This window comes from Panthera uncia, chromosome A2 (genome assembly GCF_023721935.1).
Source record: "Panthera uncia isolate 11264 chromosome A2, Puncia_PCG_1.0, whole genome shotgun sequence".
Taxonomy (NCBI): domain Eukaryota; kingdom Metazoa; phylum Chordata; class Mammalia; order Carnivora; family Felidae; genus Panthera; species Panthera uncia.
In genome coordinates, this window is record NC_064816.1 from 67845628 (window position 1) to 67917488 (window position 71861).

Here is a 71861-nt window from a genome sequence, read left to right on the forward strand (position 1 = left end):
ACTGTTAAGTAAAAATGACCAGTGAGGTGTGGTTAACAAACTGAATGCAAGGCAAAAAAAGATTTCGGGGATGGGGCAGTTTTTGATGTAAAAAAGGGGAAATCACAATAATGATCTAGACCTGTAAGTCACAGATGAAATAAAGACTGAATCATAGAATTAAGGGTACCTTTATATTTAAAGAATAGACAAAATTTATTGTCTTATCCTAATATAGAAGTTGTTATTTACTTGATATTCTTAAGAGAAAAATGGTATTAAACTAATGGTTTAAAGCATGATTTCTAACATCTGTACTTCAAGAGAGAAAAAAATGACACATAGCCTATACCAGATAGAAAACAAATTGCACAGCAAAGAAGAAAAAGGAGGAAACAATGCTTTAATATGCTTTAGTAGGCATCAGACATTGCGGTACCTGGATCCTTCAGTCAGTTAAGTGTCTAACTTCAGCTCAGGTCATAATTTCACGGCTTGTGAGTTCAAGCCCTGTGTCAGGCTCTGTGCTGACAGCTCAGAGCCTACAGCCTGCTTTGGAGTCTGTGTCTCCCTCTCTCTCTCTCTCTCTCTCTCTCTTTCAAAAATAAATAAGCATTAAACTTTTTCTTTTAAATAGGCATCAGATGTATAGAAAACCTAATCATTTGACTAAGTGCGAGTTAATCAACACTATTAAAATGCAAAAATATCAGATGAGGCTAAAAATGCTAGTCGAAAGGAAAATGAAATATTGTAACACAGAAAAGTTAAAAAAATAAATACACTAGCAAAAATGTAAAATGTAAAATGATTTGTACACAGGGTTGTTCACCATGAGGTTAATAATACCAAAGGAATACAAACACCCAATGTCTACCACTGTGACACCTGTTGGGTGATCTGTGCCACATCCGCACAGCATAGAACTGTGTGCCCTTCAGGCCTTTGATGGTATATGGAAGGTCTCTCTATCCTGCCATGGAGATGCTGCCAGGACACACGGCTGTAGTAGTCATTTAGGTGTTCTCTCTCTCCAGACAATGGCGGGAACGCACTTCCATGCCCACTTGGATTTGCTTTTGCCAATTCAATGTCAGCAGAAGCATCGTGCCTCACCCCTGTGTGGAGCTGTTGCCCGGCACGGTGTGACTAGCCTTTCTTTCCTTTCCGCTGAGCCCATACAATGTTCCAGATGGTGGTTGCTCCTTTAGCTTGGGTCCCAAAGTCAGGATGACAGTGACACAAAATAGGGTTCCTAGCTGGAATGGCAAGGGGCATGTAACATGAGTGAGACATAGATCTTTGTTGCATAAAACCACTGAGATTTTTGTGTTAGGGTGTTGCTGCAGCTTACCACAGTATCTTGACAGATAGATCAACTTGTAACCAGAAGTAGGGTGCTATGGTTAAAAAAAAAGTGGGAGGTGATACTGTCTTAAGGTTCAGCTGTAAAGGGTTTGGAAACTGAGTAGAAGCTGGAAGGAGGGGGATCCATACTATGCAGTGGTAAAATGCCTGGTCACATTTGGACCAAGAAGATAATGGGTAGAGAAATGTCTTCCAGAGGTTAAAGTCAAAGAGTCATAAAAACAATGGAGCCCCAGAACAGTCCTACTCAAGAAACAGCCCCAGAGTAGAGGTCCTCAGACAACTGCCCGGTGGTATCCCAGAGTTGCTGTAAAGATTGCTGTTCGTCCCACTGGTCTACTTCCCAAATGGGAATGTCCACCAGGACAATCTTACTCCATCCTGTCGGGGTGTGCTGTTGCTGTGTGTGGACAGATGGTCAGATGACTTGTTAAGTCTCTGGATCCAGGAAATGCATCAAATGTGAATAGATAACAACCACTTTCAAGAACTATTTAATACGTAAATATAAGCATGATATGAACCATTAAAAATGAAATATATTCCTATTCCGTAACCCAGCAATTTCACTCCTATATAAAAAACATAAGCTGGCATATAACCACCAAAAGATATGTACAAAAATGTGGATAGCATCTTTATCCATGATAATCCAAAATAAGAAAACAGTCCAAATGCTCATCAATAGAATGAATAAACAAATTGTGGTATTTATACAATAGAATGGTATTTAACAATATACTACCTAACAACACACTGTTGAATGAAAGGAGCCAAACATAAAAGATTATATACTATAGGATTCTATCTATACGAAGTTCAAGAACAGACAAACTATATTGATAGAAATCAGAATAATAGCTATCTCTGTGTTGGGAAAGGGGCACAAAGAAACCTTTCAGGGTTCTGGAAGTGTTCTGTTATATCTCAAGAACAAAATTTCAAATAAAATAAAATATGAACACACACTCTCCCTCTCTCTCAAAAATAAATAAACATTAAAAACAATTGTTAAAGGGGCGCCTGGGTGGCTTAGCCCATTAAGCAACTGACCTCAGTTCATGTCATGATCTCATGGTTCATGGGTTCGAGCCCCACGGTCAGGCTGTGTGCTGACAGTTCAGAGCCTGGAGCCTGCTTCAGAATCTGTGTCTCCCTCTCGCTCTGTCCCTCCCCCATTCATGCTCTGTCTCTCTCTCAAAAATAAACATTTATATATCTATATATATAATATATACATTATATATTATATAATATATACATATGATATATATAATATACATATATACATATGATATACATATGATATATATATGATATATATGATATATCATATATATATATATATATATATATGCCACATCTGGATCCAGTGTAGAGACACACACCTGACCCTTAGTGTAGGGCTACCACCAATCATCCCAAAGAGTCTGACTTGGAGATGAATGCCAGGAATGCGCTAGCATTCTTAGGTTAGACAAGCATATTTGTATGCAGGGAAGAATTGGAACCAAGTACTTACTGCCAAGAAAAGTGGACTGTGATAGTTATTATGGCTGTTCACAGGTGTGCTGGCTTTCTCTCTTCCCCAGCATATAATAAAAGCGCACTTCTCTGAAATCAGCTATGGCCACAATTTCAACAGCCAATGAAGTGTGTGGTAGTGAGTCCTCTGAAAACCAGTGTGGGCTCTGCCACGTTCCCTTCCCTCCGCAACAGTCCAGGGAGAGCTGCTCTCTCAGCTTAGGCCGGAGGGAGCCCACGATGGCAGCAGAGCCCCAGCCCCCCGAGGGGGACACGGACTGTGAGATGCAAAGTGAACTGTGTTTCAAACCACTGAGGTGTCAGTGCTGTACCCAAACCTACACATAGACCCCAGCCTATCCTGGTAGGTAACAATTGTTAGGTACGAAAAGCAAGTGGTAGGCAAACTGCTTTTCTTCTGTATCTTTATATGAAAGAAAGGGAAGGAATAGGAATAGATACATATATTTGCTGATATTTTCAGAAAGAAAACAGTGGAAGAATACCAATTTTTAAGAAATCACTCATAATGAAAAGGAGGAAAGAGGTAAGAAGACATGGAGAGAAGCCAGACTCCTTTGACTGTACCTTAGTATACAGTTCTCACTTTTGAATCATGTAATTATCTTCTGTATTCAAAATATAGAAGTAAATCATGAGAAGGGGCCCTTGTGGTGATGGAACTGTTCAGTATCTTGATGGTGACAAAATTATTTAGAGCTAAACACACACACACACACACACACACACACACACAAGTGCAAGGAAAACTGGCAGAAGCCGAACAAGATCCGTGGATTGGATCAATGTTGATATTCTGGCTGTGATATTATACTATGGTTTTGCAAATGTTACTGTTGGGGGACACTGAGTAAAGTGTACGCATGATCTCTCTGTACTATTTCTTACAACTGCATGCAAATCTATGACTATTTCATTAAATATCAAAATACATCAAGAAGAATAAAAAACATTCCCTGACTATGAAATTCTATCAAATGATTCAATTGTATCTCAAGTTAGTGACATAATCATATAAAGAACAATATTATTTCAAATAACTTTAGAACAAATATTTTGATTGCATATTGTTAGTGAAACGTATCATAAGGGCAAATTAAGCTATGAAGAAATCTTTTTTTTAAGGTTTTATTTTTAAGTAATCTCTACACCCAGTGTGGGGTTAAAACTCACAACCCCGATATCAAGAGTCACATGCTCTGCCAATCGAGCCAGCCAGGTGCTCCAGCTATGAAAAAATCATAACTTCATTCAGTAATGTTACTATCATTATAAAGTGGTACGGCTATAGCTAAATTGTAAGCTAAAGCAAATAAGTAGCTATATTAATACTGTTAGGAACTAAGATTCTCAGCATTCTGCAACAGAGTTGCAAGTATAAAATTAAAGAAATAAAAGTCCTGTAACACTGCATTCAAAATGAAAATAACACTATAAAGTCATTAGTATTTTCCTTTTAAAAGCAGTACATTTCTTAGTTTTTTTCCATTTAAAAATCCTGAAGGCAGTGACAAGTTGGGAGCAATGAGCACCCCAAGTAAACAGATCAGGACCTCTAAATGCCATTCGCTCTGGGGATAGACTGCAGTAACGTCACAGCTTCCCCTGGTATTCGCAAGCTTGAGTGTTTCCCTTTGAGTCTAGGCTTGGCCATGTGACTTGCTTTCATGGATGGGACACTGGAAGGTGATGCAAGCGGAGGCTGCAAAGCACGTTCTCCTTAAGATTTACTCTCTTGCTGCTCTTGAGAACTCTGTGACCACCAGCATATGAAGAAGCCCCCCACAAACTGACTGGATGAAAGAAATATGGTCTGTCTGCTCCTGGTGTCCTAGCCTAGTGCCACCAAAGGCCTACCATGGGAGCAGAACCAGCTACATAAATTTCAGGGTTAGAAAAAAGTGAAAATGTGGGGCCCTTTCTTTAAAACATTAATTTCAAAACTGCCACAGCAGATCTCTGGGGCCAAGTATGAGGCCCTTCAGAGCATGGGGCTCTGTGTGCCTGAATAGGTCACAAACCCAGCCCTACATGCGAATAAGGCCATCCTCGATCCTCTAATTACCTGCGTTGTTTACGACAGATGTATGAGAGGGCTCAGCAGAGACAACATGAGCAGTCCCACACAACCCACAGAATCATGAGCTAAAAAATTGGTTGGTTTCCGCCACTTGGTTTTGGAATGGTTAATTGCACAGCAGAAGCTACATGGCCTAAACACCAATGTCTAAAATATTATGAACTAATGTCTAAAGAACATTAAAAAAAAAAAAACCACTATAATTAATACTGAAATCTAGTTAATATTATCCACAATGAAGTGTTTAAGGGAAGTTTATGATATCTGCAACTTACTCTGAAATCCATTAGAAAAATAGCAAGGATTGATGGATAGATGGATACATGAGAAAAAACAAGTATACTGAAATGTTAATAACCAGTTGAATCCAGTAGGTGGGTATAGATGTTCACTGTACAATTCTTCCAAACTGTCTTTATGTTTAAAAATTCTCAAAACAGGGTGCCTGAGTGGCTCGGTTGGTTAAGTGTCCGACTCTTCATTTCAGCTCAGGTCATGATCTCCCGGTTCATGTGCTCGAGCCCCGTGTGGGGCTCTGCACTAATAGTGGGGAGCCTGCTTGGGATTGTGTCTCTCCCCCTCTGTCTGCCTCTCCCCTGCTTATGTGCACGAGCATGCACTCTCTTTCTCTCAAAATAAATAAACATTTAAAAAACAAAATCCTGAATAAGAAAGGACACAAGAGTCAAACAATGATTGAAAAACATATTAAACATTTAAAACACTGTGTAGTTATCCTGATATTCAAGTAATTATTTAAGTCTGGTCACCATTATTGATAACTAGGGCACCAACTCCATGTTCTAAAAAATGGCCAATAAAGGGGGGGGGGATTCCACATCTCCCCTGATTTTCCTGTATGACCAATGTTTATCTTCATTGATAAGGGAAAGTTTATTTACAGGATAATTCCAACTGCTAAGAATGAGTAGATCATAGTTAGAAATCCATCATTTTGCAAGTCCTAATAAAATAATTGATTCAGGCGAAGATCCACCAATAGATGAAACCCTTAGATGATAAGTTAATGGGGAACTTGACAGTGGAAAAATCAGGCTGCTGCTACCTGAACCCACTTATGGGACTTCACATCACTGAGAGCCGGTCAACCACACACCACGTGACTTCTAATGCAATATGTTAAGGACACAGAACTACCTACATATTAATTATGCCAAACACAATTGAGTCTGCATCTAATCAAGCATTAAGGCTAACTTCCTGTTCACATGGGGACAGTGGAACAGAAGGAGGGAACAGAAGGAAATGAATAACAGAAGGAAGTAAAACAAAAATTCAAAACGTGCAGGGTTCCTGGGTGGCTCAGTCGGTTAAGCCTCCAACTTTGGCTCAGGTCATGATCTCACGGTTCCTGAGTTTGAGCCCTGCGTGGGGCTCTTCTGCGGTCAGCACAGACCCTGCTTCGGATCCTGTCTCCCCCTCTCTCTGCCCCTCCCACATCCATGTGCGCACAGACCCTCTGTCTCTCTGTCTCTCTCAAAAATAAATAAACATTTTTTTAAAAATTCAAAATGTGAGGGGCGCCTGGGCGGCTCAGTCGGTAAACCATCCAACTTCGGCTGGGTCATGATCTCACGGTTCATGGGTTCAAGCCCTGCGTCGGGCTCTGTGCTGACAGCTCAGAGCCTGGAGCCTGCTTCAGATTCTGTCTCTCTCTCTCTCTCTCTCTCTCTGCCCCTCCCCCACTCTCACTCTGTCTCTCTTCCTCAAAAATAAGTAAACATTAAAAAAAAAATTTTTTTTTTAATTTAAAATGTGAGACATTCCACGGAACAACAAACCAAGGCATGACAGAGATGGGGGTGGGGACCACACTAGATTAGCAATATGTAAGAGACTTAATGATTGAACATAGAGTGTGGGTTTATTTGCCTCCTAATTCAGACAACCCAACCATAAAATGGTATTTATAAGGAGAGAAACTTTAGTTTGGATTGGGTACCTGAGGATAACCAGGAATTGGGACAAACCTCTCCGACACTGTGAGGTGGCATGGGCGGCTCTTCCCTGGAACCAGGGTGCACGGAGAGGGATCCTTTAAGACATCGGGTTTAAATCCCAGCCGAGCTCCAGGGAGGCACAAGAACTGGTGCAGTGGGATAAACCGCCTCGTTCGTGCCCGCAGCACTGCAAGGACGGCCTGAGCAGAGTGGTTTGGGACACTCGGTCAGGGAGGAGAGGCTGAGGTGTCACCATTTTTCTCCCCGTCGCCGACAAGGTGGGGCTTCAGGGAATGGACAGCTCTCCACAGGGGAGGCAGGACCCGCCTACACCTAGCCACGCCCCTCCGTGCCTGGTAGCCGCCTATCTACTGGAGTGAGATTGCAACTGTCGAACCAGACGGCCCCTCCTCCAGACCAGTGCTGCCACTGGTTCCAAGGCACTCAGTGGTTTTGCGTTTCCTCATTTAATTCTTGGACAATTCTTATTTTATATATACATATGTAGATGGATATAGATATAGATATAGATATAGATATAGATATAGATATAGATATTTTTTCCCTCTTCCTTTTCTCCTTATTATTTCTTCCCTCCTATAGTCTGGTTATTCTTCCCTCCTATAGTCTGGTTATTATTGATTTGTTTAAGCGGACATATTCAATCTATTCTCTTTATAGCTGGTCTATAGCTCCTTCTTTATTTTCCTCTGCCTCTCTCTGTATTAAGCCATAGAGTTCCTCTGCCTAGTCAGTTTTCTTTTATTTTTCCCCCACCCTCATCTCTCTTTCTGTATGAGATAAGCCCTCTTCCAGCAACAAGGTGGCCACCTCGTTGTTTTGCTGTAGTGCGTGTTTTTGTTTTTCCTGTTTTTTTTTGTTTGTTTGTTTTCTTTTCCAGGGCTACTTTGGAGAACAAATCAAAGCACGCCTGGTATAGGGTCCAAAACATCACTACAAGTAGGGAGATAAAGCAACCAGAGTCACAACAACAGACAACAAGTAACACACTCCAAAAAACACCTCCTGAAAGGCAAGGCCCTGGACAGTGTATGACCCCTCTTTAATATAGTAGTGCTCACAGGTGCAAGTCACATAACAAACTTTTAAAATACATAAGGGACAGAAAATCAGCCAAAATGATGAAACGGAAGAATTCTCCTCAAAAGAAATTCCAGGAAGAAATGACAGCTAAATAATTGATCAAAACCGACATAAACAATATAACTAAAAAATAATTTAGAATCATAGTCATAATATTAATTGCTGGGCTTGAAAAAAAGCAGAAGACTGCAGAGAATCTATTGCTGCAGAGATTAAGGAACTAAAAAACAGTCATGATGAATTGAAAAATGTTGTAAATGAGGTGCAAAATAAACTAGAGGTGGTGACAGTGAGGTTGAAGAGGCAGAGGGAAGAATAGGTGAAATAGAAGATAAAATTATGGAAAAAGATGAAACTGAGAAAAAGAGAGATAAAAAAATTCTGATCCACAAGGGGAGAATTAGAGAACTAAGTGATTCAATGAAATGGAATAATATCCATATCATAGGATTTCCAGAAGAAGAGAGAGAAAAAACGGGTGGAATGTACTTGAACAAATCGTAGCTGACAACTTCCCCAATCTGGGGAAGGAAACAGACACTGAAATCCAGGAGGCACAGAGAACTCCCTCCAGACAGGACATATTACAGTGAAACTAGCAAAATACAAAGATAAAGAGAATTCTGAAAGCAGCTAGGGACAAATGGGCCTTAACCTACAAGGGGAGACACATAAGGGTAGTAGCAGACCTATATACTGGAACTTGGCAGGCCAGAAAAGAGTGGCAGGAAATTTTCAATGTGCTAAATAGGAAAAATATGCAGCCAAGAATCCTTTCTCCAGCAAGCCTGCCATTCAGAATAGAAGGAGAGATAAAGGTTTTCCCCAAAAACTGAAGGAACTCTTCACCACTAAACCTACAAGAGATCCTAAGGGGGACTCTGTGAGGGAAATGTTGCAAAGGCCACAAAGGACCAGAGACATCACTACCGGCAAGAAACCTACAGATAAGACAATGATGCTAAATGCATATCTTTCAATAACAACACTGAATGTAAATGGACTAAATGCTTCAATCAAAAGACATAGGGCATCAGAATGGATTAAAAAAAGAAAAAACAAGACTCATCTATTTGCTGTCTACAAGAGACTCATTTTATTTTATTTTATTTAAAAAAAAATTTTTAATATATGAAATTTATTGTCAAATTGGTTTCCATACAACACTCAGTGCTCATCTCAACAGGTTCCCTCCTCAATACCCATCACCCACCCTCCCCTCCCTCCCACTCCCCACCAGCTCTCAGTTTGTTCTCAGTTTTTAAGAGTCTCTTATGATTTGGCTCTCTCCCACTCTAACCTCTTTTTTTTTTTTCTTCCCCTCCCCCATGGGTTCCTGTTAAGTTTCTCAGAATCCACATAAGAGTGAAAACATATGGTATCTGTCTTTCCAAGAGACCCATTTTAGACCTGAGGACACCTTCAGATTAAAAGTGAGGGGATGGAGATCTATCATGCTACTGGAAGTCAAAAGAAAGCTGAAGTAGCCATACTTATATCAGACAAACTAGATTTTAAACTAAAGGCTGTAACAAGAGATGAAGGGCATTATATCATAATTATGGGGTCGGTCCTTCAAGAAGAGCTAACAATTGTTAATGTTTATGCACCAAATTTGGAAGCACCCAAATATATAAAACAATTAATAATAAACATAAGCAATCTTATTGGTAAGAATGTGGTAACTGCAGGGGACTTCAATACTCCACTTCCAACAATGGACAGATCATCCAGACAGAAAATCAATAAAGAAACAATGGCCCTGAATGATACATTGGACCTGATGGACTTGACAGACATATTCAGAGCTTCTCATCCTAAAGCAGCAGAATACACATTCTTCTCGAGTGCACACAGAACATTCTCCAAGATAGATCACATACTGGGTCACAAAACAGCCCTCAATAAATATAAAAGAATTGAGATCATACCATGCACATTTCAGATCACAATACTATGAAATTTGAAAGCAACCACAGGAAAAAGTTTGGAAAACCTCCAAATGAATGGAGGTTAAAGAACATCCTGCTAAAGAATAAACGGGTCAACCACACAATTAAAGAAGAAATTTAAAAATATGTGGAAACAAATGAAAATGAAAACACAATAGTCCAAACCCTTTGGGATGCTGCAAAGGCAGTCCTAGGAGGAAAATACATTGCAATCCAGGCCTATCTCAAGAAATAAGAAAAATCCCAAATACAAACTCTAACAGCACACCTAAAGAAACTAGAAGCAGGGGCGCCTGGGTGGCGCAGTCGGTTAAGCGTCCGACTTCAGCCAGGTCACGATCTTGCGGTCCGTGAGTTCGAGCCCCGCGTCAGGCTCTGGGCTGATGGCTCGGAGCCTGGAGCCTGTTTCCGATTCTGTGTTTCCCTCTCTCTCTGCCCCTCCCCCATTCATGCTCTGTCTCTCTCTGTCCCAAAAATAAATTAAAAATGTTGAAAAATTTAAAAAAAAAAGAAACTAGAAGCAGAACAACAAAGAAACCCCAAGGGCAGTAGAAGAAGAGAAATAATAAAGATCCGAGCAGAAATAAACAATATAGAATCCAAAAAACAGAACAGATCAATGAAACTAAGGGTTCGTTTTTTGAAAAAATTAAACAAAATGATAAACCCCTATCCAGACTTCTCAGAAAGAAAACAGAGGACCCAAATAGATAAAATCACAAAATGCAAATGGATTTATCAAAACCAATCCCTCAGAAATACAAGCAATTATCAGAGAATACTATGAAAAATTATATGCCAACAAACTGGACAACCTGGAAGCAATGGACAAATTCCTAGACACCCATACAATACCAAAACTCAAATGGGAAGAAATAGAAAATTTGAACAGATCCATAAGTAGTGAAGAAATTGAATCAGTTGTCAAAAATCTCCCAACAAATAAGAGTCCTGGGCCAGATGGCTTCCCAGGGAAATTCTATCAGACATTTAAAGCAGAGTTAATACCTATCCTTCTCAAGCTGTTCCAAAAAATAGAAATGGAAGGAAAACTTCTGGACTCATTCTATGAAGCCAGCATTACCTTGATTCCCAAGCCAGAAAGAGACCTCATTAGAAAGAAGAATTACAGGTCAATGTCCCTGATGAACATGCATGCAAAAATTCTCCACAAGATACTAGCAAATCAAATTCTACAGCATATAAAAAGAATTATCCACAATGATCAAGTGGGATTCATTCCTGGCCTGCAGAACTGGTTCAATATTTGCAAATCAATCAATGTGATACATCACATTAATAAAAGAAAGGATAAGAACCATGTGATCCTGTCAATGCATGCAGAAAAAAAAACATCTGACAAAATTCAGCATCCTTTTTTAATACAAACCCTCAAGAAAGTCAGGAAAGAAGGAACATATCTAAACATCATGAAAGCCATATATGAGAAGCCCACAGGTAATATCATCCTTAATGGGAAAAAATTGAGAGCTTTCCTCCTGAGATCAGGAACATGACAGGGATGTCCACTCTCACTGCTGTTGTTTAACATAGTGTTGGAAGTCTTGGCATCAGCAATCAGACAAGAAAACGAAATAAAAGTCATCAAAATTGGCAAAGAGGAAGTCAACCTTTCACTTTTCACAGATGACATGATACTCTACATGGAAAATCCAAAAGACCCCACCAAAAGTCTGCTAGAACTGATACATGAATTCAGCAAAGTCACAGGGTACAAAATCAATGTACAGAAATTGGTTGCATTTCTATACACCAATAATGAAGCAACAGAAAAAGAAATCAAGAAATTGATCCCACTTATAATTGCACCAAGAACCATAAAACACCTAGGAATAAACCTAACAAAGATATACAAGATCTGTATGTTGAAAACTACAGAAAACTTATGAGGGAAATTGAAGAAGACACAAAGAAATGGAAAAACATTCCATGCTCATGGATTGGAAGAATAAATATTGTTAAAATGTCAATAATACCCAAAGCAATGTACACATTCAATACAATCCCAATCAGCATTCTTCTCAAACTTAGAACAAACAATCCTAAAATCTGTATGGAACCCCAAATAGCCAAGTGAGAAAGAAAACGAAAGCGGGAGGTATCACAATCCCAGACTTTAGCCTCTATTACAAAGCTGTAATCATCAAGACAGTATGGTACTGGCACAAAAACAGACACATAGACCAATGGACTAGAATAGAAAACCCAGAATTGGACCCACAAATGTATGGCTAACTAATCTTTGACAAAGCAGGAGAGAGTATCCAATGGAATAAAATCAGTCTCTTTAGCAAATGGTGCTGGGAGAACTGGACAGCAACATGAAGAAGAATGAAATTAAACCACTTTCTTAGACCATACACACACAAAAAAACTCAAAATGGATGAAAGATCTAAATGTGAGACAGGAAACCATCAAAACCCTAGAGGAGAAAGCAGGCAACAATCTCTTTGACCTCAGATGCAGTAATTTCTGGCTCGACACATCTCCAAAGGCAAGGGAATTAAAAGCAAAAATGAACTATTGGGACCTCATCAAGATGAAAAGCTTCTGCACTACAAAGGAAACAACAAAACTAAAAGGCAACCAATGGAATGGGAAAAGATATTTGCAAATGACATATCAGATAAAGGATCAGTATCCAAAATCTATAAAGAACTTAACGAAACTCAACACCTGAAAAACAAATAATCCAGTGAAGAAATGGGCAGAAGACATGAATAGAAACTTTTCCAAAGAAGACATCCAGATGGCCAATAGAAACATGAAAAGATGCTCAATGTCACTCATCATCAGGGAAATACAAATCAAAACCACACTGAGATACCACTTCACACTGGTCAGATTGGCTAAAATTAACAGCTCAGTAAACAACAGATGCTCCACAACAGTGGAGAAAAGGGAACCCTCTTGCACTGTTGGTGGGAATGCAAACTGGTGCAGTTGCTCTGGAAAACAGTGTGGCGGTTCCTCAAAAAATTAAAAAGAGAACAACCTTAGAACCCAGCAATAGCACTACTAGGAATTTATCCAAAGGATACAGGGCACATGTACCCCAATGTTTAAGCAGCACTTTCAAAAATAGCCAAATTATGGAAAGAGTCTAAATGACCATCAACTGATGAATGGATAAAGAAGATGTGGTTTATATATACAATGGAATACTACTTGGCAATGAGAAAGAATGAAATCATGCCATTGCAGCAACGTGGATGGAACTGGAAGGCATTATGCTGAGTGAAATGTCAGAGGACAGATATCACGTTTTCACTCATATGTGGATATTGAGAAACTTAACAGAAGACCATGGGGAAGGGAAGGGGGAAAAGAGTTACAAATAGAGAGGGAGGGAGGCAAACCATAAGAGACTCTTGAATACAGAGAACAATCTGAGGGTTGCTGGCGGCGGGTGGGGGAGAGGGGAAAATGGATGATGGGCATTGAGGAGGGCACTTGTTGGGATGAGCACTCGGTGTTGTATGTAAGCGATGAACCATGGGAATCTATCCCAAAAGCCAAGAGAACACTTTACATACTGTATGTTAGTCAATTTGATAATAAATTATATTTAAAAAAATAAACATTAAAAAGAAAAAAAAACAATTTAGAACATTAGAAAAATTTGAAAAAAAAAAAGAATATTTTAAAAGTCAAATATGGCTGGGATTATGGTCCAAATAGATAGTCCTAGACCCATCTCTAACATTCACTAGCTTTGTGATCTTGGTTAAATCTAGGGTTAAATTTCCTGAGCTCCAAAATGAAGCCATTGGACTAAATCATTTTCTTTCAAGCTCTAACAACCTATTCTACTATAAATATCTATATACCATCTGGGAGGCTCGCCAACATTTGTTCTATAGAATTAAAAAGTACAGCTTTACGATTAGCACGTGCCCAACACCAAAGATGCAATGAGGCACATGGGAGAGCCCAGGCTAGCTTCAGATACCAGCTCCCTTCCAGAAGCTCCGGGATGTGGGCAAGTTTCTGTCATGTTCACCATCTATAAACCCCAAGGCAGTCTACCATAGTAACAAAGTCACTAGGATTTAGGATTTAGAATCGGTTCAATCTCAATTCTTAGCCTCTTTGCTGGTTTGACAATGGCAAGGCTTTGCTGTGTGCCAAAGTCTACCTCACAGTGTTGCTTAGTTTCTATTGTGAGGCTCCATTCTACCAGGTGACAGACACAACCGCCAATTCAAGGTCAACAGATCCTGCTTTGCCTCACCACACATATATCTGGAAAGTCATCCTTGGTTCCTGTCTATAAGACCCTGTCAGGACCAGACATTCCATGGTTCTTCACCTCTCAGTGATACTGCAAAAGGCACTGCCTGCCTAAAAACACCACACAGACACTTGTTCCCTGGAGTCTTTCTGCCTCCCCAAGGCTATACCCACACCCACCCTTCCCCTCCCCCCCCCTCCGCCAAGAAAAAACAAAAACAAAAACAAAAAACTCCAGTCCTCCTTCCAGAGTTAGAATTTGACTGGGGACTGGGTGGGGTGGGCAGGACACAGAAAACTTCCTCAGACTCCTGCCTTCTTGTTCTCTGGCCCAGGGCTTTTTCATCTGGTCCCTCGGGCAGGGAAGCTAACCTACTACATAAATGTGTGCCTTCCCCAATCATTTTCCTTAATTCTTTGGTTTTTCCCCTAACGGCCAAGATTTTGAAGTCTTTTTTTTTTTTTTTTCTTTCTCTCTCTTTCTGCCTTTCCTTCCTTGAGAAAGTAAATAAGGTGTTCTAGTTCCCTGATTCAGATAAAGGCCAAAAGATACAGGAAGTATCACAGAAAAAAAAAAATTAAATTTTTACAGCATATATTGCTTTACAGCATATATTTAAATAGTAGTCTATATAAAACAGTCAGCACTGTGCCTCATGCATTATACACACTCAGCTGTAATTATTAGTAACGGCTCTACGATATTATTTTAAAGGTTATTTATAACATGCAAAATGCCTGACATGTTCAGTAAACATCACTCACATTGAAGAAAAATGATTTCGAGCTTATTATAAAGACTAGTATTGGTTTTTGAATGAGGACATTAACTGGAAATAATAATTTTTTAAAAGCTTTGAGAATTTGTCTTTCCTGTTGCTCATTTTTACCTCCTATAAACCATATCCTGTGCTAACTCTGAGTGTACAATTCGATGTCCCTGGCCTCCATGTTCTGGAAAATAGTATCAGCAGAAATAACCATTAAGCTTCCCAAATGATACATGACTTACAACACCAGCCATTAAATCATCAATACATTGGACTGAATAGAAGTATTTGCTTTACCTAAATCTAATGGCAGGAAAATGGGAAAAGCAAAATTATAGATTGGGCTGTGGTGAGCACAGATTCAGAGACCTAGGCATCTTAGGCATATTCCAGAAAAGTATGAAGATGAATCAGCCTTCTCAGATTTCCTCCAGCTTCTGGGATTACTTTAGAAATACTGATGTCTGATCACTATTTATTCCATGCCCGATGGAGGTGGAAGTTTCTCTGGCTAACTAGCAGGACACAGTCTCCTCTCCACTGACAGTGGTTTGGGTCAAGGGCATCGAGGTGGCCCTTGCAATGAATGTGTGGGACCTTAATTAAGGCTGGAAAATAAGATTGGGATAAATATAGAAAAATACCATGTTGCCATGTGGAAAGGCTATACCAAATCCATTAAAGTTTAGGGTTAACATCTCAAGCAAAGTCTCAATGAATACAGAACTAGACTCTGTCTGTCCTTCATCATTTCATCAAGTCTCCTCTTTTACTGGATAATTCCCATAAGCATAAACACATGTCTGAGCTGTAAGTTCATAGCGCATGTGTGTGCTACACCGGCCTCTTCCTTCCCTGTCTTCCTCCAGCTTTCCCCTCATCTCTCTACTCCCTTGCAGAGGAAGACTTTTGGAAAGAACTCTCTAGGAACACTGCTTCCCTCCTCAGTCTGTCTACTCTTCAGCCCAGTTCAATCTGGCTCCGGCCGCAAACATTCAAAGATAGCAGTTTTGCCAGGTCACAAATGAGATTTGTCCTGATCGCTGGGCCCCCTTCGATCCTCACCCCAGCCGCACTTGACAGAATAGGGAACTCCCTCTTCCTGACATGCTCTCCTCTCTTGGAATCCGTGGCTGAACAACCATCCTGATTTCCTCCTCCGTTTAGGGTTCTTTCCTCTCTCTCTTGAGTACTTGTTCTGGATAATCTCATCCGTTTCCATGGCTTTAAATGTATGGCTTTGGTAGAATCAGAAAAAAATGTCCCCTGCATTGCAGGACCTGACAGGCCATTATTTCTCTGGAGAAGAGGCAGTGCAGTTCACCTGCTGCCCCCTAGTGAGGCAGCTCGGGATGCCTGGTACGTTGTGGCACTTCCAGGGTTTGGTTTCAAGGCTGAGAACTGTCAAGCTGTTTCAGAGCTTGAGAAACAGGGTCCAGGAGACCAGATTATGCTGGTCGTCTAGCTTTCTTCCCGTCCTGGCTCCAACCTGCCTCCCTAACACTCTCTAGCCACTTACCAAACATTGAGAAGGGGGAAGGCAAAGGAGGTCAATGGGACAGGAGAGGAGCAGGGTGACACAAGGGCATGGCCATTACAGGAAGTGTTTCCAGTAAGGTAAAAAGAGCCTCTGGTGCCAGAACACGCACTCTGTTGCCCTCTGCCGTAGACAGGAATGAAGACAGCAGCTGGAAGAGACACCATTCCATTAGAAAGGCACAAGTTAAAACGCTATGCACCAATATAGGCCACAGGATGACACTGCTCCTTGTGAGCTGTGCCCAAAGGCAGAGCATCTATTTTGGTGTGCGTGCCAGGAAAAGAAACACTAATCATAGATGGTAGAGTTCCTAAGCACAGTTTTAGAAATTCTGAGGGACTAATCCTGTCCCTGAAACATAACAACTGCATATGGGAGGGTGGGGGCTCGGATGGAAGAGTTCTCCAGTTAGAAGAGTGTTAAAGTGACCCATTCCCCTACCAGGAATGGCTGAAAGCCCTCTATTTTTCGTATATATAAAAAGAAATCTTGAATTTGAAAGTCATGCCTGACAAATTATGAAGAATGATTCACATTTTTAAAAGATTTATTACAATTTCTTTAAGTGGGGGTCATCCACAGTACACCTAAATCTCAAAACTCAGTTTATCCACAGAAGGTATATATTTACGTAATGCAAAAGTCCTCACGTATGTATCCTCACGTTTCATCCAAGTTAACGTTTTGAATAAAGGAATTTGAAGAGAGGAGAGCCATGGCTTGCCCAGTTTTGAAAGGATTCTGGCTGCTGTGTTGGGGACAGACTATAGGAGACCAAGTGGTAACAGGGACACCAGTGAGAGGGATACTTTGGTATTCTAGACAAGATGATAGGGGCTTTGATTGGGATGGCAGGTGGTGGTGAGAGGTCAGATTCTAAGTATATTTTTAAATGTAGAACCGGGGGGTTTGTGGATTTGCTCAGATTGAATATGAGAGGAAGAGATGGGTAGATGGCCAATTTAAGGATGACTGGGGTGGGTTGTGGGACTGAGCAACCAGAATGGAGTTGCCATCAGCTGGGATGAAAAAGGTCTAGGGAGTAGCAGAAAGTAGACTGGGAGAGAAGGGATTCTGAACTGGAGATAGGGAGTTGAAGACATCTTCTAGACATTCGACTGGAGATGTCATGTAGGCAGTTGAGCATGGGTCTGCAGTTCAAGGGCGAGGCCCATGCCAGAAACACCACACTGGAAGGTGTCAACATATAGTTAAGGCCATTGACTGGATGAGATCACCAAGAAGGGAGCCTCGGGCACTAGAAGGTGAAAGGGCTAGGGACAAGAGGTGCAATCAGTAAGGGAGTCTGAAGGACGCTGAGGTCGGAGAGGCAGTGAGGCCAAGTGAATGCAGTGGGAGAGGAGTGAAGCCTGCTGAGAAGGTGGTCAACTAGCGGCTGCAGATGGTTGACTTCCAACAATCTGAGGGATGGGCGGCACACTACACTGCGGTAGGAGGCAGGCATGAAGACTTGGACGGACTGTGAAGATGAGGGAGGGTTTAACCAGGAGCCTGGTTCTGACCAGGGTAGTGATACAATCAGATATGGGTTTTAGAAAGCATCTAGTGGCAGTGTGACATTTAGAAGCATAGACACCAGGTGGTGTGGTAGAAGGCATAGTGGGAGAGAAATGATTCTCAACTTTTGCTTATATACTTTGCATTGTTTCATTAGCCACAATGACGTGTCACTTTTGTAATTTAAAAACTACTGAAGAAAATTAGAAATATGAGACTAGAAACTAATAATTGGGAAGCACATGGTAACAACAGCTCAGGAAGGAGGACAGGGTCAGAATGAGGACACTGGCAGGGAGATGGAATGAAGTCAGACACCTGATTTTCAGAATCCACTAAGACTCGGTTAATCTGCTAGGACCAGGTTAAACAAGAGTCAGGAAGGAGGAGGGGAGCGCCTCAAGCTCAGAGGGGGCATGCCCCAGCCTCTCCCAACCACAACTTGAACCCTTGTGGAGTTCTTCTCCAAGAGTGCCTAGCAAAATGTCTCAGCGTCTTGAGGGCAGGGGACAAGTAGGGAAGGAGTTCATTTCTAATGTTCAGAACATTAACACATCAGGTACGTGAATAATTTAATTCAAGCTCATGATGCCCTTTTTCTTCTAATACTAAAAACTGGAAGAATGAACTAATAAAATGTACTACACAGATAACTTTGAGGGGGCTTCTTAGAAAAAATGGTAATCTTTTATGACACCATTTCCTAACAAACATCTGGTTTTGACATCAAATCTGGGGATCTATTTTATAACATCCATGAATGTTTATCCATGAATAGCAAAGTGACCTGCCCACATATGCTCACCAGGTCTGTGTGTGGAGCTGCTAAATCAAGGACAGCACGTTACCTAGGGGCACACTACACAACCTGTTGTCCACGGGGAGGCTGAGTAGGCGGTGGGAAGATTCAGGCATGTACTTCACTGGCCTCAGCTTTCATGAATCACCGATTCCACCTTAAGTTCGACACACTGCACTTCTAAAGCTTATCAACATTAAGAAATAATGATCTGTAGATGACTGCCTTCATATGATTACCCGCATAATTAATTCTTCCAGACTCTTAATTTCATGCTTGGATAGAGTCAAAAGTTACTTACTGGGATTCCAGTACTTTGGAAGTTTTAAGGATTTGCTTTTACTAAATTGTACCACAATGCAGTACTGGTCTATACTGTACCTCATGAAATTGGTTCATTTCACTTCTAGGAATACTAACATGGATTACTGCATCACAGAATCCTCACTATGAAATCCCATGGGAGAAACAGCCCTCAGGTTTGAGTATGAAGAATGTGGTATATTTCTGGATCATGTGTCTTACCTTGTGAGGGTTTATCCTCGTAGGTTCTTTCAAGGAAAAAGTTCCTAGTTGAATTCCCCGCCTACTTCCAAAAAATATTCAGGCTACAGTGGCATGCATTTAAATGTATCTCTAGGTTTTATATTATTTTGCCTACTAATTTTCCATTTAATTGTAATTCCCTTATTTATCTGTGTGTTTTTGTGTTTTAATAAGTTTTCTCACTTTTTCTTTTTTTTTTGATGAGGCAGGAGACACATAAAATAGCCAACTTCAGGTTCAGGACAGACACAAGAATGGGGCACGAAGAGGGAAATTTGAAATGAATTATGTTAAAAATGCCATTGCTACAAAGAGATAAAGTGAAAAATAAACTAAAAGGACATTCTAGAAGAAAAACACAAAAGACAACATTCTTAGTACATTTTCTGCGGACTAGTGAATTTACTCACATCTTTTAAAAATCTCTTCCAGGGGCGCCTGGGTGGCTCAAGCCACGGTCCGTGAGTTTGAGCCCCGCGTCAGGCTCTGTACTGACAGCTCAGAGCCTGGAGCTTGCTTCGGATTCTGTGTCTCCCTTTCTCTGCCCCTTGACTACTTGTACTCTGTCTCTCTCTCTCTCAAAAATAAAATAAAAACATAAAAAATAAAAATAAAAAAAAAATCTCTTTCAAAACTATGAAGTACAAATCTCACGAGCTATCCAATAAATTCTGAACGTCATTTTGATTTAATGTAAAATATGAAGAGCTATCTAAATTAACATAATATACCCATATAAAGTGAGTTCCACCAAAGGAAATTCTAATTTGCTAAAACAAAACCGAACAAACCTTCTCTTACTGCCACTACCATTTGAAGAAACAATACCCAGAATTCAAATTAACCTATTTTCAGGTGTTACTTAACCAAAAGTATCTGTGTATTTTTGTGTAAGACAAATCACTAGAAAACAAAACCAGAACCAGAACACATACTTTTTTTTTTTTAATTTATTTTTATTTATTTTGAGAGAATGAGACTGAGCAGGGGAGGGGCCAAGAGCGAGGGAGACAGAATCCCAAGCAGGCCCCTTGATGTTACCACAGAATCTGATGTGGGGCCCGCCCTCATGAACCCGAGATCATGACCTGAGCTGAAATCAAGAGTCAGACACTTAACCGACTGAGCCACCCAGGCACCTCCAAAACATGTGATCTTTGCTAAGAATTTTACATTATTTTTCTGTACTAGAAATGTTAGGTTTACTCAAAACCTTACAGTGTAACAGAAATGCACATATTAATCCATTGTGCCTCTGCATAAACAAGCATTTTCAGAGTTTACTCCTGGTATATTCTTCAAATTAACCCACATAAAAGTAACTGCTTTGAGAGAATGTTTTAAACTATACTGGTGATTTTAAAACAAGCATAAAATCAACATGAAAACAAAGCATCTTCCTTTCTTCCAGGACAAGTGTTTTATATGAAGTTATCCTCCTCGAATACTTTTGGTCTTAATGCTGGGTGAACCAGGACGGTCGCTTCCTGTCTCGTTCAATGATTCTCTTACCCTGATCTTGTTCAGATGGTGCCTCTCCTGTGTACAGCACCACAGTCTCCACAGGAGGAGCCTTGAAAGGTCCCCCTTCTTGTTTCCCTATCTGTCTTCTGATTTCTGCCGTCTCCTTGCACACCTTCTCATAGCAATAGCCACAAAGGACGTGCTTCAGTTTCAGGTGACCACATTCAGGACACACGTCAATATTGTTCTTTAAAAAATCAAACAAAAAAACAACAAAATCCTGTTTTAACAAGAAGCATAATAATGCACATCAATCACAGACAGGAATGACGCTCACACTTGAACTTTCTTGGACTGTTCACGTTGCATAAGGTCATGCACCATGTAGTTCAACCTCATTTTAATAAGGAAACAGAGGACAAATGAATTTCAATTAATAGAAAAAGTGGGACTAGAACTCAGGTTTACCAAGTATGAACTTGGTACATTTTTCTTAACCATACAGGCATATTATGTAAAATGAACTCTGTTACCCCACCTTCAAATACTAAACATCTAATAAGGAGTCCTTCAACACGATGGGGAGATCCATATGGCCGGCATCTAAACGTGGCCAAGGGATATGGAACTCATTTTTTCTTTCAATTTACTGTGGGGAAAACAAGGCGACAAACATTAAAATTGGCTTCCCCTATTTATCGGTGTACCCTAAATTCCTGTATGAAACATATGGTATAATAGCATATGTATCATATATGGTATAATAGTTGGCATATGGTATAATTTTTCTTTTTAAGAATGAAGACTGTTTGTAATCCTTAACATAAAACTCTCTTGTTATGCTACAATTTGAAAGTAATTTAATGAGTTTTTATACACATTTGCCCTACTTTCATAAGGCATTTATAACCTCTATAGAAATCTCTTCAACAATGTTCTAAAGGTAGATTTGAAATAGAAAAGAAAAATTGTAAATAGAAGCATCAAAGAAATTCCAACCACTTCATGAGATTAACATATAAACGTTTGTGAGGCAAGGACAAAAACAACTTCATTTTTTGAAAGGAGCAAAGAACCCTGCAAATGACTTGCCTCGCCAATTTCTCATTTCCCACACGACACTGGACTGCATGTCTAACCAGAGGTACAGGAGCTATACGTGAAGTCGGTGCTCTCTTCCCGACCACGACAGCAGCGTAATGTACCGTGTGTGGCAGAAAACAATTTAGTGAGGAAAATGAATACACAGGGTGATATCCTTTTCCCTCAGAATAAAATCATGTCGCAGACTGGTATAGGCTCTCATTCTGAAAATCTTTGGTTCTCTCAACCAAATTGTATAAATTATTGTTGCTTTAATTAAGGACATACTTTTCAGCTCCAGACTTTAAGTCCAGTTCCAAATGTGACTCAGTAATACTTTTTGGCTTCAGTTCTAAGGGTGTGGTTTAATACTGAATGTGGAAGTTTATGCAAGTCGATTCTCTGTTCTTGAGTTTCACCTGTACTGAGCTGCTGCGGAATGTTATGGAGGAGAACCACTCAAATGATGGCTGGTAAAGCCTTAAGTGAACAAATCAAAGGTAGTAAACACTCTAATTTCTGTCTACTAGATTAATGAAGAGTGTATCTATGGGGGCAGGGAGCGGGTGTGGAGACCTGGAATTGTCTGAGGACAGGAACACACCAGAAAGTTTCAAGAGAAGAATGTGAGTTCAACAATCAGACTGCCTAGGCTCAAATCCTGGCTCTATCACTTGACAGTTTGTGACTACAGTCAAATTCTTTTTGCAGTAATGTCTTCATCCTAAAAATGAGCAAAGCTATATTTACTTTGGAGGGCTGTTGTGAGGATTCGATGAGATAATTCACATAAAGCACTTATATCCATCGTAGGTATTTAACAGATATTAGCCATTTTTATTACCTACCTAAGGATTTTCCTTCACAGCATTTTAATGATCACAGTGAAGAAAATAAATACATAAGGGCTAGTAAAACACAGGACCCAATATATCTACTGCTTCTGACTTTAATTTTAGGTTCTGCCCTAATTAAGATGTTTACCCATATATAATTCCAAATCACCAGCTCCTAACAAAAGTCACACAGGTTCTTCACAACCCAGTCCTCTGCCCAGATTCCAATCTCTCCTCAACTGTGGTCCTAATATTTAGGCTATAGGACAATTGACATACATACATACATAGCGAGAGGCCAGAGCAAAGTACACATATAAGCTCTAAGGATGATTTACTGATAGGCCATATAAGTACCAGAAGACATGCAGTGGTGGATATGAGAGAAAGCAAACCCACAAAAATCAGTGTATTACCTTAACTTTAATAAGCTTCTGAGGGTTTCTTCTCCTACAGCGGTTAACTTCAATGCTGCGTCTGTTTTTAGGAGCTGCCATCCAAAAAATACTATCCAAAAGGCTGGAGATCTCCTTACTTCCATTAGTATCATTTGCTGGTTCTGTAAATACTGCTGGACCTTGGACCGCTAATGCTGGTCCTATAAAAACAAAACATGGAAATGCAGAATGGATTTCTAGCTTCAAAATGACTGTTTACAGGTATCGTTCTCCTTAACAATCAACAGTGATGTCAATAGCCCTATATAAAGTTTAGAACATTACATTCAATAGGCATTTAACAGAAACCTTGGCTATTAAAATACACTAAAACTTATACACTATTTTTTTTTTAATTTTTTTTTTCAACGTTTTTTATTTATTTTTGGGACAGAGAGAGACAGAGCATGAACAGGGGAGGGGCAGAGAGAGAGGGAGACAAAGAATCGGAAACAGGCTCCAGGCTCCGAGCCATCAGCCCAGAGCCTGATGCGGGGCTCGAACTCACGGACCGCGAGATCGTGACCTGGCTGAAGTCGGACGCTTAACCGACTGCGCCACCCAGGCGCCCCTACAATTTTAAACAACACAAACAGAATTTTTCTTAGAGGCACCTGCTGAAATGAATCTGTGAAATTCTACCCAGACTTCTCACCTTTTGAAATACAGAACCCACGGGTTTGGTAAACATGAATAAATCACTCCAACTCCACATGCTACTTGGTAGGCAGTTCCTATTTACTTTACAAGTCAATCTAAGCTTGAGATTCCCAAAATGTACTTCCAACCTTCACTCAGTAACTGTCTATTGCCACCCTGCCCCCCGCCCTTTTTTTATATTCCAATTGAATTAGGTCCTTTGTCATATAACCTGGTAGGCCCTTTAAATCACTTAGTTCTTCATAATATTTATTATCCATTCTCTAAAGAACTCACCACTCTATATAATACTTATATGACTATCAACTACCAGGTTTTGTTTTCCTAAAAGGCTGATCAAGTCAAAAAGACTCCTTTATCCTTTTCCTGCTGTTCCTCAGACCTGGAATACTTCTTTTGGTTTTAGGAGCTCTTAAAAATATACAAAGCTAACATTTAACAACCGGTATTCCTTTTCAGTATATCTATAGAAGTATTGTTACGCATAGCTCAGTGGTTAACAGCTCGGCCCGTGTGACCTTGAGGCCCTCACGAGCCTACTTCTTCCGTTGAAAAGCAGTGGTACCTAAAGGGATGGTGTGGAGATTTCCGAGGAAGCACATGTAGGCTTTGGCATATCGGGGACTCTCGGTTCAGACTCCCGGGGTATTATGTTCGTAATACCTTAGAATTAAGGATAGATGTAAATGTCAAAGCAATGACAATTTTAACCTTCAAGATACTTCTAACTGAAATTAGTTTCCAGGGAACACACCGATATCAACAGTATTCAACTGCAGAGCTCAAACACCACAAAGGAGGGTAAATTGCTTCAGGGGTTGAGAGGCTGATAAGGAAACAGGATCCAGACAGTAGCGCCCCTGATCTAAGATGGGCTTCGGTTACATTCCTTGTGCGAAAAGGACACAGAACGTTTTCTGTTTTTCAGGGCGAAGGGAAGCAAAACCAGCTGTTTTTAGTTTCTAAGTAAGGAATTAACCCGGACAACGTCCCCACCGGCGGCAGCGGATCAAAGCGCGGGAGGAGGGCGAAATATGAGCAGCGTTCACCACGATGCTTGGGGTCCTCTCATCCAATCCCTCCTCCACGGCGGCATAGCTTACGTACCCCACGGGGAACTGGGAAAGCCTCGCCAGCTCTGCCAAAGTTTCCGTTGCAGTCGTTCCCAACAGTTCTGGAGGAGTCCCCGGGCTGCCGGCCACGGAGGAACCGCCAGGACCAGCATGGCCGACGCCATCTTCCTCGCCTGAAGACCACTCCCACCTGGCTATTGGCTCCCGGCCCCATGTCGAGCATGCGCACAGATGCAGAGTCTGACAAACCTGGCTACTGGAACTACAACGCCCAGCAGGTCCCTGGAACGGCTCTGACTCTCCTCCAATCAGAGAGAGAGAAAGGAAGGAGCGGGGAGGGGAAATGAAAAGAAACCGGCGCCAGTGCGCATGTGTGCGGATGTGCTTTGGCACTCCAGGCAAAGATGGCGGAGCGCGGTTACAGCTTTTCGCTGACTACATTCAGGTATGGAAGGGGCACCGAAAGCCCTCCGCGTAGTCGAGGTTGCAGGAACTCCCCGGCTCCTAGTTTTTTTTCCGGCCTAGTCTCTGGCTTAATGCTTCCGGGGGGCACAGTAGGAAATAGGGATGGAAACGCGAGTTTGCAAAGTCATTTGCTTGGCTCGCCCGCGGCCTGAAAACCCCGATGCCGGGAAGCCGCGGGAACGCGGTTTTGGGGATCCAGGGCGACCTTGGGGCTGAGGGAGGGTAAGGCCTTCAGTCAGGGATTTGCTTTCTCTTTGGAAACTAGAGAATAAGGCAGTTTTGGATTAGCTGTCTCCGGGTGTCCCGTTCGGAACTCGGGATTTCCTTCTTGACCCACCACGTAGGCCTGATTGGGGAGCTTCTGGAGCTTAGAATCTTGGTCAAATCTCTGAGGTCCCCTTTTCTCTTCTGAAAACCTCACCGTTATAGTTTGGTCTGAGTCTTAGTCTCCATTTGGTACTTAGAAACCTCTTCCCGCTTTCGGTTTCTTCCATGCCCCCGTTAGAAGTTTAAGGACTAAAAAGGAAAGCGCGAATCTCTCTGTGTCGCTTAGTGTTTGTGGGCCCCAAACTACTAGACTACATTTACATTTGGGGGGGGGAGGGGAATGTCTTTACTTTGCAAAAGATTGTAGGCTTTTCTGTTTTAGAACAAAGGATTAAAATAATACGTATACTTTTCAATATTGTTCACAATGTAAGAAACCGTCAGCGCAGCGAAGGGTTTAATAAATCGACCGGGTAATGATTCAGTTTTACCATTTTCTTACGGATCGGTAATCTCCCATTTAGCTGAAATGTAGTTGTATCTGGCAACCGAAGGCAAGCAGGATCCAACTTGTTGAGTACTTTATGTGTGGGTGCAACTTAACCTACTCCATTTCTTCCTCCTATCATGTGAGATAAACGTTATCTCAACATCTTACAGATGAACCAACCACAGGTTGGTCAAATTAAGTTACTTATCCAAGGTCTTAGATGAGTAGCTGAGGTCACATTCAAACTGGGTTCTTTCTGATGACAAAATTAATACATTTCCTATTACTGTTAGATGTCTTTTTAAAATAGTAAAATAGTAATATACTAAAAAGTAAAGTACTTTCCAAGTGTAAACTTCACAGTTTTCAGTGATAAATGAGGGTGTTTTAACCTTTGAATGAAATGAAATTTTGTAAATCAAAGGTCTTATATACAATGATAGAGAACAATATTTGCTAAATAGTCACTGTTCATATTTGTGAAAAAGCAAACTTGGTTCTGTATCTTTAAGAGAGTGTAATCCTTTCTTTAGAATAACCGGAGCCGAAACAATCAAATATCATCAGGAGTTAAATCCTTCTGTAATAATGTCTTTAGTAAAATAAACTTTTTTTTAACATAATGGTTCAACTCTGTTTTAGATTTTAAAAATGTGTTTCTCGCCTGTTGTAATTAGAATTAAACTCAGTGATGGAAGTGATGAGGCTGTGTTATAGGATGAAAAAGTGTTCATGTGAATTACATTCAGTTGAGGATATTGACAGTAAATGAGTAAACAAATTGGTGTCTACTAATACATTCTGAAAAACGTTTTACTCAGGAATTTTATTAAAAGAGCCTAAAAGAAGCAGCATAACTGTAGATTGGATAGTCAGGAAAAGCCAGTGCTTCAGGGTGATTTTTGAGACAAGAAGGTGAAAAAGAGCAAACTATTTGAAGATTTAGGGGTAGAGAGACTTATGGACAGAGGAAAGAGGATAAATGAAAGTCCTGAAGTTGGAAAGAGCTTGAACTCTTACAGGAATTGATAAGAAGGCCAGTGTGCTAGAGTATAGTGAGCAAAGAGTTAGTGTGGGTAGGGCCGATCTTGAAGAGCCTGGCAGGCCAGAAGAAGTTTGTATTTTAAGTGAACCAGGAAGTTATATTTAAGTGACAGGTGACCTGGTACAAAGGTAACTGACTGGTGGGATAAAAGTAAGGGTGGGAAAGAGGAAAACTAGTTAGAAGGCTGTATCGGTTATCCCAGCTAGAGGTACTGGTGCTTTGGAATGTGCTAGTTGTGTGACTGAATACACAGATGGTTGATTGCTCAGTGAGCTCACAGATGGGCGAGCTTTCATACAGGAAGATGTAACAGTAGATGTTCATGCAGGTGATTGTGGGGAACAGTGAAAAGGTAAGTTTAAGTTTACGTGAGCCTTTAAAATGTTCCCAAGTGTATTTGAGCTCGATGTTGAGCAATAATTGAAAGCCAGATGGACCTAGTGGGTCATATGATTATTGAAATAGTGACTAACAACTACAGCCTAATTTTAAAAATTTAAATACCTATTAATGTTATTCCACTCAAGTTAACTGCTTTTGTCACTTAAGAGTCTTTAAACTGTCACACTTAGGCTTATCCCTTAAATAGGTCTCCTTGTGTCTCTGTCAGCTAAATGATGCCGACTCCTGGTACTAGGTTGTACGTTAGGATACTGACCAAACAGAGCTTAGACTTTGTTGAGGAAGGCGAACATTGTATGAGTAATTTAAGCATGATGAATCTTAGCCAGAGAGGAAGTATGGGGCACCATAGGCATGAGTGTGTGGGATTCAGCCTAGTCCCTGTGGCCAGGACAGCTTCTTTAAGGACATGAATGACATTTCTACTGAAGACTGAAGGATGACCAGGAGGAAAGAGTTCACCAGACAAGGGTGAAATGCATTGCAGACAGAGGGGGTTAGCTTGTCAAAGGGGTTTTTGAATTCTAAGAGTAGGCTGTGTGTCCGGAACAAAGCTGAGGCTTGGGTGACAAAAGAGTATCCATAATTTTATGAAGATAAATGACCTTCTGAAACTCAAGTTTTATTTTCACTAGTAGACTAGAGACACGGACCAAGCTATGTCATTCTGGACAAACTACTTTCAGTCAAAAACTTTTTAACTGTGAAATCAGGTTAGTTTACGATGATTTTAACTCAACAACTGGTTCGAAATAAAGTATGATCTTAAAAGCCAGGTTAGGGCTAGAATCTGGCTACCAAACCCATGAAATCAGGTATGTTAGGTATCACCAGCTCACAGCTTCTACAAATAGCTTATATAGAAGATACTTTGTCGTGGCTGATAACCATCTAGGTCTTACATCTTAGGCCATGCCTACTTTCTAAAATGTGGAACTCCACCCATATGAAATCTATGCTGTTGTTTGGTATTTAACAGACATATACATGTTCTTAATAACACTATTTGGTATTTACTTGCTGCTGATTTTGTGCCAGGAACAAAAGGCATCCCTTTATTTAATCTTCACAACAAACTTCTGAAATGGCTGTAGTACTATTATCTCCATTTTATGGATGTGAAAACTGAGACACAGCAGGATTAAGTAACTTGCCTGAAGTCACAAGGTTGGTGAGTGATAAAAGGCAACAGTAATAATGATGGTGCTTAAAGAGTCAGACAAGAAGGAGGGGGGGAAAAAGGAAAGCTAAGTGCTTTACTATGTATATGTACAAATTGCCTGGTATCCTCAATTTCTGTATAGCTTTATAATGTGAAAGCCCAGCTATTCCTTGGTATTTGGTTAATGGATTTGACTTCTATATCTGCCCTCTCTAAGAGATTATACATATTTGAAAATATGTGAATTTAGCAAATACCTTTGTTTCTTTTTAAGCCCATCTGGTAAACTTGTCCAGATTGAATATGCTTTGGCTGCTGTAGCTGGAGGAGCCCCTTCAGTGGGAATTAAAGGTAATTAAATGTTTCATTCATTTCACATGCCTGTTAATAGTTATCTTAAAGTGCTTTTGGAATTAATTAGTGATTAATATAAATAAATAGGGCAGCATAATTTTTAATAGTTCTTTCTGTTGATTTACAGTATTTTGAAGTTTAAAGAAAAGTAATAAGCCAATGAGTACAAGAAGATGATTAGTTTTTTTTTTCAAAATAAATATAGCTCCTTTATCTTTTAGTTGTAATAACCCACAAGTAGTCTTTCCCATTGAGAAAAACTGAGCATTCTTTTCTTTTTCCACTGATAATAATCACTATTCTGTGGCAGTTTTAATCCATTCTATAATTAGAAAAATTTAATTATAAAACTTCATCTAAAGATACCGCTTTTTAAAAAAAGCCTGTATCATTGATTTTAAATTTCAAATTACAAGAACAATAGCCAAATAAGCAGAATTCTAAAAGGTACAGACTCTTCGGACTCTTCGGTGTCCTGGAATATTGGGTAATGCATTTACCTATAGGGATTCCTTAGCATAATAGAGATGACCAATGAGGGAAAAATGGATTTACCATTTAAAAAAAATTTTTTTTGATTATTTATTTTTGAGAGAGAGAGAGAGAACAAGAGAACAAGAGAACAAGAGAACAAGCAGGGGAGGGACAGAGAGAAAGGGAGACACAGAATCCAAAGCATGCTCCAGGCTCTGAGCTGTCAGCACTGAGCCGGACAGGGGGGTCAGTCCCATGAACCCTAAGATCATGACCTGAGCCGAAATCAAGAGTCAGATGTTTAACTGACTGAGCCACCCAGATGCCCTGAATTTATCATTTCTTAGGTGATTTTAATACAGAAAAAGTTTTATAAATAAGAAATAAAGGAATTTGGGTAAAATGCATCCATAATTAGAAAACTGTTGAAGCAGAATCTTTAAGTGACAAAACATTTAGCACTGTTTTTTTTTGTTTTTTTTTTAAAAAGCTGCAAATGGTGTGGTATTGGCAACCGAGAAGAAACAGAAATCCATTCTGTATGATGAGCGAAGTGTACACAAAGTGGAACCAATCACCAAGCATATAGGCTTGGTGTATAGTGGCATGGGCCCAGATTACAGGTACTTTGTACTATTTGTTTTTCCTCACTGTTTTATGAGCTGCTTGTACACTTTGAGGAGAAAAATCAAGGGATGTTTTTCCTTTAATCTCCCAACTCTTCATTTTTGTGCTTTGCTTAGCAACAGCAGCATCACGGGCAGCTGAATTTAGTCTGTCTGCATGGAATAGACCAAGGGTTGCTTTAAGGATAACTCAGTGCCACTGCATTATAAAAGAGGAGATCCAGTAATTCTCTTATCTGTTTAGTGGTTTTTCCCCTCTGATCACACCCCTTTTTTTCCATCCAAGGGCTGGGCTTCAGAGGATTTGCTGTTCTCTCATGTATTTTAAAAACCAAAGCAATACAAGTTTTAGTAAACTATATTTAAAAAAAAAAGTTACAAGGCAGCAAAAGAAAACATTGCCATCCCATTCAGAGTTATCCCCATTATATTTTTGTTCTTAGCAAAGGGACAAAATTCTCAAGGCCCCTGAAACATCAGGGTACCAGCAAGTTGAAAGAGATTGGCAACTTTGTATGTTTGCCACTTAACGAGTAAAGCAAAGGAAGTAAAGAAAGTAAAGAAAGAAAAAACAATTAACTTCATTCCTGATTTTGGGGGAACAAGACAGAGCCAAAGTTTCACTTTCATGAGTTGGAAAAAGCCACAGTTGCTGGAATGTGGTTAAGCCTCACTACAGTGGATCCCGTTGCCACTGTGTATAGAAGGGATGCTGCAGTGCACTGATGGGGTAAAGTGTGAGGACAGGACAGCGGAAGACAAACTGAGTATTACACTGGGGGTGATGGTTCACATGAGTAGTTTACGAGCAGGTAAAGGTACATCTATTTGTCTTGCTAATTTGATTATATAGAATATTCTTAATATTATTTAATACATTTGTTATTTTTTATGTTCTAAGTAGTTTCTTGCTGTTCCTTAATCTCTTAAGGGTACTCTTTGAAGTGCAGAGTAGCAAAAAGATTGAAGTAGAGTGAGAAAGATATGCCCCAAATTGTGTGTGTGTGTGTGTGTGTGTGTGTGTGTGTGTGTGTGAGTGTGAGTGATCGTGTGGGCATTTATGTGTGTTGGCTTGACTAAGATACAAAGACAGGGTGACTGCCCTCAGGAAAGGGGGCACAATCTTGAAGAAGCCATGGAGGGAGATAAGGCTCCCATTGTGTATGCTAAATCTGTTAGTACCGAGCTGACTGGTACCCCTTGTCCCTAATTTTCTTCCTTTTGCCTTGTCCTTGTCTCGTCTCCTGTGGCTCAGCTCCTCTGTGTGGCTCTGTTTTCGTGTAAGATAACTGTAACCAGATGTAAGAGCAAGACTGGCTTTGAGCTGATCGTTACTATTCCATAGAAGCATGTAAGACTTGTGCTGTAGGTATATGCCTGTAGAAGAAGAGTCGTTAAGGAGCCGAGTGTCAAGATTTTCATGAAGTCTTATTTCTTCCTTGTTTGTTAGAGTGCTTGTGCACAGAGCTCGAAAACTAGCTCAGCAGTACTATCTCGTGTACCAAGAACCCATTCCCACAGCTCAGCTGGTACAGAGAGTAGCTTCTGTGATGCAAGAATATACTCAGTCAGGGTAAGTTGATTTTATTACTTGAAATGCATCATGAATTAGAAAAAAGAAAACATTTTAGAAGAGTAGGTGTATTTAAAAAGAGGACTTACTATTCCTGTATTTATTGAACAAGTAGAGAAAATTACTATGATGAATATTTCCGATCTTAGTTGGAGCTAGAATATTTTTTAAGGAAGAGATTGGAGTGTTTTCTTGCTGTTGATCTACTAGCAAAATGCGGCTTCCACATAAAGCCCTTTTGCCAGTGACTGAAACACTTCCCTATGGGCAGGCAGTTATTTCTGCTTCCAAGTTTATCTTTCCAACTATAAATGATTATAAGCACATAATGAAAGCAATAGCTGTTGGACACATCCATAGTCATTGTAATTCTCTTGAATCTGGGTATACACGGGGATGAGATAGTATAAAAGTACTTGCTAACGTGTAAAGCTAGTGGAAAAAAACTGCATTTGTTGAAAGTTGTTCTTTGTTAAGACACAAAATGTTACTCCACACTTATTAACTCCAAAATTTGTGTCACTCCATTTACCAAAATGATTTGACTAGTGTTCCTTAGTACCATAAAGAGAATTCGTTTTTGAATTGATTTGTTCAGAAAGATACTAAATACTGTTTAAGGAACTTAAAAGTCTAATTCATTTTACCTGATGATTTGCTTTGTTAAGACTTGAAAGTGTTAATAAATTCCTACCTTAGGTTGATTTTAACACCATGAAGATGCCAAATAATTTTTGTTTCTCCTTTCTTTAGTGGTGTTCGGCCATTTGGAGTTTCTTTACTAATTTGTGGTTGGAATGAGGGGCGACCGTATTTATTTCAGTCAGATCCATCTGTAAGTATTATCAGATATACCGGAGGGATTAAAGTACTCTTTGAACAGCTAATAAAAACAAAAACCATAAAAAGTTTAAAATTTAGCAGTATTTTCTTTTTTTCTTTTTCATTTGGGCTTTAGAACATACGGAGTAGTGCATTTGTACATTTAAAATGTTGGTAATTCAGTCTTCTGATTGAAGAGGGTACATTAGGTCTGTGCTCTCTGTTCTTCTTCCTTTTTGTATTCATTAAGTTCACACAGTGGAATGATTTCTTGAAATAGTTATCAAATCTCTTTAAATCTGTGGAGTTTTATTACTTTGAGAAATATTCCGATGAAAGATTTGGGTCTCGAAGACAGTGCTGCACTCCTTGCCATCTGTTTAATCCTGGGGCCGACTTGGAGTATGACTCTAATTACACACACAGACATGACTCTTGAAGACAGTGTTGTGCAAAGTGGGTGAGTCTGTCTACTCTAAAGCAGGAGATCGGCATCTGAGTTAGAAGGCATTCAGAGGAGCTACTACTGCTCTGCAACTGTGTGAGGAAGTTTCTTCCACAAGTTTCTTCCTTGTCTGAGGAAAGCCGGAAGAAAAAACAAGTATTCTGGGAGTTCTGACAGTGTCTGTTACCCCATCTCTGAGCCTCTGAAACTAAATGACATGCCCTCTTAGCTTTCTTCCCAGTGGGTAGCAGAAGCCATCATCACTGGAATCCAGGTTTCATCTTTTGCCCTTTTCTTCCCTGCTTTATTTCAAAGGCAGTTGTTTCTTTTAAAGAATGTTTGGTGTATTTCTTTCAGTATTTTTCTTAATGTGTGTGCATATGTATTTTTTTCAACAGATGAGGCCATGTTATATACAACATATTGCTGCTTTCATTAAACATTAGATTACAAAATATCAAAATTTCAAAATATTAAAAATTTTTTTTAAGTTTTATTTATTTTTGAGAGAGACAGAGACAGTGTGAGTAAAGACAGGGAGAAAGAGAACCCCAAGCAGGCTCCGCACTGTCAGCATAGAGCCTGACACGGGGCTTGGACTCATGAAACCATGAGGTCATGATCTGAGCTGAAACTGAGAGTTGGACATTCAACTGACTGAGCCATCCAGGTGCCCCAAAACTTCAAAATATTTTTAATGAAATACTATCTCTTTTTACTTTGTTCAGCAGTGATGATAAAGACTTGATCACCATTTTTCTCACGTGTGTGTGTGTGTGTGTGTGTATGTGTATGTATATGATTCTAGAGTCCTTCAATCCTAATATGCTGAAATATTACTTTTGATTATTTGTTGTAAGTGAACCTGTTGCCTTTAACTGACTTTTTCACATAAATTGTAACCATAAATCACACATATGCAAAGTGTACAATTTGATGAGTTTTGATGGATGTAAATAGCTGAGAAAGCTGTCACCACGATCAAATTACTGAACTTCTCTATAATCTCCAGAGGTGTCTTCGTTCCTCTTTGTTATTTAGCTCTCTAATCTTTTTAGAAAGTAGCCTCTCTTGTGACATACTTCATTGTATTCCAAATATTCTGTGAACTGTTAGAGACTAATTTATAGACCTAAAAAAGAAACGGCAGAGTGATATAACTAGATTAATGATTTAAAATGTGTTTCCCTTCTCTTCCTGATTAGGGAGCTTACTTTGCGTGGAAAGCCACAGCAATGGGAAAGAACTACGTGAATGGGAAGACTTTCCTAGAGAAAAGGTAGGCTTACTGAAACTCAGTTTCTTAGCAATCTCACTTTATGGTTCTCAGTGTTTTTAAACAATTAGTATCCCGAATCTAAACACATTTATTACTTTATATTCAAACACTCATTTGTGTAGCCTAGTTACAAATAAAGTAAAAACTTCTCTTCACCCTGGCTCCCTAGTCTTCACAGTATATTAAGTGGTAATATTATCTATTTATTAAGAACTTTTATTTCTGCATTCTTTGGGTTTTTTCCTAAATTTAATTGTTTTTATTTTTTACTTCATTTTTCCTCCTACAATCTCAAAGAAAAAATAGTTGGAATTGGAGTAAAAAATTGGGGAGGAAAATTTAAGTGACGTAAGTGATAACCGTTTACCTTATGACAGTTACAGAAAAAAATGGTGAAGCTCAGTTCCTGGTATTGGCAATAGATTGTTGTATGTGCTGGATGAAAAGTGCGGTACCGTGTAAAAATCTGCTGTCACTGCTCTTATTTCCAGCTATCTTCTCAGCATTGGTCCACCGAAAAATGTCCTACACGCATTTTGAACGGCAAAAATTTATAATTAACTCTATATAACCGGCAGATGAACCTTTCAGTACATTTTTCACATAATGTTAAAAGATTATGAAAAATTTTAGACATGGGATTAATCAGTAAACAAATAATTTTAAGATCTTTCCTAAAGCACTTTCCTTTTCCTTTTACGTAATAGTCTTCAGACATTTCACATGAAGTTAAAACTTACAAGAACAAACAAAAGAAATTTTAGCAAAGGTCTGATTTCTTTATTTAAAAAAATTATAATATTCCCACCACATTCTGATTATATTAAAATATTTATACTGCTGTTAGGATTACAAGCGTCAATTTATTATTGGGGGACAGCTATCGCAATGAGTGGACTAAAAGAATTAATCTGTAGCTTAGTATTTGTAGGAGCGTTTTAGATTTTGAGAAATTCTTATGTTGCCGCTGTCATGTTTAAGTAACCATAAATAATGTAAGTTCTGCTATAAATCGTTGCCTTTTCAAAAAATTCTTTAGATATAACGAAGACCTGGAACTTGAAGATGCCATTCACACAGCCATATTAACTCTAAAGGTTAGCACAATTTCTAACAACGGGATTTATAATGAGTTTATAATTAAGTGCTTGGAAAACTGACCTTTTGCCCTTCCTCTTCAATAGGAAAGCTTTGAAGGGCAGATGACAGAAGACAACATAGAGGTTGGAATCTGCAATGAAGCCGGATTCAGGAGGCTTACTCCGACTGAAGTTAAGGATTACTTGGCTGCAATAGCATAATAATGAAGTGACTGAAAAATCCGGAATTTCAAATAATCCCTCTACTTAAACATGTTTAAAGTATGTTTTGTTTTGCAGACTTTTTGCATACTTATTTCTACATGGTTTAATGGACAGATGTTTTTAAAATGACACTTATAAATCATAATAAACTATTAAATCCAACTTCAGCTTTTTAGGAGTTAGTAAAATTTTAAAATAGTTATCTCCTGCTTTTTATCACAGTTGACTTCTGGAAACTACATTGCAGAGCAGAATGGTGACACACTCTTTAATCTTCATGCAATTTTGGTTAAGTCAAATCTTGTTAACCTCTTTACTGTCAGATGTTGTCCATGTTTCAGGAAAGCAAAATGCTCATTTTGGTAAACACTGCTTTTAGAGCTGGGAGAATCTGCAGGCTTTCATGGATTCATGAGACAAGATGGGAAGCGTGGGTGCTTTGTAGGCACCATTAGGTGTGGATCAGTGAAACTGTAGCACACTGAGATTGCACTGGAGCTGTGAAGAGTGCCAGGCCAAAGAGTCTCCTATAGGAGATACATGATGCAAGTGGATAAAAATGATGTACTGGTTCCTATTGGTTTCTCCATCACAAGTAGGTAAATGTATTTAAAAGGAGTCCCTTAGATTCTACTAGACTTTTTAAACTCGAGGATAAACATGAGTATGGAAATAAAATCCTAATACTTAAACATCAAAACTATGGCTTAAGGGTCTCCCTTATTCATGTTATCTCAGTGTAATCAGAACCTTGGCTTTAAATTAAGGCCCATACAAACAGGCAAATAACGCGATCTCTGTTTTCATCAGATGTGTAGACATTTGCTTAGTTTTTTGTTTTTTAAAGCTTCTTAGGATAAGAGAAATCATCATTAGTTTGGCTCACAGAACAGAGGTTATGGACATCATTCTTACCAACAAAGATACAGTATGTAGTTCTATGATTTAAATGTGGCTCAAAAGATCTTGATTAAGATTTAGCTGAGTGTAGGAGAAAAGAGTCTTACCTTGGACAGTTTGGTCAGGATTCCCAGTTCTGCTCCCACAATCACGACAGCACCATATCTTAGCATAGGCAGCGGCAGGATTATTATGAAAGATGGAAGATGGCAACTTGATATCCAACATCAACATGTTGGTCTTGAAGGCCTTCTCTAATCATCTGTCCTCATGTCATGGGCTCTTGGTATACTGCACACTGGAAAGAGGACATAGTGGTAAAAAGGAATGGGTTTGGGGTCAGGTCTTAATTCTCATTTACAGGCTAAGTGACTGTACAGGTAATTATCTCAGAGGGTTTTCTAAGGACAGAATTTGATGATGCCAGTGAAAGGCCTGGCAGGGTTGACGGTCAAGTACTCTAAGGTTTAGCTGCCTTTGATTTGCGTAAGCCCTCCCTTCTATCCAATATTCAAAAACCAGAGGAATGCCAAAATCCTACAAATCAAAGAAGGGAAACATAAGGCAGGCATATTAGGGACAAAAGGAAAATGTGTGTAAGATTCCCAATGGGGGCTAACAGAGTAAGTCCACAGAATAAAGGGAGGAAAAACTCACTGAAGCAGATTTATGTCCATATTCTGTTCTTGCCTCTTGCCCCGTTAAATGCAAAGCCTAGTTCAACTGAAGCTGCCTAGAACACTTTTACCTTTGTTCTCAGTTTATTCTTTTCATTAACCTTAAAATTAAGCCAATCCTTTTTGTCTCAGTTCTTGGGGAACTCAGTTCTTTGGTCTTATGACCCACTGCATCCCAGAATGCCCCACAACCCTTCAGTCATCTCTAGCTTGTGGAGTTGAGCTGCTTTTAATCCACTTATGTGTCACAGTGCTCCTCATGTGCACAGCTCCCCTCCATTCTCAGTTCATTTTGTATCCTCCCAGTCTTAAAAAGTTTGCCTCCACTTGTGCTGTCCATCCTCTTTTCTAGTTCCTCACTGAAGTTGGCAGAATAATTAGTTATGAACCATGGAAGTGTTTAAAATTCACATGTGGGGGCAGGAGGGAGTTGGAAAGGCGAGATAAGGATGAGGGGCAATACTGACCTTTATAGTTCTCGAGCACCGGTTCACTGGGCACTGACTGGATGATAAGGAGGATCAAAAGAGCTTTCACATGTTCAGGGACTGAAACCGCCAACTCAGCCCCTTAACCCCACCTCTGTCATGTAACTCCACGTGAGCGACAGCTTCCTAAGCATGAGCATATTTAAAAAGTTCGATAATTCTAACACTTCATCAAAGGCTGTGCCCCTGTGTTTCATCACTGAACTTTTCTAGGTTTTCCAGCAGGTACTGTCCTCCATATTTCACACAGTAGGCTTACCCAGTTATCTCTGGATTCCTGAAGTTGAGCCACTATATAAACTTTATATCCTGCAAGATGGGAATTCGGAACTCTCCCTCCCTTCTCTCTGCCTCAGTTTAATTAGATCATAATATTCAGTTTAAAAGTTTCTGTTACGGCTATGGAAGTATGCTGTTAACCCCGTTTCCTAAATAATCTTCCTGCAGGTAATACTGCTTCACTTCTTTGTGTTCTGTGTAGCCATCACCAACTCCCAGATTCCCGTGACAGGATCGTAAAACCTGCATACCGTTTTCCTCAGTATATCGTGTTAAGTGACCTTAATGGTTCTCTCCTCAGTCCTCCAATCCCCCACCCTGGTCCCACAACACCTCCAGAAGTTTCTGTCTTGGAACCTTCTGTCTTTCTGCCCTAATCCAGCCAGTTGCAGGTTTGAAACTATGTTCTCTCTCCATTGGCTGGTATAACTTTTTTCTCCTTTGCAGTTCTTAGGACTTTTATCTGCAGCATTTTGAAATTTCACAATGACATGTCTGTCTTTGGGTTTCTTAACTCAGGAGGCCTTTTCACTGTAGAAACTAAGATCTTTCAGTTTTGGTAAATTTCATAGTGTTTGAGAAATATTTTTTGCTAAAGTTTTCACCTGTCTTTATTGTGCATTCTAGTACAGTTTTACCCATTCTTCCTACTCTTTCATTGATATTTTAACATTGGCGATACAATTTTTAATTTTGAAAAACTCATTCTTGGGGCGCCTGGGTGATTTAGTTGGTTAAGCCTCCGACTTGTGCTTAGGTCATGATCTCATGGTTTGGTTCATGAGTCCTGCACTGGGTTCTCTGTTTTCAGTGCGGAGCCCCCTTCTGATCCTCAGTCTCCCTCTCTCTGCCCTTCCCCCACTCGCGTGCATGCTCTTTCTCGAAAATAAACATTAAAAAAAAAAAAAGAAAACTCATTCTTTGTCACCTTTCCCTTAAAAAAGTCCTCATGTTTCATGAATGGAACACCTTTTATCTGAGGATGCTAGTTATAGAATACTTTTCAAAGCCATTTGTTCTGCTTTATGTTTACTTCAAATTCCAAACAGAAGAATGTTTGGAAGCACTGTGTTTGCGAGCCCTGCGCCTACTTACTCAGGGATCCTGCTATAGGCCATCTTCTGTGGTCTTTGATTTGTTCGGCTTCTCCAGAGAAAAATAGGGAGAGGAGCGTCTGCATCCTAGGAGGGGCAGAGGAGGGACTAATAGTATTTCACATTCCATAGGAGACTGTCACTTCATAATGTGTCTCGAATCCCTCTGACTCCCTGCCTTCGACATGGTAAACTCTAGTTTTCTACCCAGGGAAGGGTGGCTAGCTGTCCAGCTTGCACTGCACCTGAGAGAGCATTTGGCTGTTTGTTCTCACAGACTGAAGCCGTGCCCATTTTCAGTCCTGCCTCACTGCTCCCCTCCCTTCTGTCTTCCAGGCACCTGCAGTTCCAAAACCTTTTTGGGCTCTGCTCTGTGAGTCACTTGCTGTAGACACTTTCTCCACTGTGCTCACTGCTCCATTTACAGAGAGGCTGCCTGGGTTAAACAACCTCTTTGTGGTGGACTACCTGTAAAATATATTTACCTTTCAGTTTGCGAAGAGGATCAAATAAGTTAATATGTGAAAAGTACTTAGAGTAACACCTGCCATATAATAAGCATTGAATGGATGTTATTATTGCTCTTGGCCTTCCAAAAATGTGTTGACATATCTCATGTGCAGTCTCATTTCTTGTTCTTTTTATTTTCGTGGGTCTGTTGCTTTTTCTTTCCTAAGACTGCCATTCAAGTAAGGCTTGGGGAAGGAGCAGGCACACATGGGATTAATATTAACTTGAAGCCCATTTTAATTTTTTAAAATTAGCTTTATCAAAAGTCCTAACCTTTTGGTTAACTTTGGACACTCTTGTTAGCCTAATATAAGTTCCTCCCTCAGAAGCCATCCGATTATTTGTCCTCTTCAGAAAGGCAGCATATCTCTGATACCACACTTTCAATGGAGAGCCCAGGATGGTGCAGTAGAAAGTGCTTTGGCTTGGAATCCAGACTCCCAGCTCCGGCACTTACCAGCTGTGACACCTTTGACAAGCTTCCTGCCTGTCTCCTCTTATATTAAAATGAGCTGAAAATCTTTCTGGAACCACCGCTGCCTGTCACTTGGTAGGAGTTTGAGCTTGACAGCAGGAGTGGGGTACTTGGGCACAACTGGGAGTTTTCTCCACCAAAATGCACGACTCCTGCCCCAGGGAAAGTCCAACCGAGCGTAAGACCTAGGGCGCGGGGTCGGCCTCATAGACTGAGTGGCCGTCGACCCACTGGGAATGATGCCCAGCCCCGCGAGCTTCGCCTCCGCTCCTTTCCTGGGCCCAACTGGCCGCGAACCCCCGGTGCCTCCCTGCTCCGTGCGTGCGAGAAGCCGGGTGCCCTCAACAAACATGGCCGCCGCGTTAGCGTCAGCCACGCTCGGTAGATCGCGCTGCCGCCTGGGACTCGCGGGCTCGGCGTCACCCGGCGCGGGGCCACGTGACGCGAGAGGCTGCCGAGGCGGAGGCGCTCGCGCGGGCTGAGCAGCTGCCGCGGCTAGAGTGGGGTGGGGTCCGCCAGACGAGGTTTCCCGGCGGGTCCCGGCCTCGCGCACGCACGTGCCCGCTTGCTCGCGCTCCCGGTCCTGGCGCTGCCGGTGAGGAGCCGGGGAGGCAGAGGGAGGGAACGGGGCGCCCCTACCGAGACCGGGAGGGGGCTGGGCCGGACGGCCTGGCGGGGGGAGGGGGCCGGCTCCGGGCCGCCGCGTCCCCCCCCCCCCCCCCCCCCCCGCGCCCCCGGAAGGCTCCGCAGACCTCCGGGTCGTCTCGGGCTGCACTCGTGGGGTCTAGTTAATCTTGGGCTTGTCCTTCCTGGTGTGAGCGGGAGCCGAGTTGGTGGGTCCCGTAGCTCTTTTAAAATATACTGTGTTGACGTCAAATGCAGGATCGGGGCAGTCTTGATTCCTCGGCGGGTGTACCGTGTGCCCGTGGCATAGCACGAGGCTGTCACGTCAAGGAGAGCGACTCACGAAGGAGGAAAAGGTTAGAAAGGCTTACAGTATGGGTTTGGACAATTTGCTATAACCGGCTAGTCATTTTTAATCTAGTCACGTTCTCTACACTTTCCCAGCCTTTTAGAAAATTGCTCTCCCACCAAACAGCAAAGCTGCTGCTGAGCGAATCCCTGATGTAGTAGATTGCGGAACAACTGCGCTTTATTCTGACCTGGGACATGCCGGATACTGCCTTCAAACTGAAAAAAAAATAAAGGTCTAAAAAGTGTGTCGAACCCGGCATACCAAAGGAAGAGTTCAGAAATACAGGTATCATCCTTAGTTGTCAGAGGAGGGAGTCACTCCCAAATCAGTCATGCCCAAGTCCAGGTTCATAGACTCAGACTCCATAAGCTTTGTTGCTAGATTGAACTTCTGTAGTCCTCAGTGAAGAATTGATTGCCATGATTTTTGAGGACTATTTCAATTTGCCTTGTCTTGTTTCTTTTCACAGGAAAGGAATAATGCTGTCAGCATGTCCGCACACTCCATGCTCTGTGAACGAATCGCCATAGCCAAGGAACTGATCAAGAGAGCGGAATCACTTTCTCGATCAAGGAAAGGTGGTATAGAAGGTGGTGCAAAGCTGTGCAGCAAATTGAAGGCAGAATTAAAATTCCTACAGAAGGTAGAAGCTGGGAAAGTAGCTATTAAGGAATCCCATTTACAGAGCACTAATCTAACACACCTAAGAGCCATTGTGGAATCAGCAGAAAACTTGGAAGAAGTTGTTAGTGTTCTTCATGTCTTTGGTTACACAGATACCTTGGGAGAAAAGCAGACCCTTGTGGTGGATGTAGTTGCAAACGGTGGTCATACGTGGGTGAAAGCCATTGGCCGCAAGGCTGAAGCTCTACACAACATTTGGCTGGGCAGGGGCCAGTATGGTGACAAGAGCATCATTGAGCAGGCTGAAGACTTCCTCCAGGCCAGTCACCAGCAGCCAGTGCAGTATAGCAATCCTCACATCATCTTTGCGTTTTACAACAGTGTCTCCAGCCCCATGGCGGAGAAGCTCCAAGAAATGGGCATATCCGTGCGAGGAGACATAGTAGCGGTTAACTCTCTGTTACATCACCCCGAAGAGCTCCAACCAAGCGAGAGTGAGTCCGATGACGAAGGCCCTGAACTTTTGCAAGTGACCAGAGTAGACCGAGAAAATATCCTAGCAAGTGTTGCGTTTCCAACAGAAATTAAGGTTGATGTGTGCAAAAGGGTAAATCTGGACATTACTACTTTAATCACATACGTATCTGCCCTCAGCTATGGAGGCTGCCACTTTATCTTCAAAGAAAAAGTGCTCACAGAACAAGCCGAGCAAGAGAGGAAAGAGCAGGTGTTACCACAGCTGGAGGCGTTTATGAAGGACAAAGAGTTGTTTGCTTGTGAATCTGCTGTCAAGGACTTTCAGTCTATTCTAGATACCTTAGGAGGACCTGGGGAGAGAGAGAGGGCCACTATGCTAATTAAACAAATTAATGTGGTGCCAGACCAGCCTTCTGAGCGTGCCTTGAGACTAGTGGCCAGTTCAAAAATCAATAGCCGCTCATTAACAATTTTTGGGACGGGAGACACTCTAAAAGCCATCACAATGACTGCCAATAGTGGTTTTGTCAGAGCTGCCAACAACCAGGGTGTTAAATTTAGTGTGTTTATCCACCAGCCCAGAGCGCTTACTGAGAGCAAAGAGGCCCTGGCCACCCCCTTACCAAAAGACGACACAACTGACAGCGAACACTAATGATATCCTTTAAATATTGTCATGGAAGTAAGTTACTTATACCAAAGGCTGGGTCTTCCCATCTTAAATGGGGAAGAAAAAAAGGTCTATAGTACACATAACATTTAGAACTCTTAAACCAGTAGAGTTGATTGTGTGTGTCATCTATAAAATATATAACCTCCTACAGCAGTAGCAAAAGCACAAGAGACAACCTTATTTATCAGACTGTCTACATGATAGCAGTTAAGAACAGAAATACATCTATATTAAAGCTTTTAGCTGTGTTGTAGTACTTTTGTTTGATTGAGTAGGGCAACAGCCCCCTAGTGGTCATCAGCATTTCATGGAATATGGCTACACTGCATCTTGCATTAAATATCTGGAGAAAACTCTGAAGCTTGTTTTCCATTATGGTGATTGATCAGTTGATGTGGGTTGAGGCTGGGAAGTAATAGTTTATGATTAGTTTTAGACTGTAAAGTTATGGCCATTATCAATGAAAAGGAACTTCCTTGGTTGCTATGTGTCAGGCATACTCTGGTGGTTAAAGAGTACATTAATGTAGAGGAAAATAAAGTGAATACTGGTCATGGGAGTCCCATGAGCCTATGGATATGCCTTTGTGAAAAGAAAGGTAAGCAGCAGTCCCACTCCTGTAAAGCTGGGACATTTAAGGCAAAATCGTAATTTGAATAAATGGTAAAAGAATTAAGCATTTAGATCACATTTTACTTTAAAGTACAAATAGTTCCCATAGTGCAAGTATTTGACTCATAAATACTGCCTTTACTGTTTCTTTTGCAAGTGGCAAGTAACAACTGCATTACTTCACTCTTGTGAAATGGTGGTAGGGAGATTCCATACTTGTTGCACGACAGAATTTGTAATTAAAAATAAATTTTTATGTCCACATTGCCCTAGGTGCTTCATTTACAGCAAAACAAAATTAGCAAAGTAGATAGGTACTGACAACATTTTAAAAAATGGGACATTATACCTTGGAGCTTAAGTGTTAATGCAAGCTAAGTGTAGGAAATGGTATTAGAACACATTGCCACAGCCTAACCTCTTTCTGTTGCGCCAACTTTTCTGTGAGAAGGGAAACTCAACTTCTAGCCACAGTGTTTGTTGGGGGCAGGGTTTTAGAATTTGGTTATAGGATGTCCGTGAACACTGAGATGAAATGAAAAAGTAAACTCGGGGGTGTTTCTCTTGGGAGAGATTCCATTATTAACTAGGAACACATTTCCTAGGGGAAAAGGCTGAGATTGGAGTTCGCATTTAGTGGGGAGAGGTGGATTTAACTTGTATTGCAACTGAAATTGTGTAGTGTTAGAAATTGGGCTTAGGCCTTTTCAAGCACTTATTAAGGTACTATTAAGGTACTATTAAGTACCAAGCATTATTATAATAGTTTGGTCTAAAAAAAAAAAATGAATTATTGGTCTTTGCACTAAGGAATTCTTATTCTGAAATGGAGCTGAACAACTGAAGTGTGATTAACTTATTGAGTGTTGTCATGTGTCAGGCACAGTATGAAGGGCTGAGCTTTCAAGGAGTAGCAGGAAGAAGATAGATTTTTATTCCTTTCTGCTATGAGTTGGCACCAAAAAACTTGAATCTTTGCCAGCCACGATGTGTACAACCACAGTACTCTTTGAAGAAATTGATTTCTGAAGTGTCCATACCTGTGCTTCTCCCATGATCATTAACCTTTTCTAGACATCCAGTTGTTAACAATTCCCAACAATCTAGTCAATGATGCAAGCACTAGATATGGACACGTGGTGGGGCACTGGATCCTAAAATATAAAGAAGTGCCTTCTCTAGAAAGACATACATGCACACTCCACCTATATATATCCTAGACCTGTTACAGCCGACCAAAGGAAAAAAAAAATTAGCAAAGGTAAAAAATTAATAAAAGAATGAGAAAAGAGAATGTTGTTAAATAGCAGTTAAAAACTGTCAAGTCCAAGGAATCCTATGGTTATAAAGGAAATGAGATGTCCAAAATGTTATGAAGAGTGGATATACATAATGTAAAAACTATGGCTACGACCAAGAATTGAACGCGGTGGGGGAAAGTAAAAGCGTGTTAAGGCCTCATCTTCTTTAGAAGGGAGTCAACAGCAACTTTGTCATTTTTGCCATTGAAAAATAGAACAATATAATTTGAGGTGTCAAACAGGAAATGTGACTGATGGTGTAAGTTAAACCAAGCTGACTGGCTTTCAAATGAGGGGTGAGGATGGAGAATAAATCTAGTCCATATAGGTAAAGACAAGCCAGAAGAACTCCCAAGGGAGCAGAAAAACCAGAAAGCATAAAATAAGACATGTAAGACCAAGAAGGATATAAAACAGCTGGGGAGAAGATAAATTAGTATAGGGAAATACACTGTATTTGTATATTGTCTGGATAAATTTGGAAATCTCAATGAAATAGAATTGAAGAAATAGAAGACCTAACTAACCAATAGCCATTGAAAAAATTACAGAGTTATTAAATAATGACCCAAAAAATGTCCAGGTCCAGTTAGCTTCATTAGATAAGTTTTTGCTTACTTTTAAATATCAAATAATGCTCTTGCTCTAAAAGTAACATGGAGCACAACACTATAAGCCCCATGGAAAATATGCAACATGGTCACTGTGGTGTTCCTTTTACTGCCCCTCTCCTGTCTGAAGAGAGCTCTGGCCTGCTCCTGCTTGAGGGCAGGGCCTCTGTGGAGGGCTGGAGCCCTTTGGCTATGTCGGAATTCATGTGACAGTAGGCTGGTCATCTCACTGTCATTACTGTATCAGGAATGTTTTCAAATTCATTTTATGGAATATAAGCATAATTCTGATACTGAAACCTGACATTGTATCCTGAAAAAAAAAAAAAAAGCTACAGCTAAGTTTCAGTTTTAAGAATATATGCACAAACATCTCAGTTAAAATGGAGCCGAGGCAGAGAACACTTCATCCCGTGGGAATATTGTTTCCCAGAGGATGAAAGGCAGAGATGAGTCCCCAACCTTAATACTGGGGGTTTGGGGATTAAGCTCCATGCTGGGGTAGAATCAGAGACATAAGGCTCACTTGAGATGAGGTTATCCCCAAGACGCCTGTGTAAAGCCAGAACCTTTGGAAATCTGTGGCCCCATGAAAGAAGATCGTGCAAACATTGCCCAGGAAGGCAGCAAGGAAATTTGACTCTAGTGGCTCTGAGCAGAAGAAAATAAGTCAGATTTGGGCTTGATTTGCCCAGCCTATGCTGTACATGGGTTTAGAGTCCAAATTCTATTAGTAGCTTCCTGAGGATGTAAAATTAGTATAAAAGTTGTCTCAGGCAAGTACTATCCCTCAGACACCTGACAGAAACGTATGTGGCATCATTCTGGGCTTGGGGACACTTCAGTTTCCCAAGTCTCACATAAGCATCACAGAGTCCAATGGAAAAACCAAACTTGGCGTGGATGAGCTTTCAGTGTGACATCCTGAAAACATGAGGAAACCCACCATCAGTGAATCAGCAACACAGAGTTCCTCAGTATTGGGGTCTTTGATGTGTTCCACATGTATGTTCTGGGGACAAAGGAATAATCCAGAATGGCAAATGGAGGCTAAAATACTATTTGCAACAAAACATTGGGTGCAGCTAAGTTGGAGGATGTGGTTTATATCTACAGAAAGAGAGCTGGGTTAGCTCAGGTAGGGTTTAGCTCAGGTAGCAGATGCTACCTACCCAGTCACAGGTTGTGCTGGCATTGTGACCGGAGAGCTTGTCCCTTGCAGAGCTGCAGAGAACACCGCATCTGTGGGAAACTTGTTTCCAAGAGGGAAAAAGAGATGAGCCAAGCATCCCATGCTGTCCTCTCAGATTTAGTGATCACATAAATGGCTCTATATTCCCACAGTGGAACAAGGCCAGGAGTGTACTGGGCGGGGGGGCAGAGAGAACCCCCCCCCCCGCCCTTCCACCATCATGGAAATCACAATAGGAAAAAGACATTTCTGTCTCCACCCAAATAAAGGATTAAGGAACATAAGTGTGCGGGCAAACAGGGCTTCTAGAAATATAAAAACTCTCACTAAAATTAATAGTTGAGAAACAAACTTTTAAAAAGTTGATTAGACAAACCTAAAGAAAAAATTCTGAGTTGAAATATAGATCTTAATAAATTTCCCAGAATTCAACAAAAAAAGTTAAGTGTTGGAAAATGTGACCGGATGACAAAGAGGACACTTAGAAATATCTAACAAGAGTCACAGCAGATATAGGCTGGCACTCTGAGCCTGGCCCCAGTTCTCACTTCCTTTGCCTGCCAGTCCTGTAGAGGCTGCAAACCCTCATCCCCCCAGTCTTATCCATAAGTGCCCAAATTCCTTGCCAATGGGACAGAAGTGGGGTTCTGTTAGTGCTGCCTCCTCTTTGTGTCTTCCTCCTGGTTAGTGTGGGTGATGGTGAGGCTCACTTATGGGAAAGTGATAGCTAAGAAGTGTAAAGGGGATGAGAAAATTGGGGAAGTCACCATTTTGTCATTCTGAATTAAATAATTTTATAAGGATGAGAGAAAGGCCAATGGAATCTTGTACACTTTGGTGCTGACCAACCTGGTTCTTCCTTCAGGATTTGTTGCCGTGTAGAAAAATAAAACCTCAATTTATTTAAGCCACCTCGGCTTTTCAGTTACATGTAGTTGAAATATTTCTAACAGGCATTAAGGTCAGGCAGGATTTCCTTTCTTTTTAATGGCTAAATAATGTTTCATTATATATCAATATATATATCAATATATCTATATCTATATCTATCTATATCTATATCTATCTATCTATCTATCTATCTATCTATCTATCTATCTATCTATAGATTCATTGCTCCATAGATGGACACTTAGATTGTTCCTATGTCTCCTCTCTTGTAAATAATGCTGCATTGAACTTGGCAGTGCAGATATATTTGTGAGTTTGTTTCTTTCTGATAAATACCCAGAAGTGAAATTGCTCGATCACATGGCAGTTCTATTTTTAATTTTTTTGAGGAACCTCCATATTGTTTTCCATCATGGCTAAGCCAGTTTACATTCCTACCAACAGTACCCAAGGGTTCCCTTTTCTCCACATCCTTGCCAACACTTGTTATACTTGTCTTCTTGATGATAGCCATTGTAACAGGTGTGAGGTGATCTCACTGTAGTTTGATTTTCATTTTCCTGATGTGTACTGATGTTGAGCACTTTTTCCTGTACCTGTTGGCTATTTGTGTATTTTCTTTGGAAAAATGTCTATTCAGTTCCTCTGCTTACTTTTTAAAATGTTTATTTGTTTTTGAGAAAGACAGCATGAGCAGGGAAGGGACAGAAAGAGGGCAACAGAGGATCCCGAAGCAGGTTCCACACTGACAGCAGTGAGCCCGTTGAGTCGCTCACAAACTGCGAGATCACGACCTGAGCAAAGTCGGATGTTTAACCAATGGAGCCACCCAGGCCCTCTTCTGTTTATTTTTTAATTGGATTTATTTTTTCTGTTGAATTGTATGAGTTCCTTATATATTTTGGATGTTAACTCCTTACTAGAGATATGATTTGCAAATATTTTCTCCCATTCTGTAGGTTACCTTTTCATTTTGTTGATGGTTTCCGTTGCTGTGTAGAGGTTTTAGTTTGATTTAGTCCCACTTGTTTAATTTTGCATTTGTCACCTTTACTTTTGGTGTCAAATCAAAATATCATTGCCAAGACCAAGGTCAATAAGCTTATTTCCTATATTTTCTTTTAGGAGTTTTATGGTTTCAGGTCTTATGTTCAAGTCTTTAATTAATTTTAATTTGATTTTTGTGCATGGTGTAAGGTGGGGTCTAGTTTCATTAATATTTGCATGTGACTTTCTAGTTTCCCCAGCACCATTTATTGAAGAAACTATTCTTTGCCCATACATATTCTTTTGGCACTTTTGTCCTTAATTAATTGACCATAAATGCATGGGCGTATTTCTGGAGTCTCTATTCTGTTCCATTGACTTATGTGTCTGTTTTTATGCCAATACCATAGTGTTTTGGTTACTCCTAGCTTTGTAATATGGTTTGAAATCAGGACGTGTGATGGCTCCAGCTTTGTCTTCTCAAGATTGCTTTGGTTCTTTGGGGTCTTTTGTGGTTCTATACAAATTTTAAGATTGCTTTGTCTACTTCTGGGAAAAATACCATTAGAATTTTGATAAGGATTGCATTGAACCTGTAGATTGGTTTGGGTGATATGGACATTTTAACAATATTAATTCTAATCCTTGAGCATGGAATATCTTTCCATTTATGTGTCTCATCTTCAATCTCTTTCATCAATGTCTTATGGTTTTCAATGTACAGATCTTTCACCTCTTTGTTTAATTTTATTACTAGGGATTTCATTCTTTTGATACAATTATAAGTGAAATTGTTTGCTTAATTTCTTTTTCTGAAGATTTGTTTTTAATGTATCAAAATACAACAGATTTCTGTGTATTGATTTTGTATTCTGCAGCTTTACTGAATATTAATTTTAGTTCCAATAGTTTTGTGTCTGTGTGTGTGTGTGGACTCTTTAGGGATTTCTATCTATAATACATCATCTGCAGATAAGTTTTTTGGAAGCTTTACTTGTTTTTTATTTATTTGAATGCCTTTTATTTCTTTTTGTGCCTGATTGTTATGGTGAGGACTTCTAATATTACATTGAAGAAAAGTGAAAAGAGTCAGCATCCTTTCCTTGTCTGTTCCTGATCTTAGAGGAAAAGTTTGTAGCTTTGAGTAGGATGTTACTTGTGGGTTTGCCTTATATGGCCTGCATTATGGTGAGGTACATTCCCTCTAACCTCAGTTTTCTGAGAGTTTTTATCACGAATGAATGTTAAAATTTGTCAAATGCTTTTTCTGTGTCTATTGGGGTAATCATATGATTTTCATTCCTCATTTTGTTAATGTGGCATATCACACTGATTGATTTATGGATGTTAGACTATCTTTGCATGCCTAGAATAAATACCACTTAATTAAGGCATATAATCCTTTTAAATTGTTGAATTTGGTTTGCTAATATTTTGTTGAATATTTTTGCACCTATGTTCATCACAGATGTTGGCTTGTAATTTTCTTTCCTTGCAGTGTTTTTGTCTGGTTTTGGTATCAGGATCATGCTGACTTCATAAAATGAGTTTGGAAGTATTTCTTCCTCTTTAATTTTTGAAAGAGTATAGGGATTGGTATTAATCCTTTTTTAAATGTTTGATAAATGTCACCAATGAAACCATCTGGTCCTGGACTTTGTTGAAAGGTTTTTGATTACTAACTCAATCACCTAATTATTAATTGATCTGTTCAGATTTTCTATTTCTTCATGAATCAGTCTTGGTAGGTTTTACGTTTTAGAAATTTTCCGTTTTTTGTAGATTGTTCAATTTGTTGGTGTGTAATTGTTATAGGAGTCTTTATGATCATATGTATTTCTGTATTATCTGTTGTAATGTCTCCTCTTTCATTTCTAATTTTATTTATTTGAGTCCTGTCATTTTTTTCATGGCAAGTCTAACTAAAGTATGTATGTTTTATTTACCTTTTCAAAAACCCAGTTTAGTCTCATTATTCTTTTCATTTATTTTCATAATGATCTTTGTTATTTCCTTCTTTCCTAACTTTGGGCTTAGTTGGTTCTTCTTTGTCTAGTTCCTTGCGGTGTAAAGTTAGATTGTTAATTTCTGGTTTCACAATTCAAGGGTGATCTCTTCTGGTGCTGTAGATGAAGTTTCTTTAAAATTATTTTTTAAATACACTGTGCCACATATGTATGTGTGTGTATGTTTGTTCTGGGTCCCTATAATTCTTCAGTGTTAACACAGTTTAGTAGGGCTGTTATCATCAGCTTCTCCCTTCCTTCCTTTGTCATCAGATTCTCTCTCCAAGGGATTCCACACCCTTGCTTTCTTCCAAACTCAGTGCCTGCTCCGTACTGCCATGTCTAGTAAGAAGTACTTTCCAAGTCTTTTCTTTTTGATTCTGGTGTTCCTAGCCCTCAGACCCTCCTGGTCTCAGATTGACTATGGAGATAGTTCCCACTTCTAGTGCTGTCCTCTACTTTTGGAAATGGAACATTTTTGTTTTCTCTCAGGTCTATTTTCCCCAGGAATCTTCCACATCTCTGCTTTTCCATGAAGTTTCTTCCAAATCTGTTGACTTTAGGTGTGCATTTCCCCATTTATTTGTAAAGTAGGAGTTTGTTTTCTTCTCTGTATTATAGTTATGCCATAGGAGTAGATTGTGGGTGTTTTATTTGCTCTCCTTTTTGTTCCATATGGTTTAGAGGAGAGCAGTAGTGAAGATGACTCTAGGTGTCTGTCATTAATTGTTTAATAGCTCCCATTGAACATATATATCATAATTTTCATGAACTACTATACAATCTATTGATGGACTTTTAGGAATTTATAGTACTTTGCTATTATAAGCAGTTCTGAAAAGAAATCTATCCATCACTAGGGCTACTGTTGTGTAATTTGTTGTCTAAACCAAGAAACTTGAAAATACAAGAAGATGCTAAGACAACAGGGCTAGCTTCTTGAACCAGCTGTCCTGGGAAAATTGGACACTCTACCTTACACAACACATAAATTCCTAACAATAGAATTAAAATATTAAGTGTTATGTGCCTATACCAATTTATTGCCAGATTGCCCTCCAATAAATTGAACCAATTTACAGTTACAGAAATGGTTTGTGAAGGCGTCTTTAACCCATATACTTAGGAATACTGAGTATCATACAAACTTTAGAAAATTTTAACAAGTATATAAAAAAGATTTCATTATCTAAAATAACATGTATTTAATTGTGAGTCAGGTTGTTGGTAGGTTTATTTGCCATTTATGTTTCCCTTGCTCTGAATCACTTTATATATATTTTTAAATTAAAAAAAATGTTTATTTATTTTTTAGAGAGAGAGTGTGAGTGGGGGAAAGGCAGAGAGAGAGGGAGACACAGAATTTGAAGCAGGCTCCAGGCTCTGAGCTGTCAGCACAGAGCCACAGAGCCCGACATAGGGCTCGAACCCACAAAGCGTGAGATCATGAGCTGAGCCGAAGTTGGTTGCTTAACAGACTGAGCCACCCAGGTGCCCCTGAATTACTTTATATCTTTTGGAGCATTCCTATTATGTTTTTCTATTTCTTTACTGATTTATAGGTGCTCTTTGTATAAGAAGGAAATTATATTTTTTATGTGTTACATATTGGCAAAATCTAGTTTGTGTGTGTGTGTGCGTGTGACTAAGAAAATTCTGTTATGTTTATCAAACCCCATTGCCCTTTTTGCCCTGAGCACACAGCTGAACCACATTTATCAGCCTCCTCTGATAAATGGGCTGACTTTTATCGGATGGGACCATGGAATATGGGTAGAAGTGAAATACACTACTTCCAGGTTTGGCTTTAAACCTTCTTGCATAATCCTTCACAGTCTTTTTCTCTTTTGTGGCCACATACAAAAGAATTAGTGGAAGACTTGGAGCCTGTGGGTTGGTGGAGGTACCAAATAAAGGGAACTGGGTTAATGGTGTCTATGGTGTTAAAAAAGAAACAACAGGCCCGAAAAGGAGTCACCTGTGCTAAGCCCCATGTCACCAAACCAAGACCTAATACCTAACCTAATTTCAGTTTCAACCTTTTCCAGGATGTACCCTTTAACCAATGAACCTGTAATTACCCATTCAGCACTAGTGAGATAATCCTCACCAAATACAGCCCTTCCATTCCCCTTAGAAGGATGACCTTGCCTAAAACAATGCATTTTTTTTTTTGCTAATAATTTCCTTTTTCTGCCCCTTTCTGCCTTTAAACACCCTTCCCTTTGTACAGCTCAGCAAAGCTCTTTCCTATTGCTAGATGGGATGCTTGCCAATTCATGAATCCTTGAATAAAACCAATTTGATCTTTACATTTACTCGGGTGAATTTTTTTTTATTTTTTAACATTGGTGAGCAAAGTCTACCTACATGAGCAGAGTCTAACACTGTCGATAATCCACTGATAAATATATGCTTTGCCTTAATTAATGGTATTTCTCTTGTCTTGGAGATGTTTTGCATTTCATGCAATCAAATTATTAGTCTCTCTTCCTGGATTCTGCATCAGTCTTGAAAAGGCTTTCTGAAAGTTCTCTTGTCAGATTGCCAGTTTCCATTTCCATAAATAATATATGGCAGTGCTTAGCTCCCTATGGCCTTACCAGGATTGGACTTTTTATATTTTTTCAGTTGGTAAAAAAAAAAAAAAAAAAAAAAAAAAAAAAAAAAAAAAAAAAAAAAAAGAAAGAAAGAAAGAAAGAAAAGAAATCTCACTTATTTGGTTACTAGTGAGTCTAAGACTCTTTATATATGTTTAATGATCATTGTATTTCTGTCATAATTTGCTTGTTAGTATCTCCTCTCTCTCAACTGAGATGTTTTACTTTTCATTGATTTATAACATCTGTTTATACAAATTAAGGATTGTATCAGTTATCTATCTAATATGACAAGCTATCCCACAATTTAGTGGCTTAACATAATCACCGTTTTGTTGCATCTCATGATTTTGTCGGTTAGGAATTCAAGCAGGACTTCCTGTGTGATTCTTCTGCTCTGAGTGGCATTGCCTGGCATTGTCACTTGGTGGTACTTAACTGGAAGCTCGCATGACCTAGAGGTTCCACAGTGGCTCTGCTCACATGGCTGTCACCTTGGCAGGGATGACTGGGAGGCTGTGCTCAGCTGGTCCCTCTCCCTCCTCATGTGGTCTCTCCAGCAGCCTCTTGCGTCAGCCAACTGCTCCAGGAGCACAACCGGTAGTGCTTCCTCTGTGCAGCCAATAGAAAGATTCCAAGTGCCCAGAAGCTAGCCAGGCATAAAAGAAGGCCAGTGCCAGGGCTCAGGGCTCAGCCTTTGGAGGTGACTGTGCTGGGCTGGCACCGGTGTGAAATAAGCAGTCTTTTCTGATTCCCCAAGGGCATGCCGCTTGTCTTTTCCTGGGAGCCGAGTATTTGCTGTAGCACCAGAAGACAGGAAGGGAAAGCATGCAGTCTCTTAAGACCCAGCTGGGCCCAGAAATCAGTACAGCATCTTCCCTACTCTAGTGGTTAAAGCAGGCCAGGGGCTCACTTCAGTGGGAGGGGACATAGGGCCCAGCACTTGATGGAAAGCCTATTATAGAATTTGTGACCATTTTTAATCCACCATGAGGATTCAAGCCTTTCCCTGTTAAATACATTGCATATTTCTGATTTTTGTTTTAGTCTTTCAATGTTAGGTTTTTTTTTTTTGTTTTTTGTTACACAGATGTGTTGAATTTTTATGTATTAAACTATGTTGGCTTTTATTCTTCATTATGGCTTCTGGATTGTGTCAAGTTGAGAAAGGCCTTCTTCATCCAAAATTACTTTTAAAAATGAAATTCCCCTATACATCTTTCTGGTGTCTATATGGTTTGATTTCAGTGTGCGCATGTTCACTATGTATGTAACGTACACACGAAGTCAGACCCTTTAAAATATTTTCCAAAATAAAATGAGCATCAGTCTTTTAGTTCTTTTTATTTAATTGTATTCTTGCTCCATGAACAAAATCTATTTTGGGCTTCCATATTATACTAATAAAATAACAATTTATATGTACCGCAACATAATTTTGAGGACCAGTCCAATATAAATGAGCTCTTCTCATAGATGCTTAAAGTTGATATTCTGCTAAACTGTTGAAAACTATTTAAAGAGCATTTTCACTGGGTGTGACAGAATTGTGCTTCCATTTTTTCTTCATAACTGGACTCCATGCAGCTTTTTGGGGTATTATCTTCACCCTTCATTGCAGTTTGAAAGGAATTCCTTGGATGTGATCTTTTCTCTCTTCCCAGAGTTTTGGCTGACTGTTTGGATCATCCTGACAAGAAAGCAATACAGATAGGACTATATGAGGTTTTCCACCTTGGATGTAGGATTAGCCCAGGAGACAAACATTTTTCCCACAAAACAGTTCATTTTAAGGAAGAGTTTTTGCATCTCCAATCAGGCATATGTAAACAGAAGGCTCATACAGAATGTCTACAGATCCAAACTAAAATTAATTTCAAATTGCACATTTTTGTTCTTTTCTTCTTTTGATGGACAACTGCATCTACCAGTGAACTACAGAGTAAAAACAACACACACCCACAATGCAGACATGCACTTATGCACATGCACACGTGTATGTGTATATGATGCGGTGTTTTCTCCCTTTAAATAAAAAAGCAAAACGAAACTTTTCTACAAAACAGTCTTCAAAAACTTTCTGCAAAAGAAAATAATTGTCCATCATTAAGAATTAAGGGTGGAATTCGTTTTGAGTGGTGAGTGTGTGTGTGTGTGTGTGTGTGTGTGTGTGTGTGTGTAGGGGGCAGTCAAGGTGGCCAGAGGGTTGTGGTTCCTAATCTCTAGCTCAGAAGAAAAAAGCAGACAGCTTTTGAGGACTCTTTTCTAGGATATTTGGCAGAGGATGAAAAAGGAATTAGCCAGTTGGAGCCCCTTAGAAGTTGAAGATGGCGATAATAACTACATATTATTAACAATAACAATACAGTGATAAGAAAAATGTCATCTCAGGGCCTAATTTAGTCACTTATAAAACAGAGGGAACTACATAAATTGTCTTTAAATTCAATTCTAGCTCCATGGTTTCCAGTTTTTCTTTTATTCACCCCCCCCCCCCAAAAAAAGTGAGTACAGAGCTGGTTTAATGATCTTACATTAATCTCTGAGGATGAACTAGTCATCTAGGAGCCCCTCTGGTGTGAAAGACAGTTCCCAGTGTGAGGAATGCAAAGACAGATGAAGTCTCGGTTCTGGTCCTCATGGAGATTTATGTATATGCTAATAATTATAGTCTCAGGATTCACATGCAAGACACCGATTAGCCTTAATATGTAATTTATAAATCCAGGCTAAATGAATTACTATCAGTTTGGCCATAAAGTCAGGATACTTAAGAATCAGTTTGCTATTTGAACATATTTCCCTATCTCTGGTGCAATGAAGGAGGCTGGGAATAAAAAGGACTTCGGGGATCATGTTTGCCCAGCCCATCTCTGAGGTGAAAACAGAGTTCAGGAGAAACGAAGAGAAACAGAACCAGAATTCCGGTTTGCTAATTACCAGCTCTTCCCACTGGGGGGCAGCACCGCAGAATGGTCAGACCTTGGAAGTCCAGCCAACTCTGGTTTGATTCCTCAGTTCGCACTCTGCGTGGGCCTTGGGCCAAGGACTTAACCTCACCGAGCTGTGGTTTCCTTGTCTGTTGAATAAGAATAGTATTTATTTTATAGGATTGTTCTGAGGCTTTAAATGAAATAAGATACTGTATGCATAGCGTTTAAAGCAGAATCTGGCACAATGACAGGGCCTAGTAACCATCAATTGTTATTTAGTTATCATACTTCCTATACCTTTTTATATGTAATTGCTCTGAATTTGTGCTAATTACAGGTGGTTGGAACCCTACTCGGCCTGTGGAAGACCTTGTGAAACTTGACATTGGCACTCCATGACCACGCACGTCCTAGAGCAGGGTCCTAACAAGTTTCAATGAGGGCTATTTTAATTTTCTGTGGTGAAGAGAATACTGGCTCAGGATACCTTTCCTGTGTGTCTTTGTGGATTTGGGGGTACAGGGGTATGGAATGCGGGGAAGGATGGGGCCTTTGTGGGCAGGTAAATTCTATGTGGAGAGAAGTTTAAATGCTGACGTCAGACTCTTCAAAGACTCCAAGATACACAAAATAGATCTTTTTGCCCAGATTCAAGACTGTTCATTTACACGTGTGCTGCGTGCTACCTGTCCAACCAATTCTGAGTTTTACCTCTACCCACCACTCTCCAGGAGCCTTCTGGCAGGCAGTGGTGGGGAAGACGCTGCCGCCCCTTCTCAGCCGTGCACACTGACGCCACCCAGAGGGAGGATGGAGAACTACGGAGGCATCAAGTTCTTAAGGTCAACTTCAGTACTGGTTCTAGTAAAAGCTCTAGGCTTTGTTTATCATTTTTCCTTCTCAACTTATAAACTGCCTTAAATCTATTTTTTTTTTACGTTTATTTATTTTTGAGACAGAGAGAGAGAGAGCATGAACGGGGAAGGGTCAGAGAGAGAGGGAGACACAGAATCTGAAACAGGCTCCAGGCTGTGAGCTGTCAGCACAGAGCCCAACGCGGGGCTCGAACTCACGGACTGTGATATCATGACCTGAGCCGAAGTCGGTCGCCCAACCGACTGAGCCACCCAGGCGCCCCTTAAATCTATTTTTTAATCAAAGTGGTGATACAAGTCATATCAGCTCCTACTAAATATTTTTGTGATTTTAATACCCGTCAATCTATTATTTAAAGACACGTATGACACAAAGAGTGAATCACACGGTGTCACCAGCAGAGCATTTTTAGATATGATGTGTGATTCTGTGTTCCGTATTTTACCATGAACATTACAAAGGGAATGAAAATATTTGTCAAATAGGCTTATTTGGGATGGAGAGAGCCGTCTCACCGTATTTATATTCTTTGTGTCATTTCCCGACTTTGTCATCAGTTCTATTTGCTCCATTATTAAATACCACCATCTGGTGAGATTCTAGCCCTCTTGGCCTTTCTTCTGTTGAAGATTCTTGTGATCTTAGTCTATAAAAGCAAAACAAATGGATAACGTGTGAGTTGGGACCAGAAAGTAAATTTGGTTCCGTCTGCTTAAAAGGGTGCTTGTGCATTCTTGGCTGTGCCCCATTCTCTTTTGATTTTGCACAATGTGTATTGAACTGAGGGGACTTACTCTTCATGCATAATTTTTAAAATAGAGAACATTGGTTCAAAAGAAAAAAAATGTGACAGTAGGAGAAGGTTACAATCCTGAAGAAAATCCTGCTGGAAGAAAATCAAATGGGAGATGCTAATAGATCCTATTCATTTCTGAATTCCTGAACACGGAGTCAGGCTATGGCTTACTACCACAGAGGGGTTGTTTTTATTTCCACATTTATCCAGGGTGATAGGATGGGAGCCAAGCAGAGTGGTGGATTATAAAAGGTGTAGAAGTGGGGTGCTTGGCATCTGACTCTTGCTTTCAGCCCACATCATGATCTCGAGGTTCACGAGATCAAGCCCCATGTGGGGTTCCAGAGCTGACAGCATGGAGCCTGCTTGGGATTCTCTCTCCGCCCCCCTGCCCCGCCCCCCAACATGCGTGGTCTCTTTGTCTCAAAATAAATAAATAAACTTTAAAAGGTGAATGAGTGAAGAGGGAAAACCCACAAAAATGGGCTAATTGAAACAAAAGCAAAATTCAAACTGGAAAGTCAACCAAGAGTCTCTGTGTAAAGTCAGGGAGCAGAGTGTCCTTACAGGCAGTGGAATCCCCAAGCAGGTCTGTTGTTGGTGCCACTGGACTCTGAGCGATTGTCACCCAAGTCGGTAAGGTGGCTCGTATCTGGCTCCTAGATTGGCTTTTGACTGGTCTCCTCAGTAGACGTGGCATGTATTCTGTCTGTGGTTGCTTTGTTTTCCACTGGCTCTGTAATCACAGACTCGTCATCCATTGAGCCTTGGCTAGGTGGAATCTTTATTTCTTCTGTGAGCATTGGACTTATGGTCTCAGGTGGCAAAGTTTAAGATAAATCTGAGGAATAACAACAATGACAACAACTGTAAGGACAGCTAATGAAATGTGGCTCTGTATTAGACTGTTTTCTTCACTCTGCTGAGTTTATCCTATTTTTAAATCAAGGCAATTAGATAATAGAAAGGGGACAATGACAAACTATTTTAGGAAAAATTTGCTTTCATTTCAAAATCATGCCTGCGTCACAACGGTCCAGGTAACGTGAGCTCTCCTCCACTCTCTTTTGCAAGGATTGTTCTTGGCCTCTAACTGTTGATACAAGTGATCAGATCACTAGGTCTGGAAAGTAATGAACTTACCAAATTTGCACCTTCTAAGGCATTTTATATGTTAAATCAGGTAATGTCTTTTTTATAAAATCTTTGTATTTGAATGTCTCCAAGGAAGGGAAATAATCTTTTCTATATGAGAAATCAATAGAAATATACAACAATCAGCCCAATGCAGTTAATTTCCCAAATAATTTCCCTTAACATCCTTGCTTTTCCTGGTTCAAATCTATTCAGACAGTGGTTTAGGTGACTGGAGTGTTCTAAGCTTAGCCATTGATGGGACTGTTCCAATCCAGCAACATGGAGAATAAACTTTTCATTCGAGAAGGAACAAAACTATATTATCTTATTAGTGAACTCCTAAACCAAAAAAGTATAGAACAATAAAATGTTCTTGACTTCAGGGACGCCTGGGCGGCTCAGTTGGTTAAGCATCCGACTTTGGCTCAGGTCATGATCTTGAGGTTTGTGAGTTGGAGCCCAGTGTCGGGCTGGAGCTCAGAGCCTGACAGCTCAGAGCCTGGAGCCTGCTTTGGAGTCTGTGTCTCCCTCTCTGTCTGTCCCACCCCCACTCACGCTCTGTCTTTCTGTCTCAAAATAAATTAAAAAATTTTTTTAATTAAAATTTTTTTCGACTACAAATTGACAAAACAAAATACAAGCCAGTAAAGAGAAATAAAGGTAATATCTACTTTGCCCCTGTTAAACCCGAAAAGTTCAAAGATGCTTCAGCATTTGTGCAAGGTTTTGAAAGTGTGAGTAGTAGAAGGAAACTGAGGCATGTTGGCAGCTAGTTGAGTCAAATTAGTCATATTTAGAGACCCTTGTTCTTTGCTATTAGTTTCTCAACCCATTTTGAAATGTTGCTGCAAACATGAATACACTTTGTAAGTAAAAGTGCAGATTCCTCCAGTCCCATCACCACAGAAAAATCTGGAAGTTTCAGTGCGCTTCCATTCAGAAGGGCCCAAGCATGAGGTATGAAGGTGTAAGAGGAGAGGAGAGCAGGCATTATTGCAGTTATGGAAGAGGCCAGGAGGTGGGGCTGGCCAGACGTCAGGGCATCCTGGCAGGTCCTATTGTTGGAGGCTGGTGGAGGCTGATGAGGGAGGCTGCCCTTCCGGAAAGTCGTCGCCAGCTTGTTGAGGTATGGACCTGTCTTGACATTTTGCCTCTGCATCTGGGAGCTGGGGGGCCTCTGCCTCGGGTGTAGGACCCGTGATGGGTGGGACATGATTCAAATATAGCAGGACACCCAGTTTTAAACTCTGTTTGTTCCTGTAACTTATGGAATCACCACAACGTTGTCTTCAGCTTTTAACCTTTGATAATGACCACAGTACCACAGTCTGGATTTCAGCTAACGTTTTGAAATGTAAAGAAAAATTACTTGCAAGTGACATGGACAGAAATAATTTCATCCCACAGGCTTCTTTCCCAAGACTTACCTGGGGGTGGCTCCTCAGGGAGGTGTCAGTGGCAAAGAGGGAGAGTTATCACGACTGTCCCCTTAGGTCTACCACCTGCAGACTCTCCCCCTGTTGCTTCTGCACATCTTAAACTCGAGAAAGAGGTGTCACATATGACAAGCCTGCATTGCTCATCTCAGGAAGGTGCGGTCTACATACAGGTCCAAAGGCAGATGTGGGACAGAGGTCCTCCCCAGAATGGAGAAGCACGTATTACCCTATTACAGGTCCAGGACAGACAATCAATAAAATTATGGTCACACCAGGGACTGAGAGCAGGTTGTTGAATAGAAGCATCTGATTTTACGTGTGAGTGTTGCAGAGGAGACAGTAATTGTTATCATGCAATTTAATATTGATTGCAATAAGTAGTTATAACTAAGTCTAATTAATAATACCCCAACCATTTAAAATTACCTGTAATTCTAAGGTGCTCATGTAGCGTTTATTGCACTGTGGAGGGGGGTGAAAACAGGTTTGCAAAGCAAATTAATAATGTTTCGGAAAGGGAAGAAAACTAACAGGATGTGCTGGGCACGTTGCCAGGCACTGATCTGTCTCATTTACTCCTGACCAAAGCTCTTGGAATTATTCCCCTCATCTGATTTTGACAGATGACCAAACTGACGCTCAGAGAGGCAACTCGCTTGCCCAACAGTGAGTGAAGCCCGAAGCCCAGGCCTTCTAAGTACAAAGCCTGTGTCTCTAATATTTTAAGACGTAAGGGCAGCCGCAGATTTCCTGTCACCGAGAAACCACTCTAACCGTGGTCTCCACTTGATAACACGGGAGGTGCTCTTTATAGTAGTTTAGAATATGGTTGAGGGGCACCTGGGTGGCTCAGCCGGTTAAGCATCTGACTTGGGCTCAGGTAATAATCTTGCAATTCATGGATTCGAGCCCCGCGTGGGAGTCTGTGCTGACAGCTCAGAACCTGGAGCCTCCTTCAGATTCTGTGTCTCCCTCTCTCTGCCCCTCCCCTGCTCACGCTCTGTCTCTGTCTCTGTCTCTCAAAAAATAAACGTTAAAAAAAAATTTAAATATGGTTGAAAGAAAGCTAAGATGTCTGGCAGCCCAAAGTCAGCTAGAGGGTGAAAGCACTACATCTGTTTAAGGACTCGAACATAAAGTCATTTGTTCTGAAAATACGAGCCTCACTAAAGGAAAGAAAAAATAAAATTCAAATTCAGTTTTGGAAGCAACCGAACTCAGGTGCTGGGCCCAGGCATCATTAAGGCCACCAAAGGTGGGTGGGAAGGATGGCTGCCTGAGTTACCAGGCCCAGCAGCTAATAATTAACACTGTGTTCCAATCACAATGTCTGTGACTTCCAGTCAGCCCAGGCAGTGATTAATCACCCACCTTTCCCTCCACCTTTCCTTGGTGGCGCACGTTGGGGGGGGGGGGGGGGGACCGCCTCCAAATGCATCCCTGGGGGAGATAGATGAGATGGATCTTTTGAGCTCTCCCTCCATTCCCGCGGCTTCTCTATGTTGGATATTTCTTCTCAGATCTAGTTAATCATTTCTCCTGCTTCAGTACTATTCCTGAGGCCACCTGGGGCCCTTTCCAGTGCTCAGAGCATTTTCTCATCTTCAACAGGGCGGCCTTCCCAGGACGTGGGCTCCCCCTTTTGTGTACCTCGCCCCTGTGCCCTTCCTGGGTCCTTGTTGGACTTGTTGCCTCTGTCACTTGAGTGACCCAATGGCCCAGGCTCAGAGGAACACCGTGCTTTAAGAAGCACAGACCAATAGGCAGAAGTCATGAGTGAGGACATTGGGGGGGGTTCAGTGTTTCAACCCCGGAAGCACTTTGAATGCCTGCTTAGGACCCTTCCCATTTTATGCCCTCCCCCTCCCGCAAACTATAGAGTTTTTCATTCTCCATGCACCACCCTCATCCTCCTCTTCCACCCTTTCTCCACACCTATCCCCCATTCTTCCTCAGCCTCAGACCCCCCACCCCCTTTCTCTATGTACTTTTCCTCTTCGTGGGACCTTCCGCAGGAACTGGTCTTGTGGGGTGGACCTTCCCCTGTTAGCCGAGAGGCATCTGGTGAGAATAGGTGCAGTGCTGGATAAGCTCATGGAATGGGGACCAGAGGCTGACAAGCACAAGACTCTCTGAGGCAGGCAAGAGTTGGGCCAACCGTGAACATCCCCTCCTCCCCACCGGTTAATGGATTCATTAACAAAGGCCTCTTGAGTGAACCTTGGTCACTGCAGGGCTGGGGACCCGAGGTGTCGGGCACACGGCCTCGCCCCCTCTGTACCTACGTACAGGGCCAAGCCTTTTCTGGGATAAGTGGTTATTGGGCAGCCTTTCTCTACTAGTTTCATTTGTGTGGGCAGATCTGTGCTTTTGATCAAAATAACCTATTTCCAGTGTCCATCCATAGAGCACCTAAAGTAAAGCCAACACCAAAGTCTTTCTGTCTCCTTTTTTGTTCTGATTACAAAAGCTTAAAAACGGAAGCTTCCCAGAAATACGTAAAATAAGATCTTGAAAGGTTTTTGTCAACCATTTGGTTACACTTCCATCCAGGCACGTTCATCTCATGTGCTACATTATCCTTATAAACAAGGGGAGTGCTATAGATATCACTTAGGAATTCACTTCCCTCCAAGCCCCCAATTAAAATGCAGTTCATTAAAACTAAAATTAAAATCTTGGGCATTAATCACATCAGTTCCAAAAACCCGTCTTCAGCCATCCCAGGGCAAAGGGCCAATTTTTGCCCAAAAAGCTTTTTGTTTTGTTTCTATAGAAATGTACCTTTTCTCTTTCTAGAGCATGTTCCTGCATTACATAAATACACTAGTTTTTGGAGGAACTCACCCTTGTGTGATGCTAACTGAAGATGCTGTGTATCTCTCTTTTCTCTCTAAGATAAAGAGGCCTGAAGAAGGATAAAATAAGCACCTTTCTAAAGAAAGCCTTTCCCTAGAACCAGGGCAGCATATTTCTGAAACTTTTATTAGTTTTCTTTTCTTGAAATTTCAGGATGCCATTAAGGATCTAGGAACATGGTGGTCCAGCCTTAAAGTAGCAATATGTTTTCCATAAAATTTACAAATATCAATCAATAGACATTAGACAGGAAAGGAGAAACCTCCAAGGGGCCTGAAGACAGGCAATGTGAAATGGCTCACCAATTAGCCATCTGGGTTAGATAGTCAGGAAATGTGAGTGAGGGCATTTGGTTTATGAGCATTTTATTTTGCCTTCGAACATCCCCTACAAGGTCTCAGTTATCAGCGGGCAGGGAGGGGGGTTGTCTTGCTCTGTAGACATAATAGCAACCTTTTAACCTTTTGATTGGAGATGTCCCTGCTCTGACAAGCCCGGTGGCTCAGATGAAAGGTTTCGCATTTCTCTTCGGTCTACGAGAAGAGAAGAAGAAGGTCCCATCCTGCACCTGGGAAAATACACACAACCTACATCCCGAAGCGTCCTGCTAACAGCTTTCTTATCACAATATTTTAGTAAGGTGTCTGAGGAACCAGGCACAGCAGCTACAGATGCTCACCTACAAGTGAACCGGAGGCTCTCACCGCATTCCACGGCCCCTCAGGCTCCCTCCCGTCTGAGTCATGGACGGGAGCTGGGCCAGACGTCTGAGCGGCCTCTTTAAGAACTTCACCAGGAAGCCTACTGGCCACTGTCTGTCCTTGCTGTGCCACACACCGTGGCCCTGCTCTAACGCATCACTGGTCTTAATGGGGACTGCTTTGGAAAATGCTATCACCTGGTTCTTTCAACTGCCCTTTGCCTTGGGGAAGGAGACAAACAAATGTCCCTCCTAGGGCACCTTCCCTTTCCCCATTCTCTCCTTTGCATCCATGTCTCGTGTGTCACATGACACTGTTACCCTCTAAGGATCTTCTTTTTAGGTGCTCTGAAGCATCCCCAAAGCTCCTTGACGGTACCATCTGCCTTCCAGGACTGTGCGCTTTCCCCTAGAATTGGCTCACTTCTCAGCAAGAGGGACACAAAAGGCCAACCACACCAGAGGTTATGGATGGTGCCCTTTGACAGGCGTGGGGCCCTCATGGCCACGTGCTGAGGTGCTCAGTACTGTCGAACCCAGTCTCCAGGTGAGGAAGCTGAGGCTCTGGGCTGCTGAGTCACCAGCCCACAGCGACAGGGTTCTTCTCACGCTGCCAGGGCGAAAAGACCAGTTCTCCTAATTCCTGTTCACTTCCGTTCCCGCTGTCCACAAATACAGCTTTGCTGGAGACTGATATAACCAGGCAAGATGGGCACAGTTGAGAAATTTTTTTTCTTTTTCAACTTTTCACTTACATTCTAGTTAGTTAACATATAGTGTAATAATGGTTTCAGGAGTAGAATTTAGCGATTCATCTCTTACGTGCAACACCCAGTGCTCATCCCAAGAGGTGCCCTCTTTAATGCCCATCACCCTTCTGGCCCACCCCCCCAGCCACCTCCCTCCATCCATCAACCCTCAGTTTGTTCTCTATCGTAAAGAGTCTCTTACGGTTTGTTTCCCTGTCTCTCTCTCTCTCTCTTTTTTCTCCCTTCCCCATATGTTTATCTGTTTTGTTTCTTAAATTCCACTTTTGAGTGAAATCCTATGGTATCTGTTTTTCTCTGACTGACTTGCTTCACTTAGCATAATACGCTCTAGTTCCATCCACATCGTTGCAAATGGCAAGGTTTCATTCCCTTTGATGGCTGAGTGATACTCCATTGTCTATATAAACCACATTTTCTTTATCCATTCATCAGTCGATGGACATTTAAAGTGTTCTCTCCATAGTTTGGCTATTGTTGATAGTGCTGCTATAAACATTGGGTTGCATATGTCACTTTGAATCTGTATTTTTGTATCCTTTGGATAAACACCTAACAGTGCAATCCCTAGGTTGTAGGGTAGTTCTATTTTTAACTTTTTAAGGAAACTCCATGCCGTTTTCCAGAGTGCACCAGTTTGCATTCCCATCAATAGTGTAAGAGTGTTCCCCTTTCTCAGCATCCTCGCCAACATTCTGTTGTTTCCTGTGTTGTTAATTTTAGCCATTCTGACAGATGTGAGGTGGTATCTCATCATGGTTTTGATTTTGAGTTAAAAACACATTTATGCTTCAGAAATGATGAAAATATACATGTGTCTTTAAATCAGAAAATCCACCAAGAATGTAAGACTTCATGAAGTGAAATGATTTTCTATTACTTGAGATATATATCCAGACAAGGGTTTGTTTTTCTAAGAATTAGCTAGATTTTGTTTCTACCACAGATAATCCTGAAAAGATAATTTTTCTTTAGTCTCTTAATTATAGGTTTCTACCACTCTGACAATTTCCAAATTTCTGTCATATGTTTTCAAAAAATTTTTAAGTCTACTTATTTTGAGAGAGAAAGTGAGCACAAGTGGGGGAGGGGCAGAGAGGGAGAGAGAGAATTCTAAGCAGGCTCCATGCCATAGGCACAGAGCCCAATGCAAGGCTCAAATTCACTAACTGTGAGATCATGACTTGAGCTGAAATCAAGAGTCGGATGCTTAATTGACTGAGACACCCAGGCACCGCTACAGTCATATTTTAAAGCGTTGTAATAGGTATTCTTGTTTTTGAAAATCCAAATTTGGAAGATTGACCTAAAAGTACCCTTGTTTCACTTGTGTTAGCCAGGTTTCATAGTTAATAGGAATTAACATATTAAAATATAGAATTATGTTTATTTTTATTTTTCCAATTCTAAAAGCAGTATTTGTTAGGAGAAGAAATTTGAGAACTATAGAAAGTAGAAAGGATTTAAAAATATCCCATAATTCTAGTATCATTGTTAAAATTTTAGTAGTTTCTGCCAGTCTGTCTTTTGTCTTTTAATATTGTATATGTATTAAAATCTATATTGTATGTAATATATTATATGTAATTTCTTATATGTAAATTTCACAGATATGAACATCACTGTGCCTATATATATATATATATATATGATAATTTGTACATTTGTAGTAGTAACATTAATAAAAATTACCCAAATGTTATTATAAAATATATATAGTAAAGACAGTTGATTTTTAAAATAAGGAATAGGGTTAAAATAATGGAGCTTGTCTTCAGATGTAACTAATTACACTGACAGACTAAAATAGCTATGTTTAATGTATGCTGGAAGACAGTTTTACTTAGTATGAAGTATAAATATACACATCCCAGAACTTAAGATGGAATTTAAATAGTGTCTATTTACAAAACATTGTGTTACAAAAGGTCATTTGTAGATTGTGCTGGGAGGTGGGACTTGGGAGCCAGAGGATACCTTCCCTGAAGAAGGGCTGGTCCTTCCATGTCCATGGTCTGGTTAAGGGTCGTGGGCTGGGCTGGGCGGGATCGGCAGGTAAAAGTGAGCAGCAGGGAGAAGGGGGGAATAGAATGGATGTCCAGGGAGGGCTTTCTTTGTGGGCGCTTCTCTCTTCTTTTGCCTTCCTCCTCCCCTTCTCCATCTCCTCCAGGCCACTCCTGGGGGCACTGAAGTGGTGGGAGTCGGGGAAGGGAAAAAATGGGGGGTTCCCTTCCCTTTCTTTCACTGTCTTCTCTCTCCTTTTTCCTTTTTTCCTACCAGGTCTGCCTTCAGGAGACTAGGAGTGCCGGGCCCCCAGACCCAGGGATGGTGGCTAAAGAAGAGTAATAAGTAGGATGAGGGTGGGCTTGGGTCTGTATAGGGTAGCAGGGTATGGCACAGGGAGGAGACTTTCTTTAGCTTCTGAGAGAGAAAGGAGTTATTTAAACAGTTGTATATCTTCAAACAGACACTGATATGTAAGAGGATAAAGTGGTTTGTAGCAGACACTCTAAATGGATCACTTGATTCAAAATCCTGGTCACATCAGGCGGTAGCGAACATCCAGCTCTAGGTGGTGAAAAGAAAAAAGCTGAATTCTACAGAGTACAGGGCATTGAGATATTCTTTCGTTTAATTGAGGAAAAGTTAGAAAAGTGAACATACGGTGTTATATTAGTTTCAGATGTGCGATATTATGATTCAACAATTCTATACTTCGTCCTCATCATGATCGGTGTACTCTTAATCCCCTTCACCTATTTCACCCATTTCCCCCACCTTCCTCCTCTCTTGTAACCGCCAGTTTGTTCTCTGTATTTAAGAATTTTTTTGTGTGTTTGTTTCTTTTTTTCTTTGCTCATTTGTTTTGTTTCTCAAATTCCACATATGAGTGAAATCAGACGATATTTGTCTTTTTCTGACTGACTGATGTATTTCATTTAGCACAATACCCTCTAGATCTATCCATGTTGTTACAAAAGGGATAACTCACTCTTTTTTATGACTGAGTAATATCCCATTGTGTATATATACCACATCTTCTTTATCCATTCATCTTTCAATATCCATTATTGGACGCTGGGTTGCTTTCATATCTTGGTTATTGTAAAGAATGCTGCAATAAACATAGGGGTGCATAGATCTTTTCAAATTAGTGTTTTCATTTTCTTTGGCTAAATATCTAGTAGTGGAACTTCTGGATCGTATGGTAATTCTGTTTTTAATTTTTTGAGGACCCTCCAGACTGTTTTCCATAGTGGCTGCACCATTTGCATTCCCACCAACAGTGCACAAAAGTTCCTTTTTCTCCACATCCTCATCAATACTTGTTTTTTGTCTTCTTTATTTTAGCCATTCCAACAGGGGTAAGGTGTTAAGCTGTTGTGGTTTTGATTTGCATTTCCCTGATGATGTTGAGCATCTTTTCATGTGTCTGTTGGCCATCTGGGTGTCTTCCTTGGAGAAATGTCTGTTCATGTCCTCTGCCCATTCTAATGAGATTATTTTATTTTTTTGGTGTTGACTTGTACAAGTAAGTTCTTTATATATTTTGGATACTAACCCCATATTGATATATAATTTTCAAATATCCTTTACCATTCAGTAGGTTGCCTTTTCATTTTATTGATGATTTCCTTCGCTGTGCAGAAGCTTTTTATTCTGATGTAGTGCCAACAGTTTATTTTTGTTCTTTCCCTTGCTTCAAGGGGACACTTGTAGAAAAATGTTGCAACAGCTGATGTCAAAGAAATGTCTGCTTATGTTGTCTTCTAGGAGCTTTACGGTTTCATGTCTCACATTTAGGTATTTAATCCACTTTTGAGTTTACTTTTGTGGATGGTGTAAGAAAGTGGTTGAGTTTCATTCTTTTGCATGTAGCTGTTCAGTTTTCCCAGCATGATTTGCTGAGGAGACTGTCTTTTCCCCATTGTATATTCTTACCTCCTTTGTCATAGATTAGCTGACCATATAAGTGTGAGTTTATTTCTGGTCTCTCTCTGGTCTCAGTTCTGTTTTATTGATCTGTGTGCCTATTTGTGTGCCAGTACCATACTGCTCTGGTTATTATATTTCTGTAGTATATGTTGAAATCAGGGATTGTGATACCTCCAGCTTTGTTCTTTTTTCTCTAGATATTTCTCTAGATTATTATTATTCAGGGTCTTCTGTGGTTCCATACAAATTTTACTCTTATTCTATTTCTGTGAGAAATACTGTTGGGGGAATTGAGATTTTCTTATTCAAATAGTTGAGAGCAAATTGGCATGTTCACCAATTTGGAAGAAAGTGACTCAGTCCATACATATTGACTTGGGAAAATTTAACATTGGTTCTTTTTCAATGGTTCTTAGATTTCCAACCTGCACATCATTTTCTTTTAAGAGATTCTGGTGTGTGTCACCTCCTTATTCATAGATGCTCCCTGTTGCGTTTGGCCAGGTGACATCGAGTAATTAAATGGATCCAGGTTAAGTCTCCAACACCATTCGGGGCTCAGGTTGTCAACCCTTCAATTGTGTTACCAACCATCAGAAAAAAATTATAGTGGTATCGTTGGGGGGAAAAGTTATACAAAACATTATATTATTTCCAGATTATCTTGAGAGCGGAAGGAAGGCAGGGAACAAGTGATGATGTGGCTAAGCAGTAAAAATTACAGAGCTTTTGGGGAAGAGGTTCACTTGCAAAGTTGAATTGGGACAGACATAGAAAATGTGAAAATAATCAAAATCAGGCATAAACAGCCAATAACTCTTTATTAAGTGCCTACAATATGTTTAATACTGTTCCAAAGATATGATATAAAGTGTGAAGAAACTGTCCTAACTAAATCTTTCTAAATGATTTGGTTGGTTTCACAGTGTGAGGAAGAAAAAAGGCCTGGCATCTTTATGGAGTCTCAACCCTGAGGCAAGCAGATTTTGTTCTTGGCTGGGAACCGGGAGTGAGTAAGTGAAGTTCGGAAACAGTAAGACCTTGAGAAAACCCTGGCAACTGCACGAAGAGATGGGCTGTCCCTGATGCTAGTGGAGGAGGCAGCCTGGCCCGAGGGAGCAGTTGCCACAGCAAACCATTAAGTTTGGGTCTCAACCTCCTAAGTCTGTAAATTTAGTCTCATCCGCGTCAGGGGCCAGAGCAAGGGCAGAATTGCCAAAACAAAACTCCTGGGAAAATGATGACAGCCAGGGATGCTCATGCGTGAGTCCTTCTGGAAGACTGTGACTATCGAGCAGGCCAGAATGTTCTCGTCAGCTGATCACATGGTATCAGGGAGGTGATGACACCCACATACCCAAGTTCCCCTGGAAGCAACCTGGCAGCAAGGACACGCTAGTTAAGCAGACACTTGCAACAGCTCATGCTACTCCCCAAGGGGCACAGGAGACAATCCTGACATGGCGACTTGATTTTCTACTTTTCATCCCTTTAGTTCATACTGCCTTTCTCTATGATCCCATACCTCAAATCTTTGCAGTCAGATGTGTTTTGGATTTCGGACTATTTTGGACTTTAAGAAAAAAACGTTATAACATGTATTGCGTATCCCCTAGTAGCATCTGGAGCAGCACTCTGTGCAAAAACCGCATTAATATTTCAGCAGTGAAATACACACACACACACACACACACACACACGCACACACACGTGAATACTCACATTAAATTAAATGGGATATGTAAAGAATATAAATCTTTTCTCCTCAAGCCAGCCCAGGTTTTGTGGCTACCTGAGATTGTTTTTATGCAGCTTTAAGGGCTTTATGGGTCTCAGAATTTCAGATAAGGACCTGTGGACCAGAGTTACTGTTTATGTGCCTTTTGAATCCTGGACCTATTTCTTATCAATAATGAACTCATGGAGTGCAATCTGAAGCCTTGGAGCAAAGGGCCACCCTGTAGCGGTCACTCCAATTCAGTGACAGTAGATGTCATCTGTGCATCTTGAATCCCACCCGCTTCCTGGGCATCGACCATGCCTGCGGAACCTCAACCCAAGTCTTTCTGGGTAGGTTAGCCAGGCAGGAACTCAGGAACCAGAAGCAGGGGGTGGAGACATAGTCTCAGAAAAGGAGACAACGGAACTAACATTAGACCCCTACCACATGCCAGAGGCTTTTCAGAGGCCGAGTCACTAAACAAGGACAGCAGTGACGCGCAGGGGTGCATCTCCACTCTCGCCAGAGAAACAGGATCAGAGAGCCTGAGTGTAATTCTGTTGCATAGCGGTGAGGTTCAAGCATTTTGGTGTCTGATATCCCTACCCTTGCTTCCCTCCTCCCTCTCTTCCCTTCCTTGCAAGTGCAAATACAGAGTCGTGTATTAACTATACTCCTCAATTCATTCTCATCCGTGGTCCATGTGGGACCAATTTCTTGCATCAGCTCTCAATATCTTCCATCAGCTCTCTGGATGATTCTGATGTACTAGAGACTTTGGGAACCAAGTGTTATAGGGTGGGAAGGAGAGAAACATATTAGAATGGTACACCTTGGGTGTTTTTCATGCAAATATTTGAAAATATTAATGTTGCAGCTGCTTCTTGATAACAAATATGTCCTTCCCACGTAACTACTTTGGTGCTCTTATATGTCCTTGTACTCTGTCTCTTGGGCTCTGGTGTGGGTATGAGTTTCTAGAAAATATAGACAAACCTGTGCTATAAAGGTCTTGTTTTGGTTCCTACTGTTTCCACTCAGTACTCTTTCCATCAACTATCCACTCTGCTTTATTCACCTTTAGGTTATGGCTTCTAATTGCATCTGTCATATTTATTTATCTATTCTCCTGCAATGGACCTCTAGATTGCCTCCAACTTCCCATGACTTCAGATAACTCTGGGATGAAAATCCTGGTGTGCACCAGGACCTACACATGAGAGTTTCTTGGGGTGCATCCCAGGGAGTGGGATTTCTGGGTCCCGGGGAAGGACCCTACTTAAACTCCAGACTGACTGTTCCCCTTTACGGTCCCTAGTCACACCTACCTACGTTCTCAACAATCTCATTTTCTCTTCATTGTATCCTGCCATCTTCTGGAATAATGTAGAAACCCCCTTTCTAGAATGGAGCTCAAGGCTATCTTTTGATCCCGTCAGATTAGGGTCAGGATTAGATCCTGGAGCCACCTGAGTCTGTAGGTGGGGCTTTAGCTGAAGGAGGCCATGTGCTTGAGGCAGTTTTCTCAGAGTACAGTCCAGGGATCCCTGTTTCACCTGGGGCTGTCCTAAGCTACTAAAGGAGACTCTCTGTTCACCCCTCTTCACCTTCCCAGGGATCCTGCTCTGCATCCAAACTCAGGAACCA

General features: G+C 40.7%; 3 protein-coding genes across 4 annotated transcripts; 2 read left to right on the forward strand and 1 right to left on the reverse strand.

Moving 5' to 3' along the window:
• Nucleotides 1–20591: 20591 nt before the first annotated feature.
• MRPL32 (mitochondrial ribosomal protein L32) lies at nucleotides 20592–25190 on the reverse strand. The gene is made up of 3 exons (XM_049641302.1): nucleotides 25005–25190; nucleotides 23217–23398; nucleotides 20592–21128 (listed from the first exon to the last, which is right to left on the reverse strand). Exons 1-3 carry the CDS (start codon nucleotides 25132–25134, stop codon nucleotides 20874–20876), a joined length of 567 nt encoding a protein of 188 aa, XP_049497259.1. The 5' UTR covers nucleotides 25135–25190; the 3' UTR covers nucleotides 20592–20873.
• A 124-nt stretch (nucleotides 25191–25314) lies between these two features.
• Nucleotides 25315–35840, forward strand: PSMA2 (proteasome 20S subunit alpha 2). Its single transcript, XM_049641301.1, has 8 exons — nucleotides 25315–25415; nucleotides 29076–29152; nucleotides 30120–30252; nucleotides 31706–31828; nucleotides 32582–32663; nucleotides 34301–34374; nucleotides 35414–35471; nucleotides 35559–35840. The coding sequence occupies exons 1-8, from the start codon at nucleotides 25375–25377 to the stop codon at nucleotides 35673–35675; spliced, it is 705 nt and encodes a 234-aa protein (XP_049497258.1). The 5' UTR covers nucleotides 25315–25374; the 3' UTR covers nucleotides 35676–35840.
• A 4731-nt stretch (nucleotides 35841–40571) lies between these two features.
• CA2H7orf25 (chromosome A2 C7orf25 homolog) lies at nucleotides 40572–43207 on the forward strand. Of its 2 annotated transcripts, none has more exons than XM_049641304.1 (2): nucleotides 40572–40696; nucleotides 41547–43207. In XM_049641304.1, the coding sequence occupies exon 2, from the start codon at nucleotides 41568–41570 to the stop codon at nucleotides 42831–42833; it is 1266 nt and encodes a 421-aa protein (XP_049497261.1). In that variant the 5' UTR covers nucleotides 40572–40696; nucleotides 41547–41567; the 3' UTR covers nucleotides 42834–43207. The 2 variants fall into 2 exon arrangements, with proteins under 2 accessions (XP_049497261.1, XP_049497260.1); XM_049641303.1 differs by lacking the exon at nucleotides 40572–40696 and adding an exon at nucleotides 40833–41081.
• The last annotated feature ends 28654 nt before the right edge of the window (nucleotides 43208–71861 follow it).

Bases quoted from the DNA above. Each gene is read 5' to 3' on its own strand.
- PSMA2 (XM_049641301.1), top strand. From the start codon at position 25,375: ATGGCGGAGCGCGGTTACAGCTTTTCGCTGACTACATTCAG. The intron at 30,253-31,705 runs GTACTTTGTACT...CTTGTTTGTTAG, and splicing joins GGCATGGGCCCAGATTACAG to AGTGCTTGTGCACAGAGCTC. The intron at 31,829-32,581 runs GTAAGTTGATTT...TCCTTTCTTTAG, and splicing joins CAAGAATATACTCAGTCAGG to TGGTGTTCGGCCATTTGGAG.
- CA2H7orf25 (XM_049641304.1), top strand. From the start codon at position 41,568: ATGTCCGCACACTCCATGCTCTGTGAACGAATCGCCATAGCCAAGGAA.
- MRPL32 (XM_049641302.1), bottom strand. From the start codon at position 25,134: ATGGCGTCGGCCATGCTGGTCCTGGCGGTTCCTCCGTGGCCGGCAGCC. The intron at 23,399-25,004 runs GTACGTAAGCTA...TTGTTTTTATAG, and splicing joins CTTTCCCAGTTCCCCGTGGG to GACCAGCATTAGCGGTCCAA. The intron at 21,129-23,216 runs GTAATACACTGA...GATTTTTTAAAG, and splicing joins AGAAGCTTATTAAAGTTAAG to AACAATATTGACGTGTGTCC.